The sequence below is a fragment of the Panthera leo genome, chromosome B1, assembly GCF_018350215.1.
Source record: "Panthera leo isolate Ple1 chromosome B1, P.leo_Ple1_pat1.1, whole genome shotgun sequence".
In the NCBI taxonomy this organism is placed as follows: Eukaryota; Metazoa; Chordata; class Mammalia; order Carnivora; family Felidae; genus Panthera; species Panthera leo.
In genome coordinates, this window is record NC_056682.1 from 7,004,466 (window position 1) to 7,063,334 (window position 58,869).

The following is a 58,869-nucleotide window of genomic DNA, read 5'->3' on the forward strand; positions in this document are numbered from 1 at the left end:
CACACACACATATACATACATATATACATACGTATGTGTATATATATATATATATATTCCCTTCTTCGTGGGTTATGTACTGTCATACCACTGTGTTAGTTTATATATTGTACTGTAATGTAATTGTACTATGTTATTAAACTATCAGGCTGGTGTTACAGTACATAATTACAGTTAAAACCCAAAGAGATGTAAAATACTAGTTCATACTTCATATTCATATTTAATAACCCAAGGGTGTAAGTCTTCCTTTATGAATAATTACTGAACATATAAATGAATGAAACTACCCAACCTAAAGACGTAGAATGGCAGAATGGATTAAAAATTTTAAACAGAAGGACAAACAAAATCATGATACAATTATATAATGTCTACAAGAGATTCCGCTTAAATATAAAGCTACAGCTAGGTTAAAAGTTAAAGGGGGGGAAAGATATGCCATGGAAGTAGTCACCAAAAGAGAGCTAAGGTACTTATTTTAATATCAGACAAAACAGACATCAAGTCCAAAACTGTTACAATAGATAAACAAGGAATATATATATTAATGTTCATTTATTTTTGACAGAGAGAGACAGAGCATGAGCAGGGGAGGGGCAGAGAGAGAGGGAGACACAGGATCCGAAGCAGGGTCCAGGCTCTGAGCTGTCAGCACAGAGCCGGATGTGGGGCCTGAACTCACAGACCACGAGATCATGACCTGAGCCAAAGTTAGACACTCAACTGACTGAGCCACACAGGCACCCAAGGATACTATATATTGATTAAAGAATCTGTAGTATAAGGAGATATAATACTTATAAATATATATGTGACAAATATTAGAAGTCCCAAATATATGAAGCAAATATTGACAAAATCAAAGGGAAAAAAGGAAATACTTCTACAATAATGGAGACATCAATACTTACTTTCAGTAATGGATACAAGAACCAGATAGAAGTTCTGTATAGAAAGAAAGTGACTTAAACAGCAGCATATCAGTTAGTACTCACAGATATATGATACACTCCACCACCAACAGCATAACAAATCAAGCACATGGGGAACATTCTCTGGACCAGACCATATGTTTGGCTGCAAAAAACTTTTAATAAATTTAAAGAGATTGAAATCATACAAAGTACTGTTTCTGCTCACAATGGAAAATAAATAGAAATCGATGACAGAAGGAAAACTGGAAAATTTGCAAATATGTGGAAATAAAACAATATACATATATTTTAATTTTTAATGTTTATTTATTTTTGAGGGGGCGGTGACAGAAAGACAGAGAATCTGAATCAGGCTCCACGCATCAGCACAAAACCTGACTTGGGGCCTGAACTCACTAACCGTGAGATCATCACCTGAGCCAAAGTCAGACATTAAACCAACTGAGCCAACCAGGCCCTCCAATAACATATTCTTTTTTTTTTTTTTTTTTTTAGTTTATTTACTTATTTTTGAGAGAGTGTGAGCATGAGCAGGGGAAGAGCATGAGAGAGAGAGAGAGAGAGAGAGAGAGAGAGAGAGAGAGAATCCCAAGCAGTCTCCACACTCAGTGTAGAGCCCGATGCAGGGCTCAAACTCACAAATTGTGAGATCATGACCTGAGCCAAAATCAAGAGTCACTTAACCAACTGCAACACCCAGGCACCCCCCAACAGCATATTCTTAACAACCAATGAGACAAAGGGGAAATCACAAGGGAAATTAGAAAACATCTCGAGACAACTGAAACAAAAACACAATATTCTAAAACCTGTGTGATGCAGTGAAAGCAGCACTAAGAGGGAAGTTCATATATGGAAACACATTAAATGAAATCTTATCTAAACATAATAACCTAACTTCACATCCTTATAAAGCAGGAAAAGATGAGCAACCTAAACCTAAGGATAGAAGAATGAAGAAAAATCATAAAGATTAGAGGAGAGGAAAAGAAAGAAAAGTGACATAGGAAATATTTTAGGGGAGGTGGGGTGGCTCAGTCAGTTAACCATCTGACTTTGGCTCCGGTCATGATCTCATGATTCAGTTCAAGCCTCACATTGGGCTGTCAGCCCAGAGTCGACTTTGGATCCTCTGTCCTCTTGCCTCTCTGCCATTCCCCCACTCGTTCTCTCTCTCTCTCTCTCTCTCTCTCTCTCTCTCCCCCACCCCCTCCCCAAAATTAATAAAGGTTAAAAAATTAAAAAAATATTTTAGAAAGTCAGTATTTGGAAACAAAACAAAGGACAAAATTTTAGGTACATTACACATAAAAAAAGAGAGGACTCAACTAGCAGAATGAGAAATGAAGTGGGGTTATGTCGGAGTGACAGAAATATAAAAAGTATTACAAAATGATTTGAATATTTGTATGCTAACAAATTAGGTAACCTAGATGAAACCAAAGTGATTTCCATGGGAATCCATTTCACGGACTTTCCTTTATGTCCATGATTTTGAGGGATTGCTTGTATGTGTGCTAGCAATGTGTGGGGTGGAGTGCGAATATTATTTTGGGACACTCTTCCAACACCTGGATCTCTCAGGATGCACAGGCATCTTTCCCTGGTGACACACTCCCCCCCATTGGCCATCCAAACTCAGTAGCCCCCACCGTGAACCTCCACCAGCAGGAGGCCTCTAATTTCCCTAGAAGTCAGAATGGAAGTGCTTGTCCACTTCAGGAGGCAGACACGATGCGGAACCTTTCTAGTAGTTGTTCTGATGGAATCAAAGCATCAAGGTGATACAGCCATGTAGTTTTTCATCACCACCCTGAGGTGGAGGACCACTTCCAATGAAAATTGAATTCTTTTCTTTCTCACATTTTTTTAGAATGGACTAAGGTCTTAGAGTTTCTGTTTCTCTCTTTGCTGTGTTTGTCATGAATGTGTCCTTGGTGGTGAGGAAAGAGTAGTGACTATTCTCTGTGTGTTGTGTGTTCCCACAGCATCCACACAGGCTGATGCCCATGTATACCACCAAGAGGGCATCTGTCCTGGAATCACACCTCCCGGGTGAGCCTCCTAGCACGACACCTGATATAAGAGCACTGTACCCATCAGCTTCTCCTCTCAGAAGAGAGGAGAATTGCTTTTGAAAGAATAGCATAGCCCTCCTTGTCCACTTGCTAGGTCCTGGCAGGGGCTGAGGCTATAGAACCAGTGAGAGAAGCAAGCGGGTGTCATTGGAGTCTGAAGATGGTAGGCTCCAGACCCGGGAAGAACGGACATGTCAGGGTCAGGCACTCAGACAGGAGTAGGTGTTTCATTCTGGAACAGGGGTGAGCTTTGTGCTCCAGGAAGGTCTGGAATGGACTGGCTCATGTCACTACATTAAATAGGGGGACATGATTTTTTTCAGACCAGTCATGTGTGAGTTACTATCATCTAACACCGTCCAGTGAGAACGCAACTGATTTTCTAGAAAGAGATGACAACCAAAGGGAGAGATGATTCCTTGCAGAAACAGGTCCAAACTTGGCACCTACCAATGGATATTTGAAGAACAGGGAAAGGTGTGCTTGTGCCCTGGTCTCGCTCGCCTTCTCCCCCGCCCACTATCTGGTGAATTCTCCTTGGGGAGTGGCCCTGAGAGTGGCTGGTGCCAGGCTGGCGAGGTGGAGTGAGGGCCTAGATGTGAGGTGAGGCCAGCTGAGGGTTGAGAGCATTGGGAAGGGCTGTGGGGATCGCTGTGGCAGGGGTAAGGATGCTGCATGTAAGGGTGGGGCCGTGGTATGGTGCCATGGAGTGAGGCCAGGCAGAGGCTGAAGGAAGCGGTGGGCGGGGCTGGAGGGCACCAGGTTGGGAGAGGGCCATGCCTTGAGGGCAGTGGACAGAGGCCACAGGAGCAGCATCTTGGAGAAGATTGGAAAGGCCAATTCCAAAGTGCATACCACGTCCAATAACGCCAACCTTCAAGGAGAGAAACCATCCAGAGTGCCAACAGCACTGCTGATGGAGGCCCTCCATCTTGGCCAGTGGGGCCGCTAGCTTTTGCACTGCTGTGGGAGAAAGGTGATTGCTTGGATGACACTCAGAAATGCCCCGCCGATAGGATTTTGTTCCTTGGCTCTGGCCCTTCAGGATCTGAAAGACATCCCCCTGACACAGTGTCCATGGCTGATGCCAGCCAGGCCATGAGAAATGGTGGCAATCACACCAATATTCCCCAAGGGGAGAAAAAGCTAAATAGAATGTCCAAGTTGATGGGCAAGAAGAAAGAGCCCCAAACGAGGAGCGTTGGAGACAGGGAGCCCCCTGCGTCAACACAGGGACTTGTCAGGAAGAACGATTTGGGTCACAAGACCAAGTGCCAAAGCAGCTAGTCCCAAGGGGACATGGAGCATAGGATCCCATTCCTCCAAATGTCCTAGCAAGCGTAGTTACCGTCTTAGAGACAGAAAGGGGAATGGGGAGGGCAGGGCAGGGTGTGGAGTGAAGGGACATTGGAAATTGTTCATAGACACACTGCTCCCATTGGGAAAGTGAGAAGCTTGGACACAGAGGACGCTGAAGGGGCCCCCAACCACAGGAACATACATAATGCCAGGGGCCCCAAAAGCTTCTGTGTAGGCAAATAAGAAAAGCGAGGTTATGAATAAAACAGGCATACACAGACGTCTCTTTTTCCTAAAATAAAGATGATTCTGAAAAGTCTATCTCCATATACATACTATTTACAAATGCATGAGGGGCACCTGGGGTTTTCAGTAGGTTAAGTGTCGGGCTTTGGTTCAAGCCATGATCTCACAGTCTGTGGTTTTGAGCCCTGTGTCAGGCTCAGTGCTGACAGCTGGGAGCCTGGAGCCTATATCAAATTCTGTATCTCCCTCTTTGTCTGCCTTTCCCCTGCTGCTGCTCTGTGTCTCTGTGTCTCTCAAAAATGAATAAACATTAAAAAAATTTTTTCTTAATGCATGGAAATGCTAAACCACAAGGGTTAATTCCTAGTTTCTAGGAGGGACAACAGCACAGCTGATTGAATTAATTGGATTAAAGTGATCCAGAGGTCACGTGACCTTGGGCCAGTATAAAGGTCAGGGAAGGAAGGAAGCTTCTTTCACTGACCATTCTTCATGCATTCGGATGCTGATTCTCCTCCCCTGGAGTCCGCCTGCCACCCATTGTTCTGAACTTCTCCTGACAGACAGGAGAAGCACATTTGCATTTCAGGTGGTTTGGGATGATTTGGGCCTCACCCAAGCGGGCATAAAAATTGGACAGGGACGAAATGGAAGTTGTGATGTGCCTCTACTCACCAGGTGAATAGTCTTTAGTGTTGATGACTATTCTGAGGACAGAGACTGAGGAAAGTCATGTATCTCAATATTCCTGAGGACATGAGGTTCTGATTCAAAACGAACTGAACCCCAGAGTCTGATTGGTGTGGGGGCATGCGGGAGCAACGACAGCATCCTGCTCCATTTCACCATGGGGTCTGAAAGCCTAAAGAATTCACTCTGAGTTCACTGGAGTTTTGATATTAATTTCCCATGGTTTACAAGGAAATTCAGAGTGGGGACCTAGAAAGAAACCATAAATAAAAGAGTTCAGACCCTCACCTTAGATTCCAATCTAGCAGAAGGGATACTAGGTTTTTGGAATTGAATTTGTGTTTGAAAATGGCTTCCTTTTATGTCAAGTGGGCAGTTCCATTTTTTGAGAGTCAAGCATACTTGTGTATGTTGGGACAGTATTTCTCGTGTAAGTCAGGGCAGTATTTCCTGTGGTTTTCATACCAGAGTACAGTTGAGAGACTTCATGAAAGTCTCTCCATTGAGTCACTCAAGACCATCTCCCCTGCCTTTCCTAAGGTTTCCCTGCTGGGGGTGGGTCCTCAGGAGACTATGTAGAACATGCAGGAAGGAGAGGTCATGCAGGGTGAAGACTGTATTTGACCTGGAGGTCATGACACCCCCTCATGCCTGTTGGGAGAAGGGGTACATGAAAGAGTCAAATATCTATGTGAATATGACTCTCCTTTCTCTTTTGACTCAGGAAATCCAAAAATCCCTATCCACGGAGGGCTGACCTGACCCTCCAAGGAGGTGGGGCAGATGGCAGCAGGTCCCACCAAGCAGGAATTTTACAGACCCTTGAATGCCCCAAAATGGAAGAGGCAACACAGGGTCCCCATGGTGTGCAGGAATCCCAGGCCAGTGGAGGAAGATCCTAGGGTAAGTGGATCCTTGGAGGTGTGGTGAAGCAGCAGGTGGGAGCCACTACTCTGGAGATGGGGATTGCACATGACAAGCTCTGTGTCCTTCTGTCAGTTGTCCTTTCCTAGCCAAGGATGGTGTTTTGGAATCTCCCCAGCAGGCTCATTAGGACCTTCAGATCTGCGGATCAAACTTACTTGTACATAGGTCAGGTCTAGGCTGGTGTTTGTCCAAATCTTTCCATGTGGCTCATTTGTATTCAGTCTGAAATCTCCAATCCCTGCTGTGGTCCCTTCCCCCACAGAGGTTCAAACATATTAAATATCCTGGAGCTCACAAGTCGTATATGATGTACCCTGTCCAGAACCCATCTTCCACTCCCAGAATATGTCTTTCTCTGTCGAAGACTCTAAGTCTAAAGTTCTCTTTTGTCCAGCAAAAAGGGGACACAGGATTAAAGCGAGAGATGGCTAATGTCTGGGCAAAGACAAGAGACCCAAATCAGCGTTCTTGCCCCTTATTTATTAAGATCAGAAGGCTTACAAACGTGATGGGCATGCACAAAGAGACCAAGATACTGTGAACAATAACTTGGGGACGTGAGGGAAAATAGGGGTTTTGAAGATATACACTGTTTGGGGTTTGGGTCAGTATTAAACAAAATCCTGGCCCCGGGCAGATAGGCAGATGATTGTTAAGGGCATGCAGGAGGTACTGTGCCTGTTTATCTTTGACAGCTTAGGGGATGAGACATACAGGGAGAATAGCCTCAGGGTTAACAAGGCACCTTTTCTTTTGTTAACCATCTCCTCTCCAGGCTGCTTGACCTGCAGCGCAGTGTCCATTGTCCAATTCACCAATTTATCTAACTTTGCCCTTTCCTCCTGTGAAAGCAGCTTTTCTGCTATAGTACTAATTGGGGGGCATTTTTGCCCTGCATGCCTGATCTTGCTTACCTCATATACTTTTGTATTGGGAGCCTTTGTGCCCGTTCCTATTTTGAGGACTCTGCACCCACTTTCTATTTTGGGTGCCTTTGCACCTCCCTATTCTTGGAGTGCCAATCTGATTTACTCAAACTCAGGTGTTTGGGGGAGCATTCTATGGCTTTGAATTTCTTTATGCCTTGTTAACCCATTGGTGTAAGCCCGGGGGATTCCTAAGCTTATCCCCCACACTTCTTATGTTCTTTGCAGTTGGATTGTGGTTCCTGCTCATTTACTGAGCCTCTCCACCTTCTTTCACACAGGTAAAGTGTAAGAACTGCAGAGCCTTTGGGCACAAAGCATCAAGCAGCTGGTGGACCATGAAGCACTGGGATGGGTCCCGGATCCCCCAGACCTGGGAATCCAGGAAGCTGAGGGAGAATCTGGAACCAAGGAGAATGTGGAAGACAGGCAATGCAGCTCCTTCTACTTCCCAAGTTTTGTCGTGCAGGCGAGAAGGTCAGCAGAGGAAGGCGCTGCTCCAGAGATTCCCCAGGAGACGCCCAGGAAGGCAGCAGCGAACCTGGAGGGAATCCACAGAACCCTGTGACTATGAGAGAGTGAGTGTCCCCTGTTCCTGCTCTTCTTCTTTCCCCAGGACAGGGTTGGGCTTCATTGCCCTCCTGGGAGCAGAGGGGTTTCAACTTCGACCAAGGTGATTTCTCTGGGAGTCCTTTTCTCCCAGTTCCCCTGGGTGTCCATGCTTTTGCAGGATCCCTTATATGTGTGCTAACAGTGTGGCTAGTGGGGGAGGGGGGTGAGAACACTATATCAGGAAACTCTTGCAACACCTAGATGCCTCTCTGGAAGACCACGCATCTTTCTTTGTGACACATACTCCCAGGTTGGCCATGGAACTCAGCCCCCACCTCGAACCTCCACCTGTAGGATGCCTGTACTTTCCCTAGAAGCCTGAATGGACGTGCTTGTCCACTTCGGGAGGCAGGCATGATGCACAACCTTTCTGGTCCGTCGCTCCCATGGAATCAAAGCATCAAGGGGCTACTGCCCAGTGTTTCTTCCCGATCGATGCTGAGCTGAAGGCCCTTGTCCTCTGTCAGTACAATCCTTTCCCGTCTCTCCCAGTTGTTTTTGTGTTTCTGTTTCTTTGCTGTGCTTGCGTGCATGTGTCCTTGGTGGGGAGGAAGGACTAATGGCCGTTGTCTGTGTGTTGTGTGTTCCCACAGCATCCGCACAGGCCGATGCCCATGTACAGCACCAAGAGGGTGTCCGTGCTGGAGCCGCACGTCCCGGCTGAGCCTCCTAGCGGGACGCCTGACACGACACAGCTGTCCCCGTCGGCTGCTCCTCTCGGGAGACCTGCGGCGAGCACCTTCCCGCCTGCTGGCCGACAGGATGCCCAGCAAGTGGGGACCCCTGCCCCGCCTGCCCCGCCTGCCCCGCCTGCCCCGGCACACCAACGCTCTGCCCGGGATCCAGGCCTCGGTGTCCAGCTGAGACAACACCGGCCCCGATGTGCCTCCCTCGAAGCTTCCAGGGCCGTCTCCAAGGCGCGTGGCATTGGCCACGCCCAGGCACCAGCCAAGCGTCCTGAGGGGAGCCCTGATCCTCCTCCAACCCGTTTGGCTGCGAGTCCCCAGCCCCACATCCAGACACCAGGCACGAGATGGGCCCCGCTCCCCGACGACACGTGCCAGAACCCCCGAAAGAAACCACGTTGCAGCCCCTTCCAGCCACCCCACAAGAGCACAGGGAGCACCCATGTGGGGCTGCGCCAGAGTCTGTGTCGTCCAGCAAGGACAAGTGCATGTGGTCCCACGGGGGCAGCCCAACTGACCAGGAAGACACCTGCCTCGGTGCAAAGCAGGGGCCTCCAGCCTCCACGCCCCCAACCTCACCTGGACACTCTCCAGGCGTGCACCTTGCCCCCGTGTCCGCCCTGTCCGCAGGCACCCGGCCAATCCCTGCGAATGGTCTTCAGCCGCCTGGACAAAGGCGGCTGGAGCTCCAGGTTCATAGCAGCTCCCTGTCTGCCACCTCCCGAGAGGCCAGTCCCCCCTGGTCAGGTCCCTCCCGACACATACCAGTCTGAGGGAGCCTGTGTGTGCATCCCATTGAGTGTCCTCTTTGATCGCCTGCAGCTTTCATCATCCTCAGATGAGTGCAATTGGCAGTGAGACACCTCATGGCCTTGGAATCTTGACCTCCAACTCAGTGACCCTGAGGAGATGACTGTTTATTTGAAAACAGGTTCTAATTTACCTTTTGGGCCCAATGTGCAAAATTGGAGCCCTGGTCATACTTGGATGTCACGCTTGTGTCGTGTGTATACATACACCCCTTTCCCCAACACAGAACACAATTTTTCTTTAGGTAATATATGTTATTTTTCACATGATACCTATCAACGTGGATGTAAAGTTTATTTTATGTAAATACATATTTAAGAAATTTAGTGGAATTATAATAATAAGTTGTAAGCCTCTATGTAAATATAACCTATGAAATTAAATGCGTTTGGTTTGCAAATGTGCAATTTGGGGATTCTGAATAAAGGACCAACTGTTTCCTTTGCAAATTCAAAGAAGAGATTAATTCGGTAGACTCTGTGATGGTAGTTTTGTGCCAATTGTACTGGGGAATATATTACCCGCATTCTTCATTTTTGTTATTAAATGTTATCATGAAACTATGTTTCCTTTTTTTTCACATTTAATAAAATTTTTCCAAATAGGACATAAGGTGCATTAGTTTTTTTCTCAGCTTTGAAGATTATTTTTAATTATTTACTTTGTCAAAGCTTAATTAACTGTCAGGAAAGAGGAGCTTGATAGGACCTAGGTCTGCTTCGACTTTCCGAACCTCAGGCAAACCCAGCTGTAGTGTGTAAATACATGCTTATTAGAGTCATTTTTGTGTGATTGGGCACCTGGGTAGCTCAGTCGGTTAAGCATCCGACTCCTGATTTCAGGTCATGATCTCAGAGCTCATGAATTCAAGCCGGGTGTCTGGCTCTGCCCTGTCAGGGCAGAGCCTGCTTGGGATTCTCTCTCTCTCCTTCCCGCTCTGCCCCTCCCCCACTCTCCCCCCCCCCACCCGGTCTCCCTGAAGATAAAATAAACTATAAAAATATTTCCATGTGATCCTGTGTACCTCCAATATGCACTGGGCAGGCTCTGTCTGTCTTTGGTCCATAATGGGATCCGTTGGTAAGTCTTCATGTATGCATATGCCAGAACCCTATGACAAGAGATGCACATATTGGCTGCCTTTTGGAGGCCTGGCTTGTGATTTGCTGCCCTCCATAGGATTTTGTGACACAGCAATATTTGACAGGCTGGGCAGGTGCTGGTCAAAATATCACCTTAGGAACAGGCTTTCTTCTCTCCCTCAGGACAAACTCTGAGGAGGATGGAGGGAAATCCCATAGGTCTGCAGAGAGGAATCCTCCCTTAGGAAGAGCACACGCCTGCTCCTTCGCCCTAAAGAGCATTCTTTGGGGAATGCTCCCCTCTCTCTCTCTGCAGATCTGTGCAGCCAGAAGGCAGAGCAACTAGCTGTTGGCCATCCAATGTCACTTAAACCAGGAGGGAAGTACAGGAGTCACAGGGTGAGCCCCACTCAAAACTCCATCCATGCAGACTCTGTGTGACTTGAGTCAGAGGCTGTTCCCTTTCCCCGGCCCCTGACTCAGGCCCTGCCTACTGCCCCATTGCTGTCTCATTCCTTCTGACAAAACCATAATAATCGGGCTCTTTTTCTAATATTCATTTTATTCAGGTCATGCGATTGCTGTTTTACGTTGTTAACCTCACTCCCCTTTTGCAACGCATTTAACTGTGGATAATATTATCAATGTTGTAAGTCTTCTCTGGGGGTTCTACATATGAAATTCCTAATATCTTCGGTAAGGCATCCTGGAGGGTCAACTACAATGCCAAATATTTTTGACTTTATGACGTGCATGGAAACTGTGTTAGATGATATTAATAGGTTATCTGATATCATCCATCACAAACAGATCCATTGAGAGGCATCAAGAATTCTCACTGGACTAGGGGGAAGGCCTCCAAGTGCAATGCCGTCGGCAGTCTGGATGGTTTCCCTCCTTGAAGATTGGCATGTACTGGACGTCGTGTGTACTTTTCATTTGGCCTTTCCTATCTTCTCCAGGGGGCTGCTCCTGTGGCCTCTGTCCATTGCCCTCAAGGCATGGCCCTCTCCCAGCCTGGTGCCATCCAGCCCTGCCCACAGCTTCCCCCGGCCTCAGCCTGGCCTCATTCAATGGCATGGGACCACTGCCCCACCCTTACTGGCAGCATTCTTACCCCTGCCCCACCCATCACCACACCCTTCCCAATCCTCATCTTCTCAACTCCCAGTTGGTCTCACCTCACAAATAGCCCATCCCTTCACGGAACCAGCCTGGCACCAGCCACTCTCAGGACCACTACCCAAGTAGAATAGACCAGATTCTTGAGGGGTGGGGGGTGGTTAGTTGGGTTATATGATCCTTCTATCCCTACTTTCTTGAGGGTTTGTATCAAGATAGGATGTTGTATTTTGTCCCATGCTTTCTCCGCATCAATTGAGAGGATCGTGTGGTTCTTGTCCTTTCTTTTCTTAGATGTGATGAATCACATTGATTGTTTTCTGCATATTGAACCAGACCTCTATCCCAGGTGTAAATCCCACTTGGTCGCTGTGAATCATTTTTTTGGATATATTGTTGGATTCGATTGGCTAATAACTTGTTGAGGAGTTTTGCATCCATGTTCATCACGGAAATGGGTCCATCGTTATCCTTTGTCATGGGGTCTCTGTCTGGGTGTGGAATCAAGGAAATACTGGCTTCGTAGAAAGAGCTTGGAAGTGTTCCTTCCGTTTCTCTCTTTTGGAGCAGCTTCAAGAGAATAGATGTGAACTCTTCTCTAAATGTTTGGGAGAATTCCCCTGGAAAGCCGTCTGGCCCTGGACTCTGTATTTTTCTTTCCGTGGGGGGTGGGGGGAGGGGGAGATTTTTGATTACTAATTCATTTTCTTTACTTCTTTTGGTCTGTTCAAATTTTCTTTCTTCCTGTTTCAGTTTTGGTAGTTTATATGTTTCTTGGGATTTGTCCATTTCTCCCAGATTGCCCATTTTATTGGTGTATAATTGCTCACAATATGCTCGTAGTATTGTTTGTATTTCTGCTGTGTTGGTTGTGATCTCTCCTCTTTCATTCTTGATTGCCTTTATTTGGGTCCTTTCCTTTTTCTTTTTGAGCAAACTGGCTAGGGATTTATCGATTTTGTGAATTCTTTCAACGAATCAGCTCTGGTTTCACTGATCCGTTCTAGTGTCGTTGGTTTTTTGTTTTTTTTTTTTCTTTTTGTACTTGTGTTTGTTTTTGTGTTTTGGTTTTTTTTTTTTTTTTTTGGTTTCCATAGCATTGATTTCTGCTCTAATCTGCATTATATCCTGTCTCTGCTGGTTTGGGGTTTTCTTTGCTGTTCTTTTTCCAACATTTTCAGGTGAACGGTTAGGTTGTGTCTCTGAGCCGTTTCTTCTTTCTTTCGGAAGGCCTGGATTGCTATATACTTCCCTCGAATGACCCCCTTTGCTGCGTCCCAGAGGTTTTGGCCTGTGGTGTTACCATTCTCCTTTGCTTCCATGGACTGTTTAATTTCCTCTTTAACTTCTTGGTTAGCCCATTCACTCTTAAGTAGGGTGTTCTTTAGTCTCCAAGTATTTGTTACATTTCCACATTGTTTCTTGTCGTGATTTCGAGTTTCATAGCATTGTGGTCTGAGAATATACACGATATGGTGTCGATCTTTTTGTCCTTGTTGAGGGCTGATTTGTGTCCCAGTATGTGATCTATTGGGGAGAATGTTCCGTGTGCACTGGAGAAGAATGTATATTTGCCTGCTTTAGGATGAAATGTTCTGACAATATCTGTCAAGTCCATCTGGTCCAGTGTGTCATTCCAAAACCATTGCTTCCTTGTTGATTGTGGGTTTAGGTGAGCTGTCCGTTGCTGTAAGTGGGGTGTTGACGTTCCCTCCTAGTATGGTATCATTCTCAGTGAGTTTCTTTATGTTTGTGATGCATTGATGTATGTATTTGGGCGCACCACATTTGGTGCATAAATGTTTACAATCGTGAGGTCTTCTTGGTGCACAGACCCAATAATTATGATATAACGCCCTTCTACGTGTCTCGTTAGAGTCTTTATTTTAAAGTCTAGATTGTCCGATATCAGTATGGCTACTCCTGCTTTCTTTTGCCAACCATGAGCATGAGAGATGGTTTTCCATCCCCTTGCTTTCAATCTGAAGGCGTCTTTAGGTCTCAGGTGGGTCCCTTGTAAGCAGCACATGGACAATCTTCTTTTCTCCCCCATTCTGTTACCCTATGTGTTTTGATTGGAGCATTGAGTCCATTGACGTTTGGAGTGAGTACTGAAAGGTATGAAGTTATTGCCATTGTGTTGCTTGTAGAGTTGGAGGAGTTGCTGGTGGTGTTCGCTGATCCTTGCCAGTGTTTTCTGCCTGTGGTCTGTTTTTTTCTTTTATGTCTTTTGTCCCCTGGGAGAGTCCGCCTTCAAATGTCTTGCAGGGCTGGTGGAGTGGTCAGGAACTCCTTTCATTTTTGCTTGGGACACTTTCCATCTCTACTTCTATTTGGAATGACAGCTTTGCTGGACAAATAAGTTTTGGCCGCATACTTTGAGGACTCAGTGCAATGAATATAGCCTGCCACTCATTTCTGGGCTGCCAGGTTTCTGTGGATAGGTCTGCTGCAAATGTGGTCAGTCGTCCCTTGTAGGGGAAGGACTTTTGTTTCCCTTGCTGCTTTCATGATTCTTTCCTTGCCTGAGTATTTTGTGAACTCCACTAGGCTCTGCCTTGTTGATGGTTGGACGTTGTCGAATCTAATGGGAGTCTTCTGTGCTTCCTGGATTTTGTGTGTCTTTCCCAGGTTAGGAAAGTTTTCTGCTGTGATGTGCTCACATAACCCTTCTACCCCCTTTTCTCTCTCCTCGTCTTCTGGGACCCCTATGATTGTGATGTTATTCCTTTTCAATGAGTCGCTGAGTTCCCGAATTCTTAAACCCTGCTCTTTTGCTTTAGTCTCCCTCTTTCCTTCTGCTTCGTTATTCTCCATTGCTTTGTCCCCTCTATCGCTGGTTTCCTGCTCAGCCTTATCATCCTTGCCGCTGTGGCATCTGTTCCAGATCGCAGCTCACTTGTAGCATTGTTTATTTCATCCTGGCTAGCTTTGCCTTCGTTTATCCCCACAGAAAGGCATTCTCATCTACTTTCGACCCCAGTTGGTATTCTTATGATCGTGATTCTAAATTCTGGTTCAAACATCTTGCTTGTTTCTATCTGTGTTGGCTAAGGGCCTGGCTGTCCTTTCTTCCTGCTCTTTCTGTTGGGGTGAATTCCGTTGCTTCGTCCTTTTGACTGAAGGAAAGGAATGAATAAGATAAAAGAATTCAAAACTAAAAAATAAGAAACAACACACACACACGAATCACACAAATGATGCTAGATCCTAGGTGAGTTGTGGTCTGGTTGTTGAAATGGGCTTGATAGATTAGAGAAGAAGGGAAAAAACATAAAAAAAGGAAACCGTATGAAAATTTGGAAAAAAGAACACAGTGAAATAGGATAAACTGAAATGATGGAATTCAAATGGAATTTGACACATTTACAAAAACTAAACGAATATAGTCGACAAAAACTCAAGGAAATTAGTTTAAACCCTGGAAAATAACCACATATTTTTTCTCTTTCTGTCTTCATGAAAAAGAAAAGAAATGAAAAAGACAAGAAAAGAGATGGACCATCGAACAGACTGAAATACGAGTGAAGTTACATTGTTGTCCCCTAGAAGTCAAAGGATGAAGCACTTTGTAGTCCATACACTCAGAAGGCGGAGAGACTTGGGTTCCTGAAGAGCCAGGTTGGCCCAGTTGGGCGGTGCTAAGTGTCACGGCTCTGTTCTCCACTAGATGGCGCAGCTAGCCTACAAGTGCGGATTGCCGGGGCGCTTGGAGGTGCAGATGCGCATGCGCGGGAGCGGAGCCCTTGGCGTCACTCAGGTGCCCAGTCTGTAGCATCTGAACTCGGCTGTCTGCGACCAGCAATCCTACCCCCGTCCTTTCTCTCCGGCTTCTGTCCACTCGCCGCTTTTACACTGTCCGTGGCCCAGCCGTCAGGTTGCCAGGCGGCACCTTCCTCGTGGGATTTACCTCCCAGGCGGCTGTGTTTCCCGACCCCTCACTTCTGAGGGCCCGCGGCTGAGACCTGCTCAGATCCTCTGCGTCAGGGTCTCAGCGAGCAGTGGCCGCACCCAGGAACATAGGCAACACCGTGCCGCTGCCGATGCCCAGAGACTGAGGCTGGGTGCCAGCCTGCGCCGGAAAACGTTTGCGCGATGGTGTAGCAGCAGGGTTTCGAGGATTATGGAAAATCACCACACACCTCTGGTAGCGGGCTTCCCCCTTAACGACCTTGTTCCAGCACCAGCGAATGTGGCTGTTCTCCGGGGTCTGCTGTGACCTCTGGGGTCGGCTGGGGTGGCCACACAGACTACCTCGTGTCCTCGCAGCAGGGGAACCGCCTTTCTCCGTGTGGTTCGAGACACCCCTCCTCCACCCCTCCAGTCTTCACTCTGCTCTCGGGATTCGCCCTTCCGACCAAAGCACCGCCAGGTATCAGATGCGGAGTTTCGCACTCTGCCCTCCCCCTGTTTGTACAGTCTTCATGGAATTGAAACCCGCTCCTTTCTCCTTCCTCCCTTTTTGGTTCAGTGCCTGTGGCTCTTTCCACATTTCCACTTTCTCCCCAGCTGCTTTTGGCGGGGGGAGGGGAGGGCGAGGGGATTGCTTTCCCCATATTCTGCCCCTGTCTCCGTCCTCTCTCTGCAGGCAAAAACAGCTCCCTGCCCTCTGTGGCTTCTCTCTTCCCCAGGTCACCTCTCTGCGCCTCGTCCCCACTGAGTTCTGTGGTTCAGGTTGGGCAACCTGTTGCGTGAATCCTCAGATCAGTTTTCGAGGCGTGCAGGATGGTTTTGTGTTGATGTGGCTGCATGTTATGGATGCAAGACGCAAAGAACACTTCCATGCTCTTCTGCCATCTTGGCCCCTCCCCCCACACTGCCTTTTCTGTATTGTCACCAGTACCCTTAGGAATTGCAGGGTGACTTCTCTGAATTAAGCTTTCCGTGAGAAATCCAGATTAGGCTGGCTGGATTTGGCGAGACCAAATAACGCTGTTCCTATTGCCATGATTGCTCCCACATCACCGCACGTGAGGCCACCTCCTGGTTTTCCATATGCAATCTTCTTTGCTAATTGTCAACAGTTTTTAAAATTGAATGTCTTGACTTCACCGGATTTATATTTTGAAAGAAAAGTTCCTGGAATGCCTGGAAAATATATCGTCACCAGTGGCCCGAGCAGCTCAAGGTTGTCTATTTTAGCTCAGAGTCCAGGGTCCAGCACGGCCAAAGTGAAGTCACAAGGAGGGAATCCTAGACCCACCAGACCTTCTGTAAATGTTCATGGTCTCCTTTATGCCCCACGAAATGCTCAGGCTGCAGTGCAAGGCATGGAGACTCCGACCTGCCAGCCTGAGCAAGTGCCCAATGCCAGGTCCTCCTGGAAGTCTAGGCAATGCCCGTGCTGGCCAGCGGCGCCCCCTGCTGGACAGAGAGCAGTGTGCAAGACTCCCTCTTGTGACCTCCCCCACGGATTACAGAGCCAGAGGTGTGGACTTCATCATGTGTGGGTGGAACACGTGACACACGGCCACCCAGGAAGAGCTGGTCCTAGTCATCTGGGGAGCTGACTGGATGCTTATGGAGGCCGTCTTGAGATCCAGATCAAATATTGTCCGTGTGTGTGTGTGTGTGTGTGTGTGTGCGTGTGATATTCAGGTTTGAATCCAGGAAGAGAAAGTTGGATCCCAAAATTTCTACAGGATGACCTAGCATGGTTATTTTCTGTGGCTTTTCCCTTCGTGGCTCAGTTGCACATACACTGTTTGCGTTTTGCCCACGATTCTGCCCACTTTAGAATCAAATCCACAGGAAGGATAGATTTCACGTGTGCATGTCTTTTGAGATCTAACATCCAGCTAGCCCTGTTGAACTCTTTGACTGAGAAAGTGCCATGTCATCACTCATCTGTGGAATAAAAAACAAAATAGAAGAACCTAGGGCAAGCGAAGAATAAATAAAATAAGATAAAATCACAGCGGGGGGCAAGCCATAGGAGACTCTTCAAAAAATTTTGTTTTCTCTTTATCCTAGAGAGAGAGAGAGAGAGAGAGAGAGACAGAGACAGAGATACAGAGCATGACGAGGGGAGTGTCAGAGAGAGGCGTGCACCCAGAATCCAGAGCAGGCTCCAGGCTCTGAGCTGTCATCACAGCGCCGGACACGGGGCTTGAAGTCTCAAACCCTTAGATCATGAGCTGACGGAATCAGAGTCCACACCGGCTGAGACACCCACGTGCCCCAGGAGAACCCTTAAGTGTAGAGAAGAAAGTGAGGGTTGCTCGAGGGGAGGAGTGGGTGGGCTCCCTTGGCAACGGGCGTTATGGAGGGCCCCTGTGGGGGTTGGCAGTGGGTGTTTCATGTAAGTGACGAAGCCCTAAATTCCACCCCTGAAACCAAGACTGCACTCAATGCTAACTAAATTTGATTTCAATTTGGAAAATGGAGGGGGGAATGGGTGCCTCAGTCGGTTGAGTGTCCAACCTCAGCTCAGGTCAGGATCTCATGGTTCGTGGGGTTGAGCTCCACGTTGGGCTCTGTGCTGACAGCTCAGAGCCTGGAGCTGCTTTGGATTCTGTGTTTCTCTCTCTCTGCCCCTCCCATGCTCACACTCTGTCTCTGTTTTTGTGTGTGTGTCTCTCTCTGTTTATTTAAACGTTTTATTTCATGTTTAAAACATGAAAACAACAGACCAATAAATTTTAAAAGTAGATGAAGAAAAAGTATTTTTCCTCTATCGGCTCTGATATTTGAACATCCAGAATTCAATAAGATTTCCTGTACAAAATTCACATGCTGACGTTAGTTCCCACTAAGTGTGGTATGTATGTTTAATGCAGACTGGAAACAACAACAACAACAACAACAGCAGCAGCAACAACAGGCTTTATCCTGTCAGTGCCATTGGCAAACGACCAGAGATCTCCTATATGGCCCCCCTCCCCTGGGGGGAATTGAAGGATGATGCACTAATTCCCATTCAACAATGTATTTAGTGAGTCTCTCGCTCCTGAGAAATGAAATACAGTTGTGACTTAGAGCATCCATCCATACCCTGACCTGAAATACCACATTGTTGCCTCGGTGTCCACTTGAGATTGTTTTTCTGAGGTGTACAACCGAGGACCAAGATTGCAATGCAACTGACCAGAAATCCCTGAGCCTCCTCCCTTGTGGAGGAGATTGTCCGATGGGGGGATGGTGGTCAACTCTGCGGAACAAGGTAGAGCTGCTTGGTGGCTGAGCAATAAGAGGTGGGAGAAGGTTCCTTTCCCCCATTTGCTCTGCAGCCTCATGGGAGGGGGATTGTTAAGGGAACCGAATCTAATGAACATGGGTCAGGATGGCTCCACCCACCCGTCTCCTGAGAAATAAGCATTTATTTGCTCTTTGCCATTTCCAGGCAATTAGCCAATGTTCACATGAACATGTGGAGACTTTACAAAATAGATTATGTATACAAGGAAACACTTTGCACAGTTATGAATTCGTGTTTCCTTCTGCTCCTCTCCTTCTGACACAAAACATTCCTGAAAAGGCTGTCTGCTCCCACGTAGAGCTAGAGTTCTTCCCGTTTCCTGGTCATTTGCCACTTCTCCGTGTGGAAGCACTGAGATTGTTTCAAACTCCTTCCCCTGCCGGTGCATGTTTGGATATCACCGAGAGTCCCCACACGCACATGTTTGGGCACATGGACTTTACCGATACACAGAGAGTAGGGAATGGGATGATGGGACCGTGAGTCCCAGGCATTTTCACAGGGACTCCCGGGGCTCTGCCTTGTTTCCACCTTCATGCCTCATTGGCCACTCCCTCTGACCCTTTCAGGCTCTGAGAGTGCCCGATGATCCTCGGTGCTGATGGAGGGGAGAAACCTTGCGAGTCCCCAGCATAATCCACACCTCTCCAATAACCTCATTACAGACAGCCAGCCTTAAAGCTCAGGATTCTCCAGGTCCACTGGAACGCCATAGCCCATGAATCCAGCCAGATTCATGGTCCCTCCACATGTCTGGATCACACCCACCTACAACACACAAAATATGGCCTACAAGGGACTGTGAGTGAGTGAGTAGTGAGTGAGGGCGGGTGAGTGTGCACGTGGGCAGGCATGTATCTCAAAGCCTGTAGTGGGATCCCTGCACTGCTTCCTGAGACCTCTGTCCCTTCTTGTTCTTCCTCTTGGTAGCTCTGGCTCTGCCGGGGAGACAAGGGACTTGGTTACTGGCTGTTGCCCTCTGAGGTGGGATGTCCCTGGCTGAACTGTTGAGCCGGTAGATGTTTGGTTCACGGTGATCCTTTCCCATCTCGTCTCTGTATTTGGACTGGTGAATTAGGACTGCGTCGGGGGGAAGGGCAAATTCTAATTTCCTGAGGTTGAATTCAGACTTGGGACGGTGGCTTTCTTGGAGGAATCTCCACTGGTCTAACGTGATTGCTGGCGGTGGTGTCTCTTCCACGTGATCCTCCAATTGTGGCACCTCGATGTCGGGGTCGGTTTCGGGCCCCCCTTGGGCCGCAGCCGTGCCTGCGTGGTCAGCCTGGAGGGATGTGGATTCCCCAGCACCTGGCTCACTCCCACGGTCTCTTTCCAATTCACTCTTCTGGATGTAAAAGAGGACATAGGCATGTTGGCTCAGGGCAGACGTCGCATCACTGGCCGTCACCTTCGCATCATCCATTTTGTACCACTGGCCGTTCCCAGCTTTGATGTAACAGAAGTAATGTCCGCTGTGACAATTCCAGCCCGCGTGCACCAGCACGGCATAGAGCACATAAGTCAGCGACCCCCCGTTCTGCCCAGACACGTATCGTCGCATGTCAAGGCGCTCAGGATATTGCACTTCCTTAGCCAGTTTGCTGCCCGTGAAATGGCAGAATCGTTTCAATACCAGCATCAGGACCTTGGAGCAAGTGTGCAAAGTCAACGTCTTGGAAGCAGGTACCTTGTCGAGACAAGTACTACAACGATAGGCATTTTCACCGTCCAACTGTTCGGGCTTCACCAAGTGTTGCAAAGCTTGGCTCACACTCTGAGCCGCCCTGATATCCAGGCTAATGTCCAGGTAAGGGTCCAAAGTGCTGGAGACACCCTGGCAGTGGAGACACTGGATTTGAGACCTCCAGTACCCGCCAAAGATTTGCCGGATGAGGGTGGCGTCCTGAGCCTGAGGCTCTGAAGGCTTGTCCTCACGCAAACACGCTTGCTGCATAGCATCCAGAGTGAACATCAGAAACTCATGGGCATCCTCCTGCCTGTGTGTGTGGAAGGCAGCGAGCAGTTTGGGCGGAGGCCGGATCACATCTCCCGGACGGCAGAGGGCCCGGGTCACGTGAGCCTGCAGAGCACACAGCACGCAGAATGGCTGCCTCCCACAGCTTCGGGAGTGCTCCTGGGACAGCATGTAGCCGGCGAGGGGTGGTGTGTACGTCAGACACTGCAGCGCCGCATTCGCATAGCACGTGTTCCCCAGGTTCTGCAGGCCAGCCCCAACCACAGAAGGTCTCCTCCAACTCACGGGTTTCTTTGCGGGGGGCAGACCTATTGACGCGGGAGCCCAACCGTTCGGCAGGTCGCAGGGTGTGTGCGATGACGGTGACGGCTTCTCAGGTAGAGTGGGTCCTCCGTGGCCTTCAGCACCACCCGTATTTGACCCGCAAGGTTTGAGGTTTGGAAAGACATGGATCTGAGACTCCTCTCGGCAGTGGGAAGAGGGCGTCTCCATGTCTCCTGAAACGTGGAGCCTCACGTTGCAGAGCGATGCTTCTCTCAGGAGGCCAGTCTCAGAATGATAGCTGTGGCCCTCTCCTCAGCCCTCGTAAAGCTCGCCCCACCCACCTGACTAGGACCACGTCATCCAATCAGCCGCCAGCTGGAGTTGGATGAAGGGTCTTAGGGTGTGGCCACTCTTCTGCAGACAGACCACTCAGCCCAGCCTTCCTCCTGCCCCTCCCTCCTCAAGAGGCACACACACACACACACACACACACACACACACACACGTTTCACCACTTTCTCCACCTCCCTCATTTCCATTGCTCCCTCTCTGGACAGACGGACTTGAGCATTTCCAACCTAGAGGAAATCCTTTTTTGAGTATCCACTTTGCTTTTAGATAACACAAAGTGTCAAGGAATGACGGCCATGAATTTGTTAGGCTATGGAAATCATTTTACCAATTGAGCTCTGGTATCATGTAGGAGCACCTCCTCTCCGTCAGCCAGAATGCATGGGACACCAGCAAATTATTCTGGAATGATGACTGTCCATGGATTTGATTCTAAAACTCCTGAACTGTCTCCATAGGATCTGTGTATACAACTATCACGAAGGTCCTTTGAAACACGTCTGTCTACCAAGGGGTGGCCGAGAAATTGTCCCAAGAAATATCCTTTGCCTGGTTGCGGGCTTTGTAAATGCTTTCTTCATTTTGTAGCTCCCTTCCCAATAGGAGAACAAATCCTAAACCCATCATTTGCCAAATTGTCACTGGTATTCCTAGCAAATCACATAGCAAGGTAGGTATAGGTTCCCGTGGTTCAGGACATGTTTGTTGTGGATTTGTGACATTTATAGACGGTTTGAAATGGGAATTTAGACATGCAAGGAACAATGTCCCCTCGAGGAAACTGTGGCTTTAATGTGTCAGTATCTCTAGACCAGATTTCAGAACTGACCAGGTCTACTGAAAATGTGCTTTCTTCTCTAATGTTTGTTTGCTTTTCACTTTTAACATTTTAATTGATTTATTTTGAGAGAGAGACAGAGAGAGAGAGAAAGAGAGACAGAGAGCGAGAGAGAGCGCTCATGTGGACAAGCCAGGGAGAGACAGAGAGAGAGGGAGAGAGGATCCTCAATTAAACAGTCACCTCCTCAGGGTCACCAACTAGGAGGAAAAGGCTGCGAGCACGTGAGGTGTCTCAGTGCCAAACACACTCATGTGAGGGGAAGGAAAGGGGCAAGAGGTCAAGGAGGACACACAATGGGATGCACAAAAGGAGTCTTCAGACTCTTGTGACCACAGCCTGAAGACACGGCCCTCTCCCTGCCTGGTGCCCTCCAGCCCCACCCACGGCTTCCTTCAGCCTCTGCCTGGCCTCACTGCATGGGACCGGACCACGGCCCCACCTTTACCCGCAGCATCCTTACCCCTGCCACACCCATGCCCACACCTCATCCCAGTGCTCTCCGCCCTCGGTTGGCCCGGCCTCACGTCCAGGCCTTTGCTCCACCGGGCCAGCCTGGCGCCAGCCACTCTCAGGACCACACCCCAAGGAGAATCTACCAGAGAGTGGGCAGAGGAGGGGGGCGAGCGAGGCCAGGGCACAAGCACACCTTTCCCTGTTCTTCAAATATCCGTTGGCAGGCGCCACGTTTGGCCCTGTTTCTGCAAGGAATCATCTCTCCCTTTGGTTGTCATCTCGTCCTAGAAAACCGGTTGTGTTTTCACTGGACGGTGTTAGATGGTAGGAACTCTCACGTGACTGGTCTGAGCAAAGCAAGTTGCCCTATTTAACGTAGTGACTTGAGCCAGTCCATTCCAGACCTTCCTGGAGCATAAAGCTGACCCCTGTCCCAAGACGAGACACCTGCTCCTGTCTGAGTGCCTGGCCCCGACAAGGCCATCCTCCCCGGGTCTGGAGCCTGCCGGTCTTCAGACTCCACGAACACCCCCTGGCTTCTCTAGCCTCAGCCCCGGCCACCTGCCACGTGGGCAAAGAGGCCTGCAGAATTGCTTCCAAAGAACCTTTGACCACCTAATTCTCTGTCCTCTCTCATCAATCGCTCATCACTCTACGTGTCTATCTCCTAACTCTCGTGTCTCCTTCCCCTCTCTAGTATCTATCTGTGGAATGTCTTTCTCATCCTTTCCTTTGTATCTCTTCTATGCCACCCTCCTTGACGTGACTTGTGAATGAAAATGCCTTTGAGAGACATGTGGACAGCAGCCCCTAACGCTGATTGATTTCCCATGCACATGTTCTTTCGGTTCATGGGTTTTTATGTCGACAGACAGAGAGAGAGACAGAGAGAGAGAGAGAGAGAGAGAGAGAGAGAGAGGGAGGGAGGGAGAGAGAATGTGGGGGAGGGTTAGAGAGAAAAGGAGAGAGGCGATCCCGAGGAGGGAGGGAAACTCAAAGTTCAATCTCCCCAACCCTGAGATCATGACGTGAGCCGCCTCCAGGTCAGACACTTCTCTGACTGAGCCACTCAGGCATCCCGACCCTCATCGGTTTCGAATTCACCTCTAGCATTGTCTTGTTCCCAGGACACTTGGAGAGACTTTATCTTGAAAGGAGAAGAGAGGTTAACCCGTGTTTCTTTGCTGCTTCTGACTCCTTAGTTGTTCTCCACTAGGTGAGGATCCAAGTCCCCAGTGCACTTGGGAACAAATGCAGGATTCTACTCTATGTGACGGGAAACTACAGTGTACACACAAAAAAGAAAACCATGCACATTCGGTCGTCTCTGAGCAAATTTTATTAGCTGTGGTAACACTACACACAACGTTGCACTACCAGGGAAAAACAAAAGTGCAGACAGCATGTAAAATAGTCCCCGATATGATCTGCAGAAAAACGATATCAGTGAACTATTCTAAAACAAAAGATTGCCTCCACTTGCCCAGCCCAGACTGGAATCATTCCTCCGGTGTCCCCAAATTCAGACATTCGCAAACCCGATACACATTCATTTCGCAGATCCTTAAGTTGACATTCGAGTGGACGACCTCTTGCTCTCCTGGCGCTGAATTTCTCATAGAATCTATTGAAACGGAAGAAACGAGACCTTGTTGATTGAGACGGAGCCGGTGAACCAGAAGGTGTAGATGCATAAAGGAAAAGTGCGCCATGAGCGTCTGCACGTGGGCGCTCAACCCACTCCCCGCCCCAAGCAGGACACCAAACACAGTGTGGACGCAAGTTTTTGTCCTTGCAGGTCTTTGGGGGAATTGCTGCTTTAGCAAAACTAGGTCACGGCCCTGCCTTGGCCTCCGCTCCGCAGTCACCTGCTCGGGGTCACAAGGGCCAGAGGACGAGTGTCCGAGGACATGAGGTGTCTCACTCCCGGTCGCTCTCCTCCGAGGACGAGGAAAGCTGCAGGTCATCGTGGAGGATGCTCAGGGAGACAGGCACACAGCCTCCCTCAGACTGGTGTGTGATGGGCGGACCCTGGCCAGGGGGGACTGGCCTCTCGGGAGGTGGCAGACAGGGAGCTGCTATGAACCTGGAGCTCCAGCCGCCTTTGTCCAGGCGGCTGAAGACCATTCGCAGGGGCTGGCCGGGTGCCTGCGGACAGGGCGGACACAGAGGCCAGGGGCACGCCTGGAGAGTGTCCAGGTGAGGTTGGGGGCGTGGAGGCTGGAGGCCCCTGCTTTGCACCGAGGCAGGTGTCTTCCTGGTCAGTTGGGCTGCCCCCGTGGGACCACATGCACTTGTCCTTGCTGGACGACACAGACTCTGGCGCAGCCCCACATGGGTGCTCCCTGTGCTCTTGTGGGGTGGCTGGAAGGGGCTGCAACGTGGTTTCTTTCGGGGGTTCTGGCACGTGTCGTCGGGGAGCGGGGCCCATCTCGTGCCTGGTGTCTGGATGTGGGGCTGGGGACTCGCAGCCAAACGGGTTGGAGGAGGATCAGGGCTCCCCTCAGGACGCTTGGCTGGTGCCTGGGCGTGGCCAATGCCACGCGCCTTGGAGACGGCCCTGGAAGCTTCGAGGGAGGCACATCGGGGCCGGTGTTGTCTCAGCTGGACACCGAGGCCTGGATCCCGGGCAGAGCGTTGGTGTGCCGGGGCAGGCGGGGCAGGCGGGGCAGGGGTCCCCACTTGCTGGGCATCCTGTCGGCCAGCAGGCGGGAAGGTGCTCGCCGCAGGTCTCCCGAGAGGAGCAGCCGACGGGGACAGCTGTGTCGTGTCAGGCGTCCCGCTAGGAGGCTCAGCCGGGACGTGCGGCTCCAGCACGGACACCCTCTTGGTGCTGTACACGGGCATCGGCCTGTGCGGATGCTGTGGGAACACACAACACACAGACAACGCCCATTAGTCCTTCCTCCCCACCAAGGACACATGCACGACAAGCACAGCAAAGAAACCGACAGAAACGCAAGCAACCGCGAGACACGGGAAAGGATTGTACTGACAGAGGACAAGGGCCTCCAGCTCAGCGTCGATCGGGAAGAAACACTGGGCAGTAGCCCCTTGATGCTTTGATTCCATGGGAGCGACGGACCAGAAAGGTTGTGCATCGTGCCTGCCTCCCGAAGTGGACAAGCACGTCCATTCAGGCTTCTAGGGAAAGTACAGGCGTCCTGCAGGTGGAGGTTCGCGGTGGGGGCTACTGAGTTTGGATGGCCAATGGGGCGGGTCTATGTGTCACCAGGGAAAGATGCCTGTGCCTCCCAAGAGGCCTAGGTGTGGGCACAGCGTCCCGAAATTATGTTGGCACGCCCAGCCGGCACCCGGTTAGCACACATGCAAGGAATCCTGCCGGATCATGGACACCCGGCAAACGTGGCTGGAAAGGACCCGCACGGAAATCCCCATGTTGACAATCGGGGCGGACCCCCTTCCTCAGCCAGGAGGGCCGGCAAGCCCGTCACATCCCCTGCGGGACCCACCCGCAGGACGACACCCTCAGGCAAGAGAGAGAACGAGAGTCCCCAGGAGAGAACGAGAGCAGGGACGGGGGACACTCACCCTCACATAGTCGCAGGATTCTGTGGAGTCCCTCCAGGCTCGCTGCTGCCTTCCAGGGGCTATCCTGGGGAATCTCTGCAGCAGCGCCTTCCTCTGCTGGGCTTCTCGCCTGCACGACCAAGAACGGGAAGGTGAAGGAGCGGCATTTCGTGTGTTCACCTGGGGAGCGAGTGATGGGGCTTGGGCAAGATCTCCTTTCTTCATCTGCCCCCCTGGCTCCCACTCCAGCGAGCCGTCCAGGTTGGCCCAAGACGTCCTCGTGTCGAGAGCCGTGTGCGCCACTGCCTGTCATTTGCCGCCTCCCCCTGTCTCCCTACCCCAGGACACACAGCCTCAGGGACTCCCCCAGAGCAGCACAATAGGCTCGTGAGGTCCCCTGGGGGGCGGGGAGCTCCTTTCTCTGCCTCCCCCACCCCTGTGTGTGTGTGTGTGAAGACGACACAGCACCCAGTGTCCGGGTACAGAGACTCAGCGACCTGAGCTGCCAGCCCACGGGCAGGCCGGAGCCGGCCGCATCCTCACCTTTGTCCCTCTTCCATGTCCCTCGCAGCCTGGTTGAAGGGCCCGGGCTTGTGCTGGCCCTGCTGCTGGCGTGGTTCCACATTCTCCTTCGGCTTCCTGGGGACAAAGGCCTGGGGGGCCAGGCACCCGTCCCAGCGCTTCATGGGGCACCCGGTGCTGGATGCGTTGTGCCCAAAGGCTCCGCAGTCCTTACACTTGAGCTGCGGACCAAGGAGGGGGGGGGGTGCTCAGTGAATCAGCACCAATCACAGGCCAACTGCAAAGGACATGACAAGGACACACTCGGGGAGCGGAGGACTGGTGTGGGACAGGGCACATCGTGGACGGCTCGGGAGGTGCCAGGAGATGGAAGTTCCTAGGATTCTACCCAAGCCTCTGTGAGGGACGGACCGGGAGTTGGGATTGCAGGTCTCAGGCTGTGTAGAATGAGCCCCAAGCCACGATGGGGACAAACACCAGGTTGGACGCGACCCTACGGCCGAGGGAGCTTATCCCAACGGGCAGGCTGCTGAGATGCCTAGGCAGGCCACCGTGGGCTAGGAAAGGACGACCGACTTCCGGACACAGAGTCTTCATTCCCTCGTCATGTGCGATCCCCGGCTTCAGAGGCATGGCTCCCCCACCCCCACCCGACCCAGCCCCTCCAACCCGCCCACTGGTTCACCACGCCTCCAGGGCTCCACTTACCCGAGGATCCTCGTCCTCTAGCCTGGGAACCCTGGGCGCCATGGCTGCTCTCCGTTGCCTCTTCCCGTTTGGGGCTTTCAAGGGTCTGGAAGGTACGTGCTGGGTGTGCCCACCCGCCATCTGCCCCATCTCCTTGAAGGGTCAAGTCAGCCTTGCTTGAAGATGGGTTTCTGGACTTGCTGAGTCAATGGGAAAAGGAGAGTCATTCCCACAGACACAACGACTCCTTCATGAACCTTCCTCCCCCAGCGGGCACGAGGGGGCGTCATGCCCACCAGGTCGGACACGGTCCTCACCTGGGAGGTGGGACCTCTCCCTCCTGCATGTTCTACACGCTCTCCCGTGGACCCACCCGCAGGACGGCACCCTCAGGCAAGGCCGTGGAGGTGGTCTTGCGTGACTCACCGGAGAGACTTTCGGGAAGTCTCTCCCAGGGCCCTCCGGAAGGAAGACCACACACAAAGTCCTGGCCCCCACGGACACCGCAATCCACGCTACGGCGATACTCCCTGTGGCACCCAGGGTTGCATGTGCACCGAGAAGGATGCTTGCCTCTCCAGAATGTACCTCTCCTACTTGACCCCCAGAGAAACCACCCTCAAAGACAAAGTCAATGAAAACGTTTCGTTTCTGCTCGACTCGACTGGAAGCTTCCCCACGCAGGGCCTGAACCCTTTCCTTTCATGTGGCCTTGACGGGGCCCCACGCTGAACTCACGTGTCAGCCGTGGCAAATGAGTATTTGCCGTGAAATTCGGGTGAACAAGAAAATTCCTTAGGCTCTCAGGCCCCACGGCGACATGGAGCACGATGCTGTCACTGCTCCCGCGCGCCCTCACACCAGTCCGACTCTGGGGTTCAGTTCCTTTGGAAGCAGAACCTCATGTGCTCAGGAACACCGAGAGCCACGCCTTTCCTCAGTCTCTGTTCTCACACTCGTCTTCAACACTAAAGCGTCCTTCACCTGGTGAGTCGAGGCGCATCACAACCTCCATTTCCTCCCTGTCCCACTTCCGTGCCAGCTCGTGTGAGCCCCACATCGTCCCAACCCACCTGAAACGCCAACGCGCTCCTCCTGTGTGTCAGGAGACGTCCAGAGCGGCGGGTGGCAGGCGGACTGCCGTGGCGGAGACTCAGCGTCCGTCCGGCGTGCCCGAGGGACGGTCAGTGAGGGACACTTCCTTCCTTCCCGGGCTCTTAGACCCGCCCAAGGTCACGTGACCTCTCGGGCACTTTAATCCCAGGCAGCCCATCACCTTGGTGCTCCTCACGTCTCCACACTAGGAACGAATCCTGGAGGTTTAGCGATTTCTTGCCGTTGTAACTGGTATGCATGCATGTGGAGATAGACGTTTCAGAACACATCTTCACCCTTGGAAAAAGAGACTCGTGTGTGCATGCCTGTTTCATTCGTAAACTGGTGTTTCTCGTGGGCCTCCAGGGAAGCTTGCGGGGCCCCTGGCCTCACGTACGTTCCTGTGGTTGGGGGCCCTTTCGGCGTCCTCCGTGCCCAAGCTTCTCCCTTTCCCAACGGGAGCGGTGTGTCCATGAGCTATTTGCAGTGTCCCTTCACTCCACACCCTGCCCTGCCCTCCCCGTTCCCCTTTCTGTCTCTAGGGCGGTGACTGCGCTTGCTGGGACCTTCGGAGGAATGGGATCCTATGTCCCGTGTCCCCTGGGAACTAGCTGCCTTGGCACTTGGTCTCGTGACCCAAGTCGCTGTTCCTGACAAGTCCCTGTGTTGACGCGGGGCGGGGGGGCTCCCTGTGTCCGACGCCCCTCGTTTGGGGCTCTTTGTTGTTGCCCATCAACTCGGACGTTCTGTTTCGCTTTTGCTCCCATTGGGGGATGTTGGTGTGATTGCCACCATTTCTCCTGGCCTGGCCTGGCTGGCCTCAGCCACGGACACTGTGTCAGGGAGATGTCTTTGGGATCCCGAAGGGCCAGACCCAAGGGACAAGGTGCAACCCCATCGGCGGGGCATTCCTGAGTGTCATGCAAGCGAGCACCTTTCTCCCACAGCAGTGCAAAAGCTAGCGGCCCCACTGGCCGAGGTGGAGGGCCTGCGTCGGCAGTGCCGTGGGCACCCTGGATGGTTTCCCTCCTTGAACATTGGCGTGTATTGGGCGTCGTGTGCGCTTTTCTTTGGCCTTTCCTATCTTCTCCTGGAGGCTGCTCCTGTGGCCTCTGTCCACTGCCCTCAAGGCAGGGCCCTCCCCCAACCTGGTGCCCTCCAGCCCCGCCCACCGCTTCCTTCAGCCTCTGCCTGGCCTCCTCACTCCATGGCACCGTACCCCGGCCCCACCCTTACACGCAGCATCCTTACCCCTGCCACACCCGTGCCCACACCCTTTCCCAATGCTCTCAAACCTCCGTTGGCTTGGCCTCGCTTCCAGGCCGTGGCTCCACGGGGCCAGCCTGGCGCCGGACACTCTCAGAACCACTCCCCAGGGAGAAGCCCCCAGAGAGTGGGGGCGGGGGAGGGGGCGGGCGAGGCCAGGGCACAAGCACACCTTTCCCTGTTCTTCAAATATCCGTTGGCCCCCTCCCTGCTTGGTTTTGTACCCCTCCCTGTTTTTATATTGTTTTTCCTTCCCTTCCCTGATGCTCATCTGTTTTGCACCTTAGAGCCTTCATATGAGTGAAGTCATGTGATAGTTGTCTTTCTCTGACTCATTTCGCTGAGGAGAATCCCCTCTCCTTGTAGCCACATCGTTGCGAATGGCACCCTGTGTTTCCTTTCGATCGCCTCGTAATGTTCCATTGTATCTATATGTGCCACCTCTTCTTTTTCCATTCCATGCATCTATGGACATTCGGGCTCTTTCCATCCTTTGGCTATTGTTGATAGTGCTGCTGGAAGCTTTTGGGGGCGTTTGGGTGCAGGTGCCCCTTGGAAACAGCACACCCATATCCCTTGGATAAATACCTAGTCGTGCAATTGCTGGCTCGTAGGGTCGCTGTGCTTTCAGTTTTTTGAGGAACCTCCATGCTGTTTTCCAGAGTGGCGGCGCCAGTTTGCATTCCCACCAGCAGTGCAAAAGAGATCCTGTTGCTCCGCACCCTGGCCAACATCGGTTGTTGCCTGACTTGTTAATGTTAGCCATTATGACACGTGTGAAGTGGTAGCTCATTGTGATCTTGATATGGATTTCCCTGGTGATGAGTGAGGTTGAGCATTTTTTCATGTGTCAGTTGACCATCTGGATGTCTTCCTGGAGCAGTGTCTATTCATGGCTTTTGCCCATTCTTCGCTGGATTCGTTGGTTTTTGGCTGTTGAGTGTGATCAGTTCTTTATCGATTTGTCTACTGAGCCTTTCTCTGATGTGTCGTTCGCAAATATCTTCTACCATTGATGATTGAGCTGATTTGTTAGTGTAGCTGATCTGTTTCCTTCACGGCGCAGGAGAGTTTTCTTTGGATGAGTTCTCAATAGGTCGTGTTTCCTTTTGTTTCCCTTGCCTCCGGAGACGCGTTGAGTAAGAAGTTGCTGTGGCCCAGATCACAGAGGCTTTTCCCTGCTTTCTCCTCGAGGGTTTTGATGGCTTCCTGTCTTACACTTAGGACGTTCCTCCCTTTTGAGTTTCTTTATGTGTACGGTGTCAGAAAGTGGGGCGGGTTCCTTTTTCTGCATGTCGCTGTCCAGTTTTCCCAGCACCGCTTGTTGAAGAGACTGTCTTTATTCCATTGGATATTCTTTCCTGCTTTGTCAAGGAGTCGTTGGCCATCCATTTGTGGGTCCATTTCTGTTCTCTTGAGCTGAGTGTCCGTTTTTGTGCCAGTACCATACTGTCTTGATGATGACAGCTGTGCAATTACAGCTTGAGGATTGCGATTGTGATGCATCGAGCTTTCCTTTCTTTTTCAACAGTGCTTTGGCTCTTCAGGGTCTTTTCTGGGCCCATGCAAATTCTAGGATTGTCTGTTCCAGCTCTGCGAGGAGTGCTGGTGTTCTTTGGATAGGTGTTGCTTGGAGTATGTAGATTGCTTTGGGTGGTACTGACATTTTACCCATATTTGTTCCTCCCAACCAGGAGCGTGGAATCTTTTTCCATTATGTTTTCTGTCTTCTAAAATTTCATGTAGTTTTCAGGGTATAGGTTTTTCATCTCTTTGGTTAGATTTATTCCTAGGTATTTTATGATTTTGGGTGCAATTGTCAATGGGACCGATGCTTGATTTTTCTTCCTGTTGCTTCATCATTGGTGTATCGGAATGCAGCCCGTTTCTGTGCATTGATTTCACATCCTGCACCTTTGCTGAATTCATGGATCAGTTCTAGCAGTTTGTGGTGGAATCTTTTGGGTTTTCCATATAGAGTATCATGTCGTCCACCAAGAGGGAACGTTTGACCTCTCCCGGCCAATTTGGAGGCCTTTGAGTTCTTTGTGTTGTCTGATGGCTGAGGCTAAGGCTTCCAATGCGATGGTGAATAACAGTGGCAAGAGTGGACCTCCCTGTCTTGTCCCTGTCCTTAGGGGGAAAGCTCTCAGGTTTTCCCCATGGGGGATGATATTCGCGTTGGGTCTTTCGTATATGACTTATATGGTCCTTCTAGCCCTACTTTCTTGAGGGTTTGTATCAAGATAGGATGTTGTATTTTGTCCCATGCTTTCTCCGCATTGATCGAGAGGATCGTGTGGTTCTTGTCCTTTCTTTTCTTAGATGTGATGAATCACATTGATTGTTTTGTGCATATCGAACCAGATCTGCATCCCAGGTATAGATCCCACCTGGTCGTGGCGAATCATTTTTTGGATATATTACTGTTGGATCCGATCGGCTGACAACTTGTTGAGCAGTTTTGCATCCATGTTCCTCAGGGAAATGGGTCCATCGTTCTCCTTCGTCATGGGGTCTCTGTCTGGGTTTGGAATCAAGGAAATACTGGCTTCGTAGAAAGAGCTTGGAAGTGTTCCTTCCGTTTCTCTCTTTTGGAGCAGCTTCAAGAGAATAGATGTGAACTCTTCTCTAAATGTTTGGGAGAATTCCCCTGGAAAGCCGTCTGGCCCTGGACTCTGTATTTTTCTTTTCGTGGGGGGTGGGGGGAGGGGGAGATTTTTGATTACTAATTCATTTTCTTTACTTCTTTTGGTCTGTTCAAATTTTCTTTCTTCCTGTTTCAGTTTTGGTAGTTTATATGTTTCTTGGGAGTTGTCCATTTCTCCCAGATTGCCCATTTTATTGGTGTATAATTGCTCACAATATGCTCGTAGTATTGTTTGTATTTCTGCTGTGTTGGTTGTGATCTCTCCTCTTTCATTCTTGATTGCCTTTCTTTGGGTCCTTTCCTTTTTCTTTTTGAGCAAACTGGCTAGGGATTTATCGATTTTGTGAATTCTTTCAACGAATCAGCTCTGGTTTCACTGATCCGTTCTAGTGTCGTTGGTTTTGTTTTTTTTTTTTTTTTTCTTTTTGTACTTGTGTTTGTTTTTGTGTTTTGGTTTTTTTTTTTTGGTTTCCATAGCATTGATTTCTGCTCTAATCTGCATTATATCCTGTCTCTGCTGGTTTGGGGTTTTCTTTGCTGTTCTTTTTCCAACACTTTAAGGTGAACGGTTAGGTTGTGTCTCTGAGCCGTTTCTTCTTTCTTTCGGAAGGCCTGGATTGCTATATACTTCCCTCGAATGACCCCCTTTGCTGCGTCCCAGAGGTTTTGGCCTGTGGTGTTACCGTTCTCCTTTGTTTCCATGGACTGTTTAATTTCCTCTTTAACTTCTTGGTTAGCCCATTCACTCTTAAGTAGGGTGTTCTTTAGTCTCCAAGTATTTGTTACATTTCCACATTGTTTCTTGTCGTGATTTCGAGTTTCATAGCATTGTGTTCTGAGAATATGCACGATATGGTGTCGATCTTTTTGTCCTTGTTGAGGGCTAATTTGTGTCCCAGTATGTGATCTATTGGGGAGAATGTTCCGTGTGCACTGGAGAAGAATGTATATTTGCCTGCTTTAGGATGAAATGTTCTGACAATATCTGTCAAGTCCATCTGGTCCAGTGTGTCATTCAAAACCATTGCTTCCTTGTTGATTGTGGGTTTAGGTGAGCTGTCCGTTGCTGTAAGTGGGGTGTTGACGTTCCCTCCTAGTATGGTATCATTCTCAATGAGTTTCTTTATGTTTGTGATGCATTGATGTATGTATTTGGGCGCACCACATTTGGTGCATAAATGTTTACAATCGTGAGGTCTTCTTGGTGCACAGACCCAATAATTATGATATAACGCCCTTCTACGTGTCTCGTTAGAGTCTTTATTTTAAAGTCTAGATTGTCCGATATCAGTATGGCTACTCCTGCTTTCTTTTGCCAACCATGAGCATGAGAGATGGTTTTCCATCCCCTTGCTTTCAATCTGAAGGCGTCTTTAGGTCTCAAGTGGGTCCCTTGTAAGCAGCATATGGACGATCTTCTTTTCTCACCCATTCTGTTACCCTATGTGTTTTGATTGGAGCATTGAGTCCATTGACGTTTGGAATGAGTACTGAAAGGTATGAAGTTATTGCCATTGTGTTGCTTGTAGAGTTGGAGTTGCTGGTGGTGTTCGCTGATCCTTGCCAGTGTTTTCTGCCTGTGGTCTGTTTTTTTCTTTTATGTCTTTTGTCCCCTGGGAGAGTCCGCCTTCAAATGTCTTGCAGGGCTGGTGGAGTGGTCAGGAACTCCTTTCATTTTTGCTTGGGACACTTTCCATCTCTACTTCTATTTGGAATGACAGCTTTGCTGGACAAATAAGTTTTGGCCGCATACTTTGAGGACTCAGTGCAATGAATATAGCCTGCCACTCATTTCTGGGCTGCCAGGTTTCTGTGGATAGGTCTGCTGCAAATGTGGTCAGTCGTCCCTTGTAGGGGAAGGACTTTTGTTTCCCTTGCTGCTTTCATGATTCTTTCCTTGCCTGAGTATTTTGTGAACTCCACTAGGCTCTGCCTTGTTGAAGGTTGGACGTTGTCGAATCTAATGGGAGTCTTCTGTGCTTCCTGGATTTTGTGTGTCTTTCCCAGGTTAGGAAAGTTTTCTGCTGTGATGTGCTCACATGACCCTTCTACCCCCTTTTCTCTCTCCTCGTCTTCTGGGACCCCTATGATTGTGATGTTATTCCTTTTCAATGAGTCGCTGAGTTCCCGAATTCTTAAACCCTGCTCTTTTGCTTTAGTCTCCCTCTTTCCTTCTGCTTCGTTATTCTCCATTGCTTTGTCCCCTCTATCGCTGGTTTCCTGCTCAGCCTTATCATCCTTGCCGCTGTGGCATCTGTTCCAGATCGCAGCTCGCTTGTAGCATTGTTTATTTCATCCTGGCTAGCTTTGCCTTCGTTTATCCCCACAGAAAGGCATTCTCATCTACTTTCGACCCCAGCTGGTATTCTTATGATCGTGATTCTAAATTCTGGTTCAAACATCTTGCTTGTTTCTATCTGTGTTGGTTAAGGGCCTGGCTGTCCTTTCTTCCTGCTCTTTCTGTTGGGGTGAATTCCGTTGCTTCGTCCTTTTGACCGCAGGAAAGGAATGAATAAGATAAAAGAATTCAAAACTAAAAAATAAGAAACAACACACACACACGAATCACACAAATGATGCTAGATCCTGGGTGAGTTGTGGTCTGGTTGTTGAAATGGGCTTGATAGATTAGAGGAAGAAGGGAAAGAACATAAAAAAAGGAAACCGTATGAAAATTTGGAAAAAAGAACACAGTGAAATAGGATAAACTGAAATGATGGAATTCAAATGGAATTTGACACATTTACAAAAAACTAAACGAATATAGTCGACAAAAACTCAAGGAAATTAGTTTAAACCCTGGAAAATAACCACATATTTTTTCTCTTTCTGTCTTCATGAAAAAGAAAAGAAATGAAAAAGACAAGAAAAGAGATGGACCAGCGAACAGACTGAAATACGAGTGAAGTTACATTGTTGTCCCCTAGAAGTCAAAGGATGAAGCACTTTGTAGTCCATACACTCAGAAGGCGGAGAGACTTGGGTTCCTGAAGAGCCAGGTTGGCCCAGTTGGGCGGTGCTAAGTGTCACGGCTCTGTTCTCCACTAGATGGCGCAGCTAGCCTACAAGTGCGGATTGCCGGGGCGCTTGGAGGTGCAGATGCGCATGCGCGGGAGCGGAGCCCTTGGCGTCACTCAGGTGCCCAGTCTGTAGTATCTGAACTCGGCTGTCTGCGACCAGCAATCCTACCCCCGTCCTTTCTCTCCGGCTTCTGTCCACTCGCCGCTTTTACACTGTCCGTGGCCCAGCCGTCAGGTTGCCAGGCGGCACCTTCCTCGTGGGATTTACCTCCCAGGCGGCTGTGTTTCCCGACCCCTCACTTCTGAGGGCCCGCGGCTGAGACCTGCTCAGATCCTCTGCGTCAGGGTCTCAGCGAGCAGTGGCCGGGTGCCGGCCGCACCCGGGAACATCGGCAACACCGTGCCGCTGCCGATGCCCAGAGACTGAGGCTGGGTGCCAGCCTGCGCCCGAAAACGTTCGCGCGATGGTGTAGCAGCAGCGTTTCGAGGATTATGGAAAATCACCACACACCTCTGGTAGCGGGCTTCCCCCTTAACGACCTTGTTCCAGCACCAGCGAATGTGGCTGTTCTCCGGGGTCTGCTGGGACCTCTGGGGTCGGCTGGGGTGGCCACACAGACTACCTCGTGTCCTCGCAGCAGGGGAACCGCCTTTCTCCGTGTGGTTCGAGACACCCCTCCTCCACCCCTCCAGTCTTCACTCTGCTCTCGGGATTCGCCCTTCCGACCAGAGCACCGCCAGGTATCAGATGCGGAGTTTCGCACTCTGCCCTCCCCCTGTTTGTACAGTCTTCATGGAATTGAAACCCGCTCCTTTCTCCTTCCTCCCTTTTTGGTTCAGTGCCTGTGGCTCTTGCCACATTTCCACTTTCTCCCCAGCTGCTTTTGGCGGGGGGAGGGGAGGGCGAGGGGATTGCTTTCCCCATATTCTGCCCCTGTCTCCGTCCTCTCTCTGCAGGCAAAAACAGCTCCCTGCCCTCTGTGGCTTCTCTCTTCCCCAGGTCACCTCTCTGCGCCTCGTCCCCACTGAGTTCTGTGGTTCAGGTTGGGCAACCTGTTGCGTGAATCCTCAGATCAGTTTTCGAGGCGTGCAGGATGGTTTTGTGTTGATGTGGCTGCATGTTATGGATGCAAGACGCAAAGAACACTTCCATGCTCTTCTGCCATCTTGGCCCCTCCCCCCACACTGCCTTTTCTGTATCGTCACCAGTACCCTTAGGAATTGCAGGGTGACTTCTCTGAATTAAGCTTTCCGTGAGAAATCCAGATTAGGCTGGCTGGATTTGGCGAGACCAAATAACGCTGTTCCCATTGCCATGATTGCTCCCACATCACCGCACGTGAGGCCACCTCCTGGTTTTCCATATGCAATCTTCTTTGCTAATTGTCAACAGTTTTTAAAATTGAATGTCTTGACTTCACTGGATTTATATTTTGAAAGAAAAGTTCCTGGAATGCCTGGAAAATATATCGTCACCAGTGGCCCGAGCAGCTCAAGGTTGTCTATTTTAGCTCAGAGTCCAGGGTCCAGCACGGCCAAAGTGAAGTCACAAGGAGGGAATCCTAGACCCACCAGACCTTCTGTAAATGTTCATGGTCTCCTTTATGCCCCACGAAATGCTCAGGCTGCAGTGCAAGGCATGGAGACTCCGACCTGCCAGCCTGAGCAAGTGCCCAATGCCAGGTCCTCCTGGAAGTCTAGGCAATGCCCGTGCTGGCCAGCGGCGCCCCCTGCTGGACAGAGAGCAGTGTGCAAGACTCCCTCTTGTGACCTCCCCGACGGATTACAGAGCCAGAGGTGTGGACTTCATCATGTGTGGGTGGAACACGTGACACACGGCCACCCAGGAAGAGCTGGTCCTAGTCATCTGGGGAGCTGACTGGATGCTTATGGAGGCCGTCTTGAGATCCAGATCAAATATTGTCCGTGTGTGTGTGTGTGTGTGTGTGTGCGTGTGATATTCAGGTTTGAATCCAGGAAGAGAAAGTTGGATCCCAAAATTTCTACAGGATGACCTAGCATGGTTATTTTCTGTGGCTTTTCCCTTCGTGGCTCAGTTGCACATACACTGTTTGCGTTTTACCCACGATTCTGCCCACTTTAGAATCAAATCCACAGGAAAGATAGATTTCACGTGTGCATGTCTTTTGAGATCTAACATCCAGCTAGCCCTGTTGAACTCTTTGACTGAGAAAGTGCCATGTCATCACTCATCTGTGGAATAGAAAACAAAATAGAAGAACCTAGGGCAAGCGAAGAATAAATAAAATAAGATAAAATCACAGCAGGGGGCAAGCCATAGGAGACTCTTCAAAAAATTTTGTTTTCTTTTTATCTTAGAGAGAGAGAGAGAGACAGAGACAGAGACAGAGACAGAGATACAGAGCATGACGAGGGGAGTGTCAGAGAGAGGCGTGCACACAGAATCCAGAGCAGGCTCCAGGCTCTGAGCTGTCATCACAGCGCCGGACACGGGGCTTGAAGTCTCAAACCCTTAGATCATGAGCTGACGGAATCAGAGTCCACACCGGCTGAGACACCCACGTGCCCCAGGAGAACCCTTAAGTGTAGAGAAGAAAGTGAGGGTTGCTCGAGGGGAGGAGTGGGTGGGCTCCCTTGGCAACGGGCGTTATGGAGGGCCCCTGTGGGGGTTGGCAGTGGGTGTTTCATGTAAGTGACGAAGCCCTAAATTCCACCCCTGAAACCAAGACTGCACTCAATGTTAACTAAATTTGATTTCAATTTGGAAAATGGAGGGGGGAATGGGTGCCTCAGTCGGTTGAGTGTCCAACCTCAGCTCAGGTCAGGATCTCATGGTTCGTGGGGTTGAGCTCCACGTTGGGCTCTGTGCTGACAGCTCAGAGCCTGGAGCTGCTTTGGATTCTGTGTTTCTCTCTCTCTGCCCCTCCCATGCTCACACTCTGTCTCTGTTTTTGTGTGTGTGTCTCTCTCTGTTTATTTAAACGTTTTATTTCATGTTTAAAACATGAAAACAACAGACCAATAAATTTTAAAAGTAGATGAAGAAAAAGTATTTTTCCTCTATCGGCTCTGATATTTGAACATCCAGAATTCAATAAGATTTCCTGTACAAAATTCACATGCTGACGTTAGTTCCCACTAAGTGTGGTATGTATGTTTAATGCAGACTGGAAACAACAACAACAACAACAACAGCAGCAGCAACAACAGGCTTTATCCTGTCAGTGCCATTGGCAAACGACCAGAGATCTCCTATATGGCCCCCCTCCCCTGGGGGGAATTGAAGGATGATGCACTAATTCCCATTCAACAATGTATTTAGTGAGTCTCTCGCTCCTGAGAAATGAAATACAGTTGTGACTTAGAGCATCCATCCATACCCTGACCTGAAATACCACATTGTTGCCTCGGTGTCCACTTGAGATTGTTTTTCTGAGGTGTACAACCGAGGACCAAGATTGCAATGCAACTGACCAGAAATCCCTGAGCCTCCTCCCTTGTGGAGGAGATTGTCCGATGGGGGGATGGTGGTCAACTCTGCGGAACAAGGTAGAGCTGCTTGGTGGCTGAGCAATAAGAGGTGGGAGAAGGTTCCTTTCCCCCATTTGCTCTGCAGCCTCATGGGAGGGGGATTGTTAAGGGAACCGAATCTAATGAACATGGGTCAGGATGGCTCCACCCACCCGTCTCCTGAGAAATAAGCATTTATTTGCTCTTTGCCATTTCCAGGCAATTAGCCAATGTTCACATGAACATGTGGAGACTTTACAAAATAGATTATGTATACAAGGAAACACTTTGCACAGTTATGAATTCGTGTTTCCTTCTGCTCCTCTCCTTCTGACACAAAACATTCCTGAAAAGGCTGTCTGCTCCCACGTAGAGCTAGAGTTCTTCCCGTTTCCTGGTCATTTGCCACTTCTCCGTGTGGAAGCACTGAGATTGTTTCAAACTCCTTCCCCTGCCGGTGCATGTTTGGATATCACCGAGAGTCCCCACACGCACATGTTTGGGCACATGGACTTTACCGATACACAGAGAGTAGGGAATGGGATGATGGGACCGTGAGTCCCAGGCATTTTCACAGGGACTCCCGGGGCTCTGCCTTGTTTCCACCTTCATGCCTCATTGGCCACTCCCTCTGACCCTTTCAGGCTCTGAGAGTGCCCGATGATCCTCGGTGCTGATGGAGGGGAGAAACCTTGCGAGTCCCCAGCATAATCCACACCTCTCCAATAACCTCATTACAGACAGCCAGCCTTAAAGCTCAGGATTCTCCAGGTCCACTGGAACGCCATAGCCCATGAATCCAGCCAGATTCATGGTCCCTCCACATGTCTGGATCACACCCACCTACAACACACAAAATATGGCCTACAAGGGACTGTGAGTGAGTGAGTAGTGAGTGAGGGCGGGTGAGTGTGCACGTGGGCAGGCATGTATCTCAAAGCCTGTAGTGGGATCCCTGCACTGCTTCCTGAGACCTCTGTCCCTTCTTGTTCTTCCTCTTGGTAGCTCTGGCTCTGCCGGGGAGACAAGGGACTTGGTTACTGGCTGTTGCCCTCTGAGGTGGGATGTCCCTGGCTGAACTGTTGAGCCGGTAGATGTTTGGTTCACGGTGATCCTTTCCCATCTCGTCTCTGTATTTGGACTGGTGAATTAGGACTGCGTCGGGGGGAAGGGCAAATTCTAATTTCCTGAGGTTGAATTCAGACTTGGGACGGTGGCTTTCTTGGAGGAATCTCCACTGGTCTAACGTGATTGCTGGCGGTGGTGTCTCTTCCACGTGATCCTCCAATTGTGGCACCTCGATGTCGGGGTCGGTTTCGGGCCCCCCTTGGGCCGCAGCCGTGCCTGCGTGGTCAGCCTGGAGGGATGTGGATTCCCCAGCACCTGGCTCACTCCCACGGTCTCTTTCCAATTCACTCTTCTGGATGTAAAAGAGGACATAGGCATGTTGGCTCAGGGCAGACGTCGCATCACTGGCCGTCACCTTCGCATCATCCATTTTGTACCACTGGCCGTTCCCAGCTTTGATGTAACAGAAGTAATGTCCGCTGTGACAATTCCAGCCCGCGTGCACCAGCACGGCATAGAGCACATAAGTCAGCGACCCCCCGTTCTGCCCAGACACGTATCGTCGCATGTCAAGGCGCTCAGGATATTGCACTTCCTTAGCCAGTTTGCTGCCCGTGAAATGGCAGAATCGTTTCAATACCAGCATCAGGACCTTGGAGCAAGTGTGCAAAGTCAACGTCTTGGAAGCAGGTACCTTGTCGAGACAAGTACTACAACGATAGGCATTTTCACCGTCCAACTGTTCGGGCTTCACCAAGTGTTGCAAAGCTTGGCTCACACTCTGAGCCGCCCTGATATCCAGGCTAATGTCCAGGTAAGGGTCCAAAGTGCTGGAGACACCCTGGCAGTGGAGACACTGGATTTGAGACCTCCAGTACCCGCCAAAGATTTGCCGGATGAGGGTGGCGTCCTGAGCCTGAGGCTCTGAAGGCTTGTCCTCACGCAAACACGCTTGCTGCATAGCATCCAGAGTGAACATCAGAAACTCATGGGCATCCTCCTGCCTGTGTGTGTGGAAGGCAGCGAGCAGTTTGGGCGGAGGCCGGATCACATCTCCCGGACGGCAGAGGGCCCGGGTCACGTGAGCCTGCAGAGCACACAGCACGCAGAATGGCTGCCTCCCACAGCTTCGGGAGTGCTCCTGGGACAGCATGTAGCCGGCGAGGGGTGGTGTGTACGTCAGACACTGCAGCGCCGCATTCGCATAGCACGTGTTCCCCAGGTTCTGCAGGCCAGCCCCAACCACAGAAGGTCTCCTCCAACTCACGGGTTTCTTTGCGGGGGGCAGACCTATTGACGCGGGAGCCCAACCGTTCGGCAGGTCGCAGGGTGTGTGCGATGACGGTGACGGCTTCTCAGGTAGAGTGGGTCCTCCGTGGCCTTCAGCACCACCCGTATTTGACCCGCAAGGTTTGAGGTTTGGAAAGACATGGATCTGAGACTCCTCTCGGCAGTGGGAAGAGGGCGTCTCCATGTCTCCTGAAACGTGGAGCCTCACGTTGCAGAGCGATGCTTCTCTCAGGAGGCCAGTCTCAGAATGATAGCTGTGGCCCTCTCCTCAGCCCTCGTAAAGCTCGCCCCACCCACCTGACTAGGACCACGTCATCCAATCAGCCGCCAGCTGGAGTTGGATGAAGGGTCTTAGGGTGTGGCCACTCTTCTGCAGACAGACCACTCAGCCCAGCCTTCCTCCTGCCCCTCCCTCCTCAAGAGGCACACACACACACACACACACACACACACACACACACGTTTCACCACTTTCTCCACCTCCCTCATTTCCATTGCTCCCTCTCTGGACAGACGGACTTGAGCATTTCCAACCTAGAGGAAATCCTTTTTTGAGTATCCACTTTGCTTTTAGATAACACAAAGTGTCAAGGAATGACGGCCATGAATTTGTTAGGCTATGGAAATCATTTTACCAATTGAGCTCTGGTATCATGTAGGAGCACCTCCTCTCCGTCAGCCAGAATGCATGGGACACCAGCAAATTATTCTGGAATGATGACTGTCCATGGATTTGATTCTAAAACTCCTGAACTGTCTCCATAGGATCTGTGTATACAACTATCACGAAGGTCCTTTGAAACACGTCTGTCTACCAAGGGGTGGCCGAGAAATTGTCCCAAGAAATATCCTTTGCCTGGTTGCGGGCTTTGTAAATGCTTTCTTCATTTTGTAGCTCCCTTCCCAATAGGAGAACAAATCCTAAACCCATCATTTGCCAAATTGTCACTGGTATTCCTAGCAAATCACATAGCAAGGTAGGTATAGGTTCCCGTGGTTCAGGACATGTTTGTTGTGGATTTGTGACATTTATAGACGGTTTGAAATGGGAATTTAGACATGCAAGGAACAATGTCCCCTCGAGGAAACTGTGGCTTTAATGTGTCAGTATCTCTAGACCAGATTTCAGAACTGACCAGGTCTACTGAAAATGTGCTTTCTTCTCTAATGTTTGTTTGCTTTTCACTTTTAACATTTTAATTGATTTATTTTGAGAGAGAGACAGAGAGAGAGAGAAAGAGAGACAGAGAGCGAGAGAGAGCGCTCATGTGGACAAGCCAGGGAGAGACAGAGAGAGAGGGAGAGAGGATCCTCAATTAAACAGTCACCTCCTCAGGGTCACCAACTAGGAGGAAAAGGCTGCGAGCACGTGAGGTGTCTCAGTGCCAAACACACTCATGTGAGGGGAAGGAAAGGGGCAAGAGGTCAAGGAGGACACACAATGGGATGCACAAAAGGAGTCTTCAGACTCTTGTGACCACAGCCTGAAGACACGGCCCTCTCCCTGCCTGGTGCCCTCCAGCCCCACCCACGGCTTCCTTCAGCCTCTGCCTGGCCTCACTGCATGGGACCGGACCACGGCCCCACCTTTACCCGCAGCATCCTTACCCCTGCCACACCCATGCCCACACCTCATCCCAGTGCTCTCCGCCCTCGGTTGGCCCGGCCTCACGTCCAGGCCTTTGCTCCACCGGGCCAGCCTGGCGCCAGCCACTCTCAGGACCACACCCCAAGGAGAATCTACCAGAGAGTGGGCAGAGGAGGGGGGCGAGCGAGGCCAGGGCACAAGCACACCTTTCCCTGTTCTTCAAATATCCGTTGGCAGGCGCCACGTTTGGCCCTGTTTCTGCAAGGAATCATCTCTCCCTTTGGTTGTCATCTCGTCCTAGAAAACCGGTTGTGTTTTCACTGGACGGTGTTAGATGGTAGGAACTCTCACGTGACTGGTCTGAGCAAAGCAAGTTGCCCTATTTAACGTAGTGACTTGAGCCAGTCCATTCCAGACCTTCCTGGAGCATAAAGCTGACCCCTGTCCCAAGACGAGACACCTGCTCCTGTCTGAGTGCCTGGCCCCGACAAGGCCATCCTCCCCGGGTCTGGAGCCTGCCGGTCTTCAGACTCCACGAACACCCCCTGGCTTCTCTAGCCTCAGCCCCGGCCACCTGCCACGTGGGCAAAGAGGCCTGCAGAATTGCTTCCAAAGAACCTTTGACCACCTAATTCTCTGTCCTCTCTCATCAATCGCTCATCACTCTACGTGTCTATCTCCTAACTCTCGTGTCTCCTTCCCCTCTCTAGTATCTATCTGTGGAATGTCTTTCTCATCCTTTCCTTTGTATCTCTTCTATGCCACCCTCCTTGACGTGACTTGTGAATGAAAATGCCTTTGAGAGACATGTGGACAGCAGCCCCTAACGCTGATTGATTTCCCATGCACATGTTCTTTCGGTTCATGGGTTTTTATGTCGACAGACAGAGAGAGAGACAGACAGAGAGAGAGAGAGAGAGAGAGAGAGAGAGGGAGGGAGGGAGAGAGAATGTGGGGGAGGGTTAGAGAGAAAAGGAGAGAGGCGATCCCGAGGAGGGAGGGAAACTCAAAGTTCAATCTCCCCAACCCTGAGATCATGACGTGAGCCGCCTCCAGGTCAGACACTTCTCTGACTGAGCCACTCAGGCATCCCGACCCTCATCGGTTTCGAATTCACCTCTAGCATTGTCTTGTTCCCAGGACACTTGGAGAGACTTTATCTTGAAAGGAGAAGAGAGGTTAACCCGTGTTTCTTTGCTGCTTCTGACTCCTTAGTTGTTCTCCACTAGGTGAGGATCCAAGTCCCCAGTGCACTTGGGAACAAATGCAGGATTCTACTCTATGTGACGGGAAACTACAGTGTACACACAAAAAAGAAAACCATGCACATTCGGTCGTCTCTGAGCAAATTTTATTAGCTGTGGTAACACTACACACAACGTTGCACTACCAGGGAAAAACAAAAGTGCAGACAGCATGTAAAATAGTCCCCGATATGATCTGCAGAAAAACGATATCAGTGAACTATTCTAAAACAAAAGATTGCCTCCACTTGCCCAGCCCAGACTGGAATCATTCCTCCGGTGTCCCCAAATTCAGACATTCGCAAACCCGATACACATTCATTTCGCAGATCCTTAAGTTGACATTCGAGTGGACGACCTCTTGCTCTCCTGGCGCTGAATTTCTCATAGAATCTATTGAAACGGAAGAAACGAGACCTTGTTGATTGAGACGGAGCCGGTGAACCAGAAGGTGTAGATGCATAAAGGAAAAGTGCGCCATGAGCGTCTGCACGTGGGCGCTCAACCCACTCCCCGCCCCAAGCAGGACACCAAACACAGTGTGGACGCAAGTTTTTGTCCTTGCAGGTCTTTGGGGGAATTGCTGCTTTAGCAAAACTAGGTCACGGCCCTGCCTTGGCCTCCGCTCCGCAGTCACCTGCTTGGGGTCACAAGGGCCAGAGGACGAGTGTCCGAGGACATGAGGTGTCTCACTCCCGGTCGCTCTCCTCCGAGGACGAGGAAAGCTGCAGGTCATCGTGGAGGATGCTCAGGGAGACAGGCACACAGCCTCCCTCAGACTGGTGTGTGATGGGCGGACCCTGGCCAGGGGGGACTGGCCTCTCGGGAGGTGGCAGACAGGGAGCTGCTATGAACCTGGAGCTCCAGCCGCCTTTGTCCAGGCGGCTGAAGACCATTCGCAGGGGCTGGCCGGGTGCCTGCGGACAGGGCGGACACAGAGGCCAGGGGCACGCCTGGAGAGTGTCCAGGTGAGGTTGGGGGCGTGGAGGCTGGAGGCCCCTGCTTTGCACCGAGGCAGGTGTCTTCCTGGTCAGTTGGGCTGCCCCCGTGGGACCACATGCACTTGTCCTTGCTGGACGACACAGACTCTGGCGCAGCCCCACATGGGTGCTCCCTGTGCTCTTGTGGGGTGGCTGGAAGGGGCTGCAACGTGGTTTCTTTCGGGGGTTCTGGCACGTGTCGTCGGGGAGCGGGGCCCATCTCGTGCCTGGTGTCTGGATGTGGGGCTGGGGACTCGCAGCCAAACGGGTTGGAGGAGGATCAGGGCTCCCCTCAGGACGCTTGGCTGGTGCCTGGGCGTGGCCAATGCCACGCGCCTTGGAGACGGCCCTGGAAGCTTCGAGGGAGGCACATCGGGGCCGGTGTTGTCTCAGCTGGACACCGAGGCCTGGATCCCGGGCAGAGCGTTGGTGTGCCGGGGCAGGCGGGGCAGGCGGGGCAGGGGTCCCCACTTGCTGGGCATCCTGTCGGCCAGCAGGCGGGAAGGTGCTCGCCGCAGGTCTCCCGAGAGGAGCAGCCGACGGGGACAGCTGTGTCGTGTCAGGCGTCCCGCTAGGAGGCTCAGCCGGGACGTGCGGCTCCAGCACGGACACCCTCTTGGTGCTGTACACGGGCATCGGCCTGTGCGGATGCTGTGGGAACACACAACACACAGACAACGCCCATTAGTCCTTCCTCCCCACCAAGGACACATGCACGACAAGCACAGCAAAGAAACCGACAGAAACGCAAGCAACCGCGAGACACGGGAAAGGATTGTACTGACAGAGGACAAGGGCCTCCAGCTCAGCGTCGATCGGGAAGAAACACTGGGCAGTAGCCCCTTGATGCTTTGATTCCATGGGAGCGACGGACCAGAAAGGTTGTGCATCGTGCCTGCCTCCCGAAGTGGACAAGCACGTCCATTCAGGCTTCTAGGGAAAGTACAGGCGTCCTGCAGGTGGAGGTTCGCGGTGGGGGCTACTGAGTTTGGATGGCCAATGGGGCGGGTCTATGTGTCACCAGGGAAAGATGCCTGTGCCTCCCAAGAGGCCTAGGTGTGGGCACAGCGTCCCGAAATTATGTTGGCACGCCCAGCCGGCACCCGGTTAGCACACATGCAAGGAATCCTGCCGGATCATGGACACCCGGCAAACGTGGCTGGAAAGGACCCGCACGGAAATCCCCATGTTGACAATCGGGGCGGACCCCCTTCCTCAGCCAGGAGGGCCGGCAAGCCCGTCACATCCCCGTCCCCAGGAGAGAACGAGAGCAGGGACGGGGGACACTCACCCTCACATAGTCGCAGGATTCTGTGGCGTCCCTCCAGGCTCGCTGCTGCCTTCCAGGGGCTATCCTGGGGAATCTCTGCAGCAGCGCCTTCCTCTGCTGGGCTTCTCGCCTGCACGACCAAGAACGGGAAGGTGAAGGAGCGGCATTTCGTGTGTTCACCTGGGGAGCGAGTGATGGGGCTTGGGCAAGATCTCCTTTCTTCATCTGCCCCCCTGGCTCCCACTCCAGCGAGCCGTCCAGGTTGGCCCAAGACGTCCTCGTGTCGAGAGCCGTGTGCGCCACTGCCTGTCATTTGCCGCCTCCCCCTGTCTCCCTACCCCAGGACACACAGCCTCAGGGACTCCCCCAGAGCAGCACAATAGGCTCGTGAGGTCCCCTGGGGGGCGGGGAGCTCCTTTCTCTGCCTCCCCCACCCCTGTGTGTGTGTGTGTGTGAAGACGACACAGCACCCAGTGTCCGGGTACAGAGACTCAGCGACCTGAGCTGCCAGCCCACGGGCAGGCCGGAGCCGGCCGCATCCTCACCTTTGTCCCTCTTCCATGTCCCTCGCAGCCTGGTTGAAGGGCCCGGGCTTGTGCTGGCCCTGCTGCTGGCGTGGTTCCACATTCTCCTTCGGCTTCCTGGGGACAAAGGCCTGGGGGGCCAGGCACCCGTCCCAGCGCTTCATGGGGCACCCGGTGCTGGATGCGTTGTGCCCAAAGGCTCCGCAGTCCTTACACTTGAGCTGCGGACCAAGGAGGGGGGGGGGTGCTCAGTGAATCAGCACCAATCACAGGCCAACTGCAAAGGACATGACAAGGACACACTCGGGGAGCGGAGGACTGGTGTGGGACAGGGCACATCGTGGACGGCTCGGGAGGTGCCAGGAGATGGAAGTTCCTAGGATTCTACCCAAGCCTCTGTGAGGGACGGACCGGGAGTTGGGATTGCAGGTCTCAGGCTGTGTAGAATGAGCCCCAAGCCACGATGGGGACAAACACCAGGTTGGACGCGACCCTACGGCCGAGGGAGCTTATCCCAACGGGCAGGCTGCTGAGATGCCTAGGCAGGCCACCGTGGGCTAGGAAAGGACGACCGACTTCCGGACACAGAGTCTTCATTCCCTCGTCATGTGCGATCCCCGGCTTCAGAGGCATGGCTCCCCCACCCCCACCCGACCCAGCCCCTCCAACCCGCCCACTGGTTCACCACGCCTCCAGGGCTCCACTTACCCGAGGATCCTCGTCCTCTAGCCTGGGAACCCTGGGCGCCATGGCTGCTCTCCGTTGCCTCTTCCCGTTTGGGGCTTTCAAGGGTCTGGAAGGTACGTGCTGGGTGTGCCCACCCGCCATCTGCCCCATCTCCTTGAAGGGTCAAGTCAGCCTTGCTTGAAGATGGGTTTCTGGACTTGCTGAGTCAATGGGAAAAGGAGAGTCATTCCCACAGACACAACGACTCCTTCATGAACCTTCCTCCCCCAGCGGGCACGAGGGGGCGTCATGCCCACCAGGTCGGACACGGTCCTCACCTGGGAGGTGGGACCTCTCCCTCCTGCATGTTCTACACGCTCTCCCGTGGACCCACCCGCAGGACGGCACCCTCAGGCAAGGCCGTGGAGGTGGTCTTGCGTGACTCACCGGAGAGACTTTCGGGAAGTCTCTCCCAGGGCCCTCCGGAAGGAAGACCACACACAAAGTCCTGGCCCCCACGGACACCGCAATCCACGCTACGGCGATACTCCCTGTGGCACCCAGGGTTGCATGTGCACCGAGAAGGATGCTTGCCTCTCCAGAATGTACCTCTCCTACTTGACCCCCAGAGAAACCACCCTCAAAGACAAAGTCAATGAAAACGTTTCGTTTCTGCTCGACTCGACTGGAAGCTTCCCCACGCAGGGCCTGAACCCTTTCCTTTCATGTGGCCTTGACGGGGCCCCACGCTGAACTCACGTGTCAGCCGTGGCAAATGAGTATTTGCCGTGAAATTCGGGTGAACAAGAAAATTCCTTAGGCTCTCAGGCCCCACGGCGACATGGAGCACGATGCTGTCACTGCTCCCGCGCGCCCTCACACCAGTCCGACTCTGGGGTTCAGTTCCTTTGGAAGCAGAACCTCATGTGCTCAGGAACACCGAGAGCCACGCCTTTCCTCAGTCTCTGTTCTCACACTCGTCTTCAACACTAAAGCGTCCTTCACCTGGTGAGTCGAGGCGCATCACAACCTCCATTTCCTCCCTGTCCCACTTCCGTGCCAGCTCGTGTGAGCCCCACATCGTCCCAACCCACCTGAAACGCCAACGCGCTCCTCCTGTGTGTCAGGAGACGTCCAGAGCGGCGGGTGGCAGGCGGACTGCCGTGGCGGAGACTCAGCGTCCGTCCGGCGTGCCCGAGGGACGGTCAGTGAGGGACACTTCCTTCCTTCCCGGGCTCTTAGACCCGCCCAAGGTCACGTGACCTCTCGGGCACTTTAATCCCAGGCAGCCCATCACCTTGGTGCTCCTCACGTCTCCACACTAGGAACGAATCCTGGAGGTTTAGCGATTTCTTGCCGTTGTAACTGGTATGCATGCATGTGGAGATAGACGTTTCAGAACACATCTTCACCCTTGGAAAAAGAGACTCGTGTGTGCATGCCTGTTTCATTCGTAAACTGGTGTTTCTCGTGGGCCTCCAGGGAAGCTTGCGGGGCCCCTGGCCTCACGTACGTTCCTGTGGTTGGGGGCCCTTTCGGCGTCCTCCGTGCCCAAGCTTCTCCCTTTCCCAACGGGAGCGGTGTGTCCATGAGCTATTTGCAGTGTCCCTTCACTCCACACCCTGCCCTGCCCTCCCCGTTCCCCTTTCTGTCTCTAGGGCGGTGACTGCGCTTGCTGGGACCTTCGGAGGAATGGGATCCTATGTCCCGTGTCCCCTGGGAACTAGCTGCCTTGGCACTTGGTCTCGTGACCCAAGTCGCTGTTCCTGACAAGTCCCTGTGTTGACGCGGGGCGGGGGGGCTCCCTGTGTCCGACGCCCCTCGTTTGGGGCTCTTTGTTGTTGCCCATCAACTCGGACGTTCTGTTTCGCTTTTGCTCCCATTGGGGGATGTTGGTGTGATTGCCACCATTTCTCCTGGCCTGGCCTGGCTGGCCTCAGCCACGGACACTGTGTCAGGGAGATGTCTTTGGGATCCCGAAGGGCCAGACCCAAGGGACAAGGTGCAACCCCATCGGCGGGGCATTCCTGAGTGTCATGCAAGCGAGCACCTTTCTCCCACAGCAGTGCAAAAGCTAGCGGCCCCACTGGCCGAGGTGGAGGGCCTGCGTCGGCAGTGCCGTGGGCACCCTGGATGGTTTCCCTCCTTGAACATTGGCGTGTATTGGGCGTCGTGTGCGCTTTTCTTTGGCCTTTCCTATCTTCTCCTGGAGGCTGCTCCTGTGGCCTCTGTCCACTGCCCTCAAGGCAGGGCCCTCCCCCAACCTGGTGCCCTCCAGCCCCGCCCACCGCTTCCTTCAGCCTCTGCCTGGCCTCCTCACTCCATGGCACCGTACCCCGGCCCCACCCTTACACGCAGCATCCTTACCCCTGCCACACCCGTGCCCACACCCTTTCCCAATGCTCTCAAACCTCCGTTGGCTTGGCCTCGCTTCCAGGCCGTGGCTCCACGGGGCCAGCCTGGCGCCGGACACTCTCAGAACCACTCCCCAGGGAGAAGCCCCCAGAGAGTGGGGGCGGGGGAGGGGGCGGGCGAGGCCAGGGCACAAGCACACCTTTCCCTGTTCTTCAAATATCCGTTGGCCCCCTCCCTGCTTGGTTTTGTACCCCTCCCTGTTTTTATATTGTTTTTCCTTCCCTTCCCTGATGCTCATCTGTTTTGCACCTTAGAGCCTTCATATGAGTGAAGTCATGTGATAGTTGTCTTTCTCTGACTCATTTCGCTGAGGAGAATCCCCTCTCCTTGTAGCCACATCGTTGCGAATGGCACCCTGTGTTTCCTTTCGATCGCCTCGTAATGTTCCATTGTATCTATATGTGCCACCTCTTCTTTTTCCATTCCATGCATCTATGGACATTCGGGCTCTTTCCATCCTTTGGCTATTGTTGATAGTGCTGCTGGAAGCTTTTGGGGGCGTTTGGGTGCAGGTGCCCCTTGGAAACAGCACACCCATATCCCTTGGATAAATACCTAGTCGTGCAATTGCTGGCTCGTAGGGTCGCTGTGCTTTCAGTTTTTTGAGGAACCTCCATGCTGTTTTCCAGAGTGGCGGCGCCAGTTTGCATTCCCACCAGCAGTGCAAAAGAGATCCTGTTGCTCCGCACCCTGGCCAACATCGGTTGTTGCCTGACTTGTTAATGTTAGCCATTATGACACGTGTGAAGTGGTAGCTCATTGTGATCTTGATATGGATTTCCCTGGTGATGAGTGAGGTTGAGCATTTTTTCATGTGTCAGTTGACCATCTGGATGTCTTCCTGGAGCAGTGTCTATTCATGGCTTTTGCCCATTCTTCGCTGGATTCGTTGGTTTTTGGCTGTTGAGTGTGATCAGTTCTTTATCGATTTGTCTACTGAGCCTTTCTCTGATGTGTCGTTCGCAAATATCTTCTACCATTGATGATTGAGCTGATTTGTTAGTGTAGCTGATCTGTTTCCTTCACGGCGCAGGAGAGTTTTCTTTGGATGAGTTCTCAATAGGTCGTGTTTCCTTTTGTTTCCCTTGCCTCCGGAGACGCGTTGAGTAAGAAGTTGCTGTGGCCCAGATCACAGAGGCTTTTCCCTGCTTTCTCCTCGAGGGTTTTGATGGCTTCCTGTCTTACACTTAGGACGTTCCTCCCTTTTGAGTTTCTTTATGTGTACGGTGTCAGAAAGTGGGGCGGGTTCCTTTTTCTGCATGTCGCTGTCCAGTTTTCCCAGCACCGCTTGTTGAAGAGACTGTCTTTATTCCATTGGATATTCTTTCCTGCTTTGTCAAGGAGTCGTTGGCCATCCATTTGTGGGTCCATTTCTGTTCTCTTGAGCTGAGTGTCCGTTTTTGTGCCAGTACCATACTGTCTTGATGATGACAGCTGTGCAATTACAGCTTGAGGATTGCGATTGTGATGCATCGAGCTTTCCTTTCTTTTTCAACAGTGCTTTGGCTCTTCAGGGTCTTTTCTGGGCCCATGCAAATTCTAGGATTGTCTGTTCCAGCTCTGCGAGGAGTGCTGGTGTTCTTTGGATAGGTGTTGCTTGGAGTATGTAGATTGCTTTGGGTGGTACTGACATTTTACCCATATTTGTTCCTCCCAACCAGGAGCGTGGAATCTTTTTCCATTATGTTTTCTGTCTTCTAAAATTTCATGTAGTTTTCAGGGTATAGGTTTTTCATCTCTTTGGTTAGATTTATTCCTAGGTATTTTATGATTTTGGGTGCAATTGTCAATGGGACCGATGCTTGATTTTTCTTCCTGTTGCTTCATCATTGGTGTATCGGAATGCAGCCCGTTTCTGTGCATTGATTTCACATCCTGCACCTTTGCTGAATTCATGGATCAGTTCTAGCAGTTTGTGGTGGAATCTTTTGGGTTTTCCATATAGAGTATCATGTCGTCCACCAAGAGGGAACGTTTGACCTCTCCCGGCCAATTTGGAGGCCTTTGAGTTCTTTGTGTTGTCTGATGGCTGAGGCTAAGGCTTCCAATGCGATGGTGAATAACAGTGGCAAGAGTGGACCTCCCTGTCTTGTCCCTGTCCTTAGGGGGAAAGCTCTCAGGTTTTCCCCATGGGGGATGATATTCGCGTTGGGTCTTTCGTATATGACTTATATGGTCCTTCTAGCCCTACTTTCTTGAGGGTTTGTATCAAGATAGGATGTTGTATTTTGTCCCATGCTTTCTCCGCATTGATCGAGAGGATCGTGTGGTTCTTGTCCTTTCTTTTCTTAGATGTGATGAATCACATTGATTGTTTTGTGCATATCGAACCAGATCTGCATCCCAGGTATAGATCCCACCTGGTCGTGGCGAATCATTTTTTGGATATATTACTGTTGGATCCGATCGGCTGACAACTTGTTGAGCAGTTTTGCATCCATGTTCCTCAGGGAAATGGGTCCATCGTTCTCCTTCGTCATGGGGTCTCTGTCTGGGTTTGGAATCAAGGAAATACTGGCTTCGTAGAAAGAGCTTGGAAGTGTTCCTTCCGTTTCTCTCTTTTGGAGCAGCTTCAAGAGAATAGATGTGAACTCTTCTCTAAATGTTTGGGAGAATTCCCCTGGAAAGCCGTCTGGCCCTGGACTCTGTATTTTTCTTTTCGTGGGGGGTGGGGGGAGGGGGAGATTTTTGATTACTAATTCATTTTCTTTACTTCTTTTGGTCTGTTCAAATTTTCTTTCTTCCTGTTTCAGTTTTGGTAGTTTATATGTTTCTTGGGAGTTGTCCATTTCTCCCAGATTGCCCATTTTATTGGTGTATAATTGCTCACAATATGCTCGTAGTATTGTTTGTATTTCTGCTGTGTTGGTTGTGATCTCTCCTCTTTCATTCTTGATTGCCTTTCTTTGGGTCCTTTCCTTTTTCTTTTTGAGCAAACTGGCTAGGGATTTATCGATTTTGTGAATTCTTTCAACGAATCAGCTCTGGTTTCACTGATCCGTTCTAGTGTCGTTGGTTTTGTTTTTTTTTTTTTTTTCTTTTTGTACTTGTGTTTGTTTTTGTGTTTTGGTTTTTTTTTTTTGGTTTCCATAGCATTGATTTCTGCTCTAATCTGCATTATATCCTGTCTCTGCTGGTTTGGGGTTTTCTTTGCTGTTCTTTTTCCAACACTTTAAGGTGAACGGTTAGGTTGTGTCTCTGAGCCGTTTCTTCTTTCTTTCGGAAGGCCTGGATTGCTATATACTTCCCTCGAATGACCCCCTTTGCTGCGTCCCAGAGGTTTTGGCCTGTGGTGTTACCGTTCTCCTTTGTTTCCATGGACTGTTTAATTTCCTCTTTAACTTCTTGGTTAGCCCATTCACTCTTAAGTAGGGTGTTCTTTAGTCTCCAAGTATTTGTTACATTTCCACATTGTTTCTTGTCGTGATTTCGAGTTTCATAGCATTGTGTTCTGAGAATATGCACGATATGGTGTCGATCTTTTTGTCCTTGTTGAGGGCTAATTTGTGTCCCAGTATGTGATCTATTGGGGAGAATGTTCCGTGTGCACTGGAGAAGAATGTATATTTGCCTGCTTTAGGATGAAATGTTCTGACAATATCTGTCAAGTCCATCTGGTCCAGTGTGTCATTCAAAACCATTGCTTCCTTGTTGATTGTGGGTTTAGGTGAGCTGTCCGTTGCTGTAAGTGGGGTGTTGACGTTCCCTCCTAGTATGGTATCATTCTCAATGAGTTTCTTTATGTTTGTGATGCATTGATGTATGTATTTGGGCGCACCACATTTGGTGCATAAATGTTTACAATCGTGAGGTCTTCTTGGTGCACAGACCCAATAATTATGATATAACGCCCTTCTACGTGTCTCGTTAGAGTCTTTATTTTAAAGTCTAGATTGTCCGATATCAGTATGGCTACTCCTGCTTTCTTTTGCCAACCATGAGCATGAGAGATGGTTTTCCATCCCCTTGCTTTCAATCTGAAGGCGTCTTTAGGTCTCAAGTGGGTCCCTTGTAAGCAGCATATGGACGATCTTCTTTTCTCACCCATTCTGTTACCCTATGTGTTTTGATTGGAGCATTGAGTCCATTGACGTTTGGAATGAGTACTGAAAGGTATGAAGTTATTGCCATTGTGTTGCTTGTAGAGTTGGAGTTGCTGGTGGTGTTCGCTGATCCTTGCCAGTGTTTTCTGCCTGTGGTCTGTTTTTTTCTTTTATGTCTTTTGTCCCCTGGGAGAGTCCGCCTTCAAATGTCTTGCAGGGCTGGTGGAGTGGTCAGGAACTCCTTTCATTTTTGCTTGGGACACTTTCCATCTCTACTTCTATTTGGAATGACAGCTTTGCTGGACAAATAAGTTTTGGCCGCATACTTTGAGGACTCAGTGCAATGAATATAGCCTGCCACTCATTTCTGGGCTGCCAGGTTTCTGTGGATAGGTCTGCTGCAAATGTGGTCAGTCGTCCCTTGTAGGGGAAGGACTTTTGTTTCCCTTGCTGCTTTCATGATTCTTTCCTTGCCTGAGTATTTTGTGAACTCCACTAGGCTCTGCCTTGTTGAAGGTTGGACGTTGTCGAATCTAATGGGAGTCTTCTGTGCTTCCTGGATTTTGTGTGTCTTTCCCAGGTTAGGAAAGTTTTCTGCTGTGATGTGCTCACATGACCCTTCTACCCCCTTTTCTCTCTCCTCGTCTTCTGGGACCCCTATGATTGTGATGTTATTCCTTTTCAATGAGTCGCTGAGTTCCCGAATTCTTAAACCCTGCTCTTTTGCTTTAGTCTCCCTCTTTCCTTCTGCTTCGTTATTCTCCATTGCTTTGTCCCCTCTATCGCTGGTTTCCTGCTCAGCCTTATCATCCTTGCCGCTGTGGCATCTGTTCCAGATCGCAGCTCGCTTGTAGCATTGTTTATTTCATCCTGGCTAGCTTTGCCTTCGTTTATCCCCACAGAAAGGCATTCTCATCTACTTTCGACCCCAGCTGGTATTCTTATGATCGTGATTCTAAATTCTGGTTCAAACATCTTGCTTGTTTCTATCTGTGTTGGTTAAGGGCCTGGCTGTCCTTTCTTCCTGCTCTTTCTGTTGGGGTGAATTCCGTTGCTTCGTCCTTTTGACCGCAGGAAAGGAATGAATAAGATAAAAGAATTCAAAACTAAAAAATAAGAAACAACACACACACACGAATCACACAAATGATGCTAGATCCTGGGTGAGTTGTGGTCTGGTTGTTGAAATGGGCTTGATAGATTAGAGGAAGAAGGGAAAGAACATAAAAAAAGGAAACCGTATGAAAATTTGGAAAAAAGAACACAGTGAAATAGGATAAACTGAAATGATGGAATTCAAATGGAATTTGACACATTTACAAAAAACTAAACGAATATAGTCGACAAAAACTCAAGGAAATTAGTTTAAACCCTGGAAAATAACCACATATTTTTTCTCTTTCTGTCTTCATGAAAAAGAAAAGAAATGAAAAAGACAAGAAAAGAGATGGACCAGCGAACAGACTGAAATACGAGTGAAGTTACATTGTTGTCCCCTAGAAGTCAAAGGATGAAGCACTTTGTAGTCCATACACTCAGAAGGCGGAGAGACTTGGGTTCCTGAAGAGCCAGGTTGGCCCAGTTGGGCGGTGCTAAGTGTCACGGCTCTGTTCTCCACTAGATGGCGCAGCTAGCCTACAAGTGCGGATTGCCGGGGCGCTTGGAGGTGCAGATGCGCATGCGCGGGAGCGGAGCCCTTGGCGTCACTCAGGTGCCCAGTCTGTAGTATCTGAACTCGGCTGTCTGCGACCAGCAATCCTACCCCCGTCCTTTCTCTCCGGCTTCTGTCCACTCGCCGCTTTTACACTGTCCGTGGCCCAGCCGTCAGGTTGCCAGGCGGCACCTTCCTCGTGGGATTTACCTCCCAGGCGGCTGTGTTTCCCGACCCCTCACTTCTGAGGGCCCGCGGCTGAGACCTGCTCAGATCCTCTGCGTCAGGGTCTCAGCGAGCAGTGGCCGGGTGCCGGCCGCACCCGGGAACATCGGCAACACCGTGCCGCTGCCGATGCCCAGAGACTGAGGCTGGGTGCCAGCCTGCGCCCGAAAACGTTCGCGCGATGGTGTAGCAGCAGCGTTTCGAGGATTATGGAAAATCACCACACACCTCTGGTAGCGGGCTTCCCCCTTAACGACCTTGTTCCAGCACCAGCGAATGTGGCTGTTCTCCGGGGTCTGCTGGGACCTCTGGGGTCGGCTGGGGTGGCCACACAGACTACCTCGTGTCCTCGCAGCAGGGGAACCGCCTTTCTCCGTGTGGTTCGAGACACCCCTCCTCCACCCCTCCAGTCTTCACTCTGCTCTCGGGATTCGCCCTTCCGACCAGAGCACCGCCAGGTATCAGATGCGGAGTTTCGCACTCTGCCCTCCCCCTGTTTGTACAGTCTTCATGGAATTGAAACCCGCTCCTTTCTCCTTCCTCCCTTTTTGGTTCAGTGCCTGTGGCTCTTGCCACATTTCCACTTTCTCCCCAGCTGCTTTTGGCGGGGGGAGGGGAGGGCGAGGGGATTGCTTTCCCCATATTCTGCCCCTGTCTCCGTCCTCTCTCTGCAGGCAAAAACAGCTCCCTGCCCTCTGTGGCTTCTCTCTTCCCCAGGTCACCTCTCTGCGCCTCGTCCCCACTGAGTTCTGTGGTTCAGGTTGGGCAACCTGTTGCGTGAATCCTCAGATCAGTTTTCGAGGCGTGCAGGATGGTTTTGTGTTGATGTGGCTGCATGTTATGGATGCAAGACGCAAAGAACACTTCCATGCTCTTCTGCCATCTTGGCCCCTCCCCCCACACTGCCTTTTCTGTATCGTCACCAGTACCCTTAGGAATTGCAGGGTGACTTCTCTGAATTAAGCTTTCCGTGAGAAATCCAGATTAGGCTGGCTGGATTTGGCGAGACCAAATAACGCTGTTCCCATTGCCATGATTGCTCCCACATCACCGCACGTGAGGCCACCTCCTGGTTTTCCATATGCAATCTTCTTTGCTAATTGTCAACAGTTTTTAAAATTGAATGTCTTGACTTCACTGGATTTATATTTTGAAAGAAAAGTTCCTGGAATGCCTGGAAAATATATCGTCACCAGTGGCCCGAGCAGCTCAAGGTTGTCTATTTTAGCTCAGAGTCCAGGGTCCAGCACGGCCAAAGTGAAGTCACAAGGAGGGAATCCTAGACCCACCAGACCTTCTGTAAATGTTCATGGTCTCCTTTATGCCCCACGAAATGCTCAGGCTGCAGTGCAAGGCATGGAGACTCCGACCTGCCAGCCTGAGCAAGTGCCCAATGCCAGGTCCTCCTGGAAGTCTAGGCAATGCCCGTGCTGGCCAGCGGCGCCCCCTGCTGGACAGAGAGCAGTGTGCAAGACTCCCTCTTGTGACCTCCCCGACGGATTACAGAGCCAGAGGTGTGGACTTCATCATGTGTGGGTGGAACACGTGACACACGGCCACCCAGGAAGAGCTGGTCCTAGTCATCTGGGGAGCTGACTGGATGCTTATGGAGGCCGTCTTGAGATCCAGATCAAATATTGTCCGTGTGTGTGTGTGTGTGTGTGTGTGTGCGTGTGATATTCAGGTTTGAATCCAGGAAGAGAAAGTTGGATCCCAAAATTTCTACAGGATGACCTAGCATGGTTATTTTCTGTGGCTTTTCCCTTCGTGGCTCAGTTGCACATACACTGTTTGCGTTTTACCCACGATTCTGCCCACTTTAGAATCAAATCCACAGGAAAGATAGATTTCACGTGTGCATGTCTTTTGAGATCTAACATCCAGCTAGCCCTGTTGAACTCTTTGACTGAGAAAGTGCCATGTCATCACTCATCTGTGGAATAGAAAACAAAATAGAAGAACCTAGGGCAAGCGAAGAATAAATAAAATAAGATAAAATCACAGCAGGGGGCAAGCCATAGGAGACTCTTCAAAAAATTTTGTTTTCTTTTTATCTTAGAGAGAGAGAGAGAGACAGAGACAGAGACAGAGACAGAGATACAGAGCATGACGAGGGGAGTGTCAGAGAGAGGCGTGCACACAGAATCCAGAGCAGGCTCCAGGCTCTGAGCTGTCATCACAGCGCCGGACACGGGGCTTGAAGTCTCAAACCCTTAGATCATGAGCTGACGGAATCAGAGTCCACACCGGCTGAGACACCCACGTGCCCCAGGAGAACCCTTAAGTGTAGAGAAGAAAGTGAGGGTTGCTCGAGGGGAGGAGTGGGTGGGCTCCCTTGGCAACGGGCGTTATGGAGGGCCCCTGTGGGGGTTGGCAGTGGGTGTTTCATGTAAGTGACGAAGCCCTAAATTCCACCCCTGAAACCAAGACTGCACTCAATGTTAACTAAATTTGATTTCAATTTGGAAAATGGAGGGGGGAATGGGTGCCTCAGTCGGTTGAGTGTCCAACCTCAGCTCAGGTCAGGATCTCATGGTTCGTGGGGTTGAGCTCCACGTTGGGCTCTGTGCTGACAGCTCAGAGCCTGGAGCTGCTTTGGATTCTGTGTTTCTCTCTCTCTGCCCCTCCCATGCTCACACTCTGTCTCTGTTTTTGTGTGTGTGTCTCTCTCTGTTTATTTAAACGTTTTATTTCATGTTTAAAACATGAAAACAACAGACCAATAAATTTTAAAAGTAGATGAAGAAAAAGTATTTTTCCTCTATCGGCTCTGATATTTGAACATCCAGAATTCAATAAGATTTCCTGTACAAAATTCACATGCTGACGTTAGTTCCCACTAAGTGTGGTATGTATGTTTAATGCAGACTGGAAACAACAACAACAACAACAACAGCAGCAGCAACAACAGGCTTTATCCTGTCAGTGCCATTGGCAAACGACCAGAGATCTCCTATATGGCCCCCCTCCCCTGGGGGGAATTGAAGGATGATGCACTAATTCCCATTCAACAATGTATTTAGTGAGTCTCTCGCTCCTGAGAAATGAAATACAGTTGTGACTTAGAGCATCCATCCATACCCTGACCTGAAATACCACATTGTTGCCTCGGTGTCCACTTGAGATTGTTTTTCTGAGGTGTAC

General features: G+C 50.8%; 4 protein-coding genes across 6 annotated transcripts; all 4 read right to left on the reverse strand.

The window, feature by feature from the left end:
- Nucleotides 1-19,139: 19,139 nt before the first annotated feature.
- LOC122217334 (ubiquitin carboxyl-terminal hydrolase 17-like protein 6) lies at nt 19,140-22,085 on the reverse strand. Its single transcript, XM_042934188.1, has one exon. It carries the CDS (start codon nt 21,079-21,081, stop codon nt 19,474-19,476), a length of 1,608 nt encoding a protein of 535 aa, XP_042790122.1. The 5' UTR covers nt 21,082-22,085; the 3' UTR covers nt 19,140-19,473.
- Nucleotides 22,086-23,824: 1,739 nt separating this feature from the next.
- Nucleotides 23,825-30,231, reverse strand: LOC122217335 (putative protein FAM90A23P). Of its 3 annotated transcripts, none has more exons than XR_006201409.1 (5): nt 27,260-30,205; nt 26,573-26,772; nt 26,051-26,159; nt 24,367-25,360; nt 23,825-24,122 (listed from the first exon to the last, which is right to left on the reverse strand). XR_006201409.1 is itself a non-coding variant. In XM_042934190.1 (5 exons), the coding sequence occupies exons 2-5, from the start codon at nt 27,386-27,388 to the stop codon at nt 24,419-24,421; spliced, it is 1,380 nt and encodes a 459-aa protein (XP_042790124.1). In that variant the 5' UTR covers nt 27,389-27,438; nt 30,188-30,231; the 3' UTR covers nt 23,825-24,418. The 3 variants fall into 3 exon arrangements, 2 of the variants coding, with proteins under 2 accessions (XP_042790124.1, XP_042790123.1); XM_042934190.1 differs by having other exon boundaries at nt 23,825-25,360; nt 27,260-27,438; nt 30,188-30,231; XM_042934189.1 differs by having other exon boundaries at nt 23,825-25,360; nt 27,260-27,438; nt 28,312-30,205.
- A 9,130-nt stretch (nt 30,232-39,361) lies between these two features.
- Nucleotides 39,362-42,307, reverse strand: LOC122217333 (ubiquitin carboxyl-terminal hydrolase 17-like protein 6). The gene has a single exon (XM_042934187.1). It carries the CDS (start codon nt 41,301-41,303, stop codon nt 39,696-39,698), a length of 1,608 nt encoding a protein of 535 aa, XP_042790121.1. The 5' UTR covers nt 41,304-42,307; the 3' UTR covers nt 39,362-39,695.
- A 1,739-nt stretch (nt 42,308-44,046) lies between these two features.
- On the reverse strand, nt 44,047-50,405 carry LOC122217286 (putative protein FAM90A23P). Its single transcript, XM_042934091.1, has 5 exons — nt 50,362-50,405; nt 47,434-47,612; nt 46,747-46,946; nt 46,223-46,331; nt 44,047-45,582 (listed from the first exon to the last, which is right to left on the reverse strand). Exons 2-5 carry the CDS (start codon nt 47,560-47,562, stop codon nt 44,641-44,643), a joined length of 1,380 nt encoding a protein of 459 aa, XP_042790025.1. The 5' UTR covers nt 47,563-47,612; nt 50,362-50,405; the 3' UTR covers nt 44,047-44,640.
- Between the last annotated feature and the right edge of the window lie 8,464 nt (nt 50,406-58,869).

Bases quoted from the DNA above. Each gene is read 5' to 3' on its own strand.
- LOC122217334 (XM_042934188.1), bottom strand. From the start codon at position 21,081: ATGGAGACGCCCTCTTCCCACTGCCGAGAGGAGTCTCAGATCCATGTC.
- LOC122217335 (XM_042934190.1), bottom strand. From the start codon at position 27,388: ATGGGGCAGATGGCGGGTGGGCACACCCAGCACGTACCTTCCAGACCC. The intron at 26,773-27,259 runs GTAAGTGGAGCC...CTTGGTCCGCAG, and splicing joins TAGAGGACGAGGATCCTCGG to CTCAAGTGTAAGGACTGCGG. The intron at 25,361-26,050 runs GTGAGTGTCCCC...GTGTTCCCACAG, and splicing joins AATCCTGCGACTATGTGAGG to CATCCGCACAGGCCGATGCC.
- LOC122217333 (XM_042934187.1), bottom strand. From the start codon at position 41,303: ATGGAGACGCCCTCTTCCCACTGCCGAGAGGAGTCTCAGATCCATGTC.
- LOC122217286 (XM_042934091.1), bottom strand. From the start codon at position 47,562: ATGGGGCAGATGGCGGGTGGGCACACCCAGCACGTACCTTCCAGACCC. The intron at 46,947-47,433 runs GTAAGTGGAGCC...CTTGGTCCGCAG, and splicing joins TAGAGGACGAGGATCCTCGG to CTCAAGTGTAAGGACTGCGG. The intron at 45,583-46,222 runs GTGAGTGTCCCC...GTGTTCCCACAG, and splicing joins AATCCTGCGACTATGTGAGG to CATCCGCACAGGCCGATGCC.